Source organism: Bufo gargarizans, chromosome 9 (genome assembly GCF_014858855.1).
Source record: "Bufo gargarizans isolate SCDJY-AF-19 chromosome 9, ASM1485885v1, whole genome shotgun sequence".
In the NCBI taxonomy this organism is placed as follows: Eukaryota; Metazoa; Chordata; class Amphibia; order Anura; family Bufonidae; genus Bufo; species Bufo gargarizans.
Window position 1 is genome coordinate 117,554,870 of NC_058088.1, and position 72,089 is coordinate 117,626,958.

The 72,089-nt window shown below is 45.5% G+C and overlaps 1 long non-coding RNA gene across 2 annotated transcripts; it reads left to right on the plus strand.

Moving 5' to 3' along the window:
* The first annotated feature begins 41,608 nt into the window (after positions 1 to 41,608).
* Positions 41,609 to 44,761, plus strand: LOC122919517. Of its 2 annotated transcripts, XR_006386797.1 has the most exons (4): positions 41,609 to 41,852; positions 42,856 to 42,953; positions 44,388 to 44,533; positions 44,702 to 44,761. It is a non-coding gene; the product is annotated as an uncharacterized LOC122919517 (long non-coding RNA). The 2 variants fall into 2 exon arrangements; XR_006386796.1 differs by lacking the exon at positions 41,609 to 41,852 and having other exon boundaries at positions 42,940 to 42,997.
* Positions 44,762 to 72,089: the final 27,328 nt, after the last annotated feature.

Genomic DNA, 72,089 nt, shown 5'->3' on the forward strand with positions numbered 1-72,089 from the left:
CCCCCCATAACGGTGTCCTTCACAGATCCTCAGTAATAGTGCCACCCACAGACCACCATTAGTTCCAAACCCACCAAAAGCACACCTTTTGGTTAAAAATATTTTTTTTCTTATTTTCCTCCCCAAAAACCTAGGTGCGTCTTATGGGCCGGTGCGTCTTATAGGGCGAAAAATACGGTATACTGCCTGAACAACCACTGATATCTCACAATTTAGTTATTAACATTCACCATATGTCTATATGCCTGTTATTGTTGGCATAATTTTGCAAATATTTTATAGGATTTTAGGAGGCTTAGAATTTTAGAAGCAATTTTTCTAATTTTTAATAACATTTCCTAAATCGACTTTTTAAAAGGACCAATTATTTTTCTGACATGAGTTTAGGGCGTTACATAATAGAAATTGCCTATAAATTACACAATTTTAGAAGCTAAACCCATAAAAAAAAAAAAATTTGCAGTTTTTCCACAGATATGGCATTTCAGTGGCCAATATGCTGTGCCTGGCTGTTGCCATATGAGACACCACACTTCTTGAATTCATATTCAGGTTATACTGGGTACTGAAATGCCATAAATGTGGACAAACTGCTGTATGAGTACATGGGGCTCAGAAGGGAAGCAGCACCATTTGAGTTTTGAAGTGTGGATTTTGCTGAAATGGTTTTTGGGTGCTACATCAAATTTGTGGAGACCTATGGTACCTGTACAGTGAAAAACCCCCAAAATGTGGCCCATTTTGGAAACTGCACCCTTTAAGTTATTTGTCAAGGGTTGTAAGCATTTTTACACAACACGTATTTCACAGAAATTAATGAGGAGCGGACCGGACAAAATGAAAATTGAATGTTCTCCACAGATATGGCATTTCAGTGCCCATCTGTTGCCATATGAGACACACCATGTCTTAAATTGTTAGGCGGGTCCTAGTAGGTATGGAAATACTATAAATGTGAAACTGCTATTTGGGTATACTGCAGGATTTACAAGATGTTTGATTACATGCTCCGTGTTGCTATTTTGAGGTATGTATGACTTTTTGATCACTTTTGGAGCAGGAAGTTGAGGAGGCTGTGGACTTGGCGGTGTTGGTGGAAGATGCGGAGAAGGAAGCCAACACGGTTTTTGTGTTTTTTTATTTTAAAAAATTCTCAATTTTTTTTCTTTTCTTGTTTGTTAATTCTGTGTGTGACCTATAGCCAGTTTTTGTGGTGCAGCCGATATACCTCTGTATGCCAGTATATCAAATAATAATTTTGGTCTAGGAGGTGGAGGTCCAAGTAGAGGAGGAGATGGACATGGCGGTGTAGGTGAAAGAGGCGAAGGAGGTAGCCAACACTGTTTTTTGTGTTTTGTTTTTTATCATTATTTTTATTTGGCCCCAAAATATTGGGAAACAGAACGCACAAACTGAGCTGGAGTATAACAATGGCTTGGTGCGGCCGGTATACTTCTCTACTCTGTCCAAGGTACAGACAAGTCCTGTGGGATCCATGCCTGGTTCATTTTAATGAATGTGAGCTTGTCCACGTTGGCTGTGGGCAGGCAGATGTGCCTGTCCGTGCTACACAAACTTTCCGACAATACACTTGCCGCAGGGCACGCCGACACATCCAAGGTGTGAAGGGCGAGCTCAGGCCATGTGTCCAATTTGGAGATCCAGAAGTTAAATATGGAAAACTCATCAGTCAGTACATGTAGATGCTTTCACACGTACTCGTCCACCATGTTGCTGAAACACTGCCTCCTGCTAAGACGGTCCGTATCAGATGATGGTGCTGGATGTTGTGGTGTGCTAACAAAGCTTTTCCACATTTCCGCCATACTAACCCTCCCTTTTGAGGTGGTGCCGGTGCCCCAGCTGCGTTGGATTCTTACTCCTCCTCCTCCATCTCGTCCTTCCACTGAGCCCCCGTTATGGGGAGGGAATACAGTCAATAGCATGTCTACCATTATGCGCTTGTATTGTATTTGTGCCAGGCTTCCCAGAGGCAACGGCAAGCTGTCCTCTGTGGGAGGTGTACTGTGTGTATCCCCCCCAACCAAGCACCAGAGCTGATTTGGGTGACATCCTGCTGTGAACACGGTTCCTCCTACTTATCATCCCCCAATACTGTGCCCTGGCTGGACAGTTGTGTATCTGGTTGTGTACCTGGCTGCTGTTGGTGCAGAAATCCCCCTTACGAGCCATGTGTGGACAACTGGCCTGATAACTGTGGGAATGATCCCTGTCCTCCTCTTCCTCCTGTGCCACATCCTCATCCATCATTGCCCGAAGCAGTTTTTTCAAGGAGGAATAGAAGGGGGATAGTAACACTGATGATGGAGTCATCAGCACTGGCTATGTTGGTGGAGTACTCGAAACAGTACACACGTCCGGCATGGAGGCCCACTCATTGATTATAAAGTGGTGCAGTTTCGCAGAGCGACTCACCCGTGCGTGCTGCAGCTGAAACTCTACTATCGCCTGCTGCTGCTCGCACAAACTCTCCAGCGTGTGCAAGGTGGAGTTCCAACTTGTGAGTACATTGCATATGAGGTGGTGAGCAGAAGCAGGGACTGACTGGCCATAGACCCTAAAAAGAATTTTCCAGGTGGGCGGATGCCCACTGGACTACCTAAGTCTTCCTCACTGCTGCTTGTTGGATACATATTACTGGGGGAATTATAGAGGAAATCCAGGAAACATGCTAAGGGTAAAGACATTTTCTTGGGAGTTATTTTGTGTTGCATTGGAGTATTTCTGTGGGATAGCATTCTATGCTGCATTATGGTATTACTAACCCAGCCAACTTATACTAGCCTCATCTACTTGTGTTGCCCCACCGTCTGTCAATTTGGATCCATCTACAACATTGGGGCCACTTTATATATATTTTTTTTTTCCAGGGCCATGTTAAGTTCCCAGTCTGTCCCTGGCGAGAAGGATGCCCTTTCTGAAGGTTCTCTGACATCTCAGGGTAATTCTTCAGGAACGTCTGCAGAACAGAATTCAGCACATGTGCCAGGCAAGGGATGTTGGTCAGTCTGGCTAGGCCCAGAGTCACTATGAGATTTCACACATTATTGCACACCACCAGGCCAGGCTTGAGGCTCAGTGGCACCAACCACTCATCGGTCTATTCTTCGATGCTTGTCCATAGCTCCTGCGCAGTGTGGGGTTTTCCCCCCAACAGATGAGTTTCACAACAGCCTACTGTCGTTTCCCCCTGGCTGTGCTGAAGTTGGTGGTGCAGGTTTTATGCTGACCGGATGAGAAGGTGGTAGAGGAGGAAGCGGAGTAGGAGGAGAAGACAACAGGAGGCACCGTGAAACGTCCAGCAATCCTCGGTGGCAGTAGGACAGGTACCAAACCGCTCTCCGCCTCAGGCCCAGCCGCCACTACATTTACCCAGTGGTCAGTTACAGAGATATATCGTCCCTGTCCATGGTTACTGGTCCACATGATTTTTTTCTGACACTTGTTCGTGCAGGGCAGGGATGGCCCGTCTGGAAAAGTAGTGGCGGGCCGGCGTCAGGAAACCATGTACTGTGGGACAGCCACCGTCATTACGTTTTCAAAAGTGTCCGTCTCCGCCAGACTGAATGGCAGAATTTCAAAGGCCAGGAATTTTGAAATGCTGGCAGTCAGGGCCAGGGCTCGTGGGTGGGTAGGGGGTACTTCCCCCTTCTGTCCAGTTTTTAGAGGATGGACAGCTGAACACTTCCATGGGACAGTGTGGAGATGCTCGGTGACACTGGTGGTGTTGGTGTTGCTGTCACATCCTCTCTTTACGGGGTGCCAGGTGTCCCTGTCGCTCCAGAGGGAAAGGAAGAGGCTGACACAGCAGCAGAACAGGGAGCAGGAGGAGCCTCAGATATTTTGTGGTTTTTCAGGTGTGCAGCTCGTGCTTTGCAGTTAGACACCTGGTCATGCAGGTGGTGCTCAGGTTAAGAACAATTATGCTTCACTTTAGGCTCTGAATGCACAGCATGTACACCACCTGTGTCTTGTCGTCAGCACATTGCCTGAAGAACTGCCATGCAAGGGAACTCCTTTGAGCTGGCTTCAGTGGGTGTAGCAGGCGTACTGGCTAGGGGCCGGCCCATGTGGTTTTGTACCCTGCTCCCTCTTTTGCCCGTGCGGCTGGCGCTGTGTGACCACCACCTCTTCCTCCGTAGACACCCTGAGGTGGCCCTAGAGTGGAAACCACTAAAAAGTGACCCTATTCCAGAAACTACACCCCTCAAAGAATATTTCAAGGTGTGTAGTGAATTTCAGGCATTTCACAGAATTAGGAAACGCTAGGCTGAGAAAATGAAAAATTTCAAATTTTTGCTGAAAAGGTTGCTTTACACCCACATTTTTGACTTTCACAAAGGAGTAACAGGAGGACAAAATGCACCCCACATTTTGTTCCCCATTTCCCCTGAATACACCAACACAACATACGGTATGTGCTCATAAAATGATGTATGGATGCATGGAGGGTTCAAAAGGGAAGTAGCGCCATATCGCTTTTGGAGGACATATTTTGCAGGATTGACTTTTGGGAGCTATGTCGAATATGAAGAGACCATGAAGTACCCCTAGAGTGGAAACCCCCCAAAAGTGACCCCATTCTGGAAACTACACCCCTCAAGGAACATTTCAAGATGTCTAGTGAGAACTTTGTCCTCCAATGTGATTCATGGAATTGGCTGTAAAATTATAAAATTACATTTTATTTCCAGAAAAATGGAATTTAGGCCCAAATTTTACAAGGGGGAACTGGAGAAAATGCACTTTGACCCATCAGGCATTTCACAGAATTAGGAAACGTTTGGCTGTGAAAATAAAAAATTTAATTTTTTTCCAGAAAAAGTTGCTTTACACCCACATTTTTCACTTTCACAAGGGGTAACAGGAGGACAAAATGCACCCCACATTTTGCTCCCCATTTCCACCCAAACACCCCATATGTGCTCAAAAAATGATGTATTGCTGCACAGCAGGCTTCAGAGTGGAAGAAGCATAAAAACATAGAATGTTTCGGCAGATAAGAACCATTTGGCCCATCTAGTCTGCCCAATATACTGAATACTATGAATAGCCCCTGGCCCTATCTTATATGAAGGATGACCTTATGCCTATCCCCTGCATGCTTAAACTCCTTCACTGTATTTGCAGCTACCACATCTGCAGGAAGGCTATTCCATGCATCCACTACTTTCTCAGTAAAGTAATACTTCCTGATATTACTTTTAAACCTTTGCCCCTCTAATTTAAAATGATGTCCTCTTGTAGCAGTTTTACTTCTTTTAAATATTCTCTCCTCATTAATAGATCGGGATTGATATGACGTGCAAAAAGGGTGCTGTATTTGAATTGTCAATTCTGTTTCTTTGTTCATTCTGAGTACCTGATTGTCACATGATTACATGAGAGAATGTACATGTCTACTTTTATTATTGTACCTTTTTTCAATAAAAAGACAATTATACCCCAAAAAAATATTCTCTCCTCTTTTACCTTGTTGATTCCCTTTATGCATTTAAAAGTTTCTATCATATCCCCTCTGTCTCGTCTTTTTTCCAAGCTATACATGTTAAGGTCCATTAATCGTTCCTGGTACACTTTATCCTGCAATCAATGTACTAGTTTAGTAGCTCTTCTCTGAACTCTCTCCAAAGTATCAATATCCTTCTGGACATATGGGGCCAGATTTATCATTAGCTCAGGTCAAAATAATGGAGTGAAAAAGTCCCCAAAAAATGCGCAAACGCTAAGACTGTGCACAAATTTGCGACATTTTTCTGCTCTGCACTATGCTCGCCGGTTTTTTGAAAGTGGGCGTGTTTTCTGAAGTAAATTAATCTCTAGACAGATTTACTATTGGGACTATTTAAAAAGTTGCAATTTCACTCCAGTGAGGACCATGCTTATCTTATGAGACTTTTAAATAGAACATGCGACTTTCATAAAAACGTGCAACTTTTTCGTAAAGATGTGCGACTTCTGTAAAGCTGCTTACTGACGGATAAATTGCTACTGTCAAACCACATTTATTACAGTCTTAAAGGGTCGATCATAAATCTGACTTGGCTAAAACTGACTTTAGCCATATGTGAAAGTGGAGTGAGCTGTCAGAGCCATGATAAATCTGGCCCATGGTCTCCAGTACTGCGCACAATACTCCAAATGAGGTCTCACTAGTGCTCTGTAGAGCGGCATGAGCACCTCCCTCTTTCTACTGGTAATGCCTCTCCCTATACACCCAAGCATTCTGCTAGCATTTCCTGCTGCTCTATGACATTGTCTCCCTACCTTTAAGTCTTCTGAAATAATGACCCCTAAATCCCTTTCCTCAGATACTGAGGTTAGGACTGTATCACTGATTTTATATTCTGTTCTTGGGGTTTTATGCCCCAGGTGCATTATCTTGCACTTATCAACATTACATTTTAGTTGCCAGATTTTTTACCATTCCTCTATTTTTCCCTAAATCCTTTTCCATTTGGTGTATCCCTCCAGGAACATCCACCCTGTTACAAATCTTTGTGTCATCAGCAAAAAGACACACCTTACCATCGAGGCCTTCTGCAATTTCTCTGATAAAGATATTAAACAATGTGGGTCCCAGAACAGATCCCTGAGGTACCCCACTGGTAACAAGACCATGGTCTGAATATACTCCATTGACTACAACCCTCTGTTGTCTGTCCCTCAGCCACAGCCACTGCCTAATCCAAAGACTCTAATTTATTGATTAGCCTTCTATGTGGGACAGTATCAAAAGCCTTACTAAAGTCTAGATAAGTGATGTCTACTGCACCTCCGTCATTTATTATTTTAGTCACCCAATTAAAAAAAATCAATAAAATTAGTTTGACATGATCTCCCTGAAGTAAACACATGCTGTTTTTCATCTTCCAATCCATGGGATTTTAGATGTTCCACAATCCTCTCCTTAAGTATGGTTTCCATTAATTTCCCCACTATTGATGTCAGGCTTACTGGCCTATAGTTTCCTGATTCCTCCCTACTACCTTTCTTGTGAATGGGCACAACATTTGCTAATTTCCAATCTTCTGGGACGACTCCTGTTACCAGTAATTGGTTAAATAAATCTGTTAATGGTTTTGCTAGTTCACCGCTAAGCTCTTTTAATAGCTTTGGGTGTATGCCATCAGACCCCTGTAAATAACAATAAAAAAGGTCAGTCCTGTGTCCCAGCACGGACAAATTACTTGCGCTGCTGCTGGTTCCGGAGTAGTGTGGTAGGTAAATCACACTGGAGATGCAGATAATGAAAGTTTTGGAACCGCGCTGCTTTAGACTATAGTCCCCGGTCAACAGTGGATGGTGCAGGGCTCAAGCCCCTCTCCTTTCCACCCAAAAAGGTCCGATCTTCCACAGACAGTTTCCTCTATAGGGTTTAAGGAGATTGGTACAATAGTGAAGCACCCTTTAGCTTGATGTTTTTAAAACGTTTTATTATACTCACAAGAGTCGATTGACAAAAGGCATAACAATATCATTAGGACCGTCTCGTTTCTGCCTGACCCGGGTTTCGCTGCCTCGCTTCTTCAGGGGCGACAACTACGCATATGCGCAGTGGGGCCCTTTAAATAGCCCAGCTTGTCTCATTATATGAGCCGGTAGTGATCCGGATCAAATCCCAACATTGCAAAGGCATGGTTTCCAATCATACATTTTACAAATGCGGCCTCGGTCTTACTATACCTTCACATTAAACATAAAATAAATATAACAAATATAAATAAATATAAAAATATATAAAAAACTCTTGTTGTTGTGAACGGCATAATCACAAACACATTTTTCTCATATTCATCATTACATTACACCGCAGTTTCATTTGGTGGATGTAATTCTTCAATAATCCACCCCACTTAATTCCCTTACACCATAACATAAGTCATCAGATTCACGATATCCTCTATCCTTGAATATTCATAGAAGAAACCGCAGCACTCTCCTGTCTTCAATTCAGTGGAATTTATTTCACCAGCAAAAAAAAATGCGACGTTTCGACCGTAAAGGTCTTTCTCGTTGCTTGAGAAAGACCTTTACGGTCGAAACGTCGCATTTTTTTTGCTGGTGAAATAAATTCCACTGAATTGAAGACAGGAGAGTGCTGCGGTTTCTTCTATATGACGCATCCAAGGGGGAACTTCTGACTGGCTCCCAACACGGCTGGCACCACCACAAGATAAGACTTTCATTTTTCGTTGTGCTGCTATACGCATTTTTTCCTATGAATATTCATAGAGCCGTCATTTACACTCCGCCCACTCCTGTGACGTCACTCGGGTACTCCAAACCCCGCCTCCCCCCCCCCCCCGACATCCACGTCACACCCTGCTGCCGCCCTATCAGCGCGGTCCAGCCATCATGACGTCGTTCGAAGGTCCTCAAGGAGCAAGGTCTGGAAAACCAGAGTAACGCCACCAGTCGGAATGTTTTACAATATACATGGTTTTAAATCGAATTCAATATTCAACCCACCTGGCTGTAGGGTTCCTAGCTGGTAAATCCACTCAACCTCCTTTTTATTGATTTGTGCCAATGAGTCTCCCCCTCGCCAATGTGGCTTGACAATTTCTACACCAGCAAATTTCAGGCCCTTCGGGTTTTTTTCATGCGCAAGTTTAAAATGGGCGGATACACTGTGGGTCATCAGACCTTTTCTAATGTTCCGTAAGTGTTCTTGTATTCTAATTTTGAGCTTTCTTACTGTCCTGCCCACGTACTGGAGCCCACATGGGCACTCCAGCACGTATATGATGCTCTCATTTTCACAGGAACAGTTTCCTCTTATACGGAGCTCCATTCCATTCTTTTTAGATGTTATACAATTAATGTTTATCTGTCGTTCTTTTGTATTCCGGTTTTTACATCCTGCGCAAAACCCACACCAGGTGAATTTTCCTCCTTCCTTCTTTGGCTTAATATTCACTGGAGGGATAGCACTATGTACAAGTTTTGTTCTAATGCTAGCCGCTTTCTTAAAAATAAAGGAGGGATTGTCTGGTATCGTTTTTCCTAATACTGGATCGTTCTTTAATATCCCCCAGTTCTTTTTCACCATTTTCTTGATATTGTCAGACATGGAGCAGTATTTTGTCACAAATGAGAATTTATAATCCCTCTCACCCTTTTTCACTTTCTCTCCCGTATCTTTACTCTCTTCCCTTTTTTCCACTTCCACAGTTTTTATGCATACGTCCAGGTTTGCCTCATCATAACCCCTTTCAACGAATCTACTCTTTAACACATTGCTTTGCGTTCTATAGTCTTCCACTTTCGTGCAATTACGGGCCATTCTCTTGAATTGTCCTTTCGGTACATTCTTGAGCCAGGGCCCGTAATGGCAACTCTTTATATCAATATAGGAGTTGACATCTGTGTCCTTAAAATGTTAACTAGTTATGAAGCGGCCATCTTCTATTCGTATGCACAAATCTAGGAAGTTAACAGAGACATTACTGATCTCCCCCACGAATTTTAAATTCCAGTCGTTATTGTTCAACTGACATATGAAGGACTCAAGGCCTTCTCTCCCCCCCTCCCACACTAGGAGACAGTCATCGATATACCTCCTCCAGAAGGTCAATTTGCCCCCTGGGGTGTCCGCACCTAGTGTGGGAAGGATGGAAGTCTCCTCCCATGCCCCCATGAAAATGTTAGCAAAGCTGGGAGCGAATTTCGCCCCCATCGCCGTCCCGATGCACTGTACATAGTGCGAGTCCTTGAACCAGAAGTAGTTGTAATCAAGACAATAACTGAGGCATTCCAGGATAAGTTCCCTGTGGATCTCCTATTTTTACATCTTTTTTAATCCTATTCTCTACAGCTTCCATACCTAGTTTCTTTGGAATAACTGTATACAGAGATGCCACATCAATTGTGGCCATCCATGTATCTGCAGTAGGGGGACTTAACTCTTTAATAAGATGCAACACAGCTCCAGTGTCTTTCAAATGCGAGGGGTTCTGCAACACATACCCCTGTAAGTAAAAATCAATGTACTCAGTAATCCTGCATGTCAGTGAATTCAGGCCCAAAATTATCGGCCTCCCTGGAGGGTCGGTTAAACTTTTATGGACCTTTGGCAGGTGATATATCACTGGTACTAGGGGAAACGGAACGGTAAGATACTCATATTCTTTTTTTATTTAATATTCCTTTTTTGAAGCCCTCTCTCAAGATTCCATCCAGAATCTTTTTATACTCTTGGGTGGGGTTACTTTTCAGTTTTCTATAAGTTGTTCCATCCGATACCAATCTTGCCATTTCTGCTTCATATTTTTCTTTATTCATTACAACTACAACTTCCTGCGTGCAGATTGAAATAGCATGTACGCATTGTAATGCCACCTGTACAATGTGTATGGCCAGCTTTTTGTACCACACTTTTGTTTTTCGTGTGGCACTGTAGGGCTTCAGAACTTGATCTGAAAGATCAATCCCTCCCATGTACTTATTGTAGTCCAGGATTCAAACTGGTTTGGAGACAGGGATAGTGGTACCTCGCACATGAGCAGGGGAGCTGGTATTTGTGTGAATGGTGGTCAGTAAAAGGACATCCCTCTTGTGCTTGTACTTAACCGCCAGCATGTTCTCATGGAGGAGAGCACGGCTTTCACCCATTCTCAGAGGTTGCCGTTCCAGGGATCTAGGGAGGCTGCTATGATTTTTTTTCGCACTGTGCCGCAAGCCACAGTACTTCTGGCAGTTAGGGAACTGAATAGGGGTATGCTGGTATAATAGTTATCCACATAGAGGTGGATTAGAGATCTGGAACTTCTGCTGCAGAAAAATAAAAATAAAATCACTGCAGCAGATGTGCCAGGTGTTCTTCTATACAGGAGTAAAGGCAGTGAAAGCTGTGGTAGAACCACAAATCCCAGCAGATCGAGCACAGAGAAGCACAAAACCTCTCAGCATGCAGTCACCAGCTAGAATAGCTGCATGCAGGGAGGTTCTGTCCTTTCCTGTGCAGCTATAGCTCTGCCATTGGCTGGAGCGATGTTCCAGCCAATCGCAGCGCTGGTAGGGGACCCAAAACACTGGTTCAGCACTGGCCACCTCCCCCTGACCTCCTCCCGCCCCGCAGCTTACATATGCTTCTGGCACTGTGATATGCCGTCATCACTGATCGGCCAATCGCAGCACACGGAGCTGCAGGGGGGCCAAAATTGCCGATACTGCACTTACCTGGCATGGCTGCCTGTACCTGTGATTTTCACCCAGAGCCCGGCGGACCTCGAGCCATACATGTACGGCGCTGGTCCTTAAGTCACGTCCGGTAGCGCCGAACATGTACAGCGTGGATCCTCTATGGGTTAAAATCATTGCTGATGTCTTTCCTCCTTGGCATTGCGTTAACACCTGCCTGAATGCTCCAGACCAGCAGACTGCCAAAACTTCTTTTTTAGAAGTCACACTTGCTGATGATCAATTAAATAAGTGCATTTGATTAGCAGCAACTGCCTGCTACTTACCCTCCTATCTATGAAATCACTAAGGCCTCATGCACACGACTGTATGTATTTTGCGGTTCGCCCAAAAAACGGATCTTCAAAAAATACGGATGACGTCCGAGTGCATTTCATATTTTGCGGAACAGTACAGCTGTTCTCTAATAGAACAGTACTATCCTTTCCTGTAATGCAGACAACAATAGGACATGTTCTATCTTTTTGCGGAACGGAAATACGGACATACGGAAACGGAATGCACGCAGAGTAATTTCCGTTTTTCGCGGACCCATTGGAATGAATGGCTCCGTATACGGTCCGCAAAAAAGACGGAACGGACACGGAAAGAAAATACGTTCGTGTGCATGAGGCCTAAGACCGAATGCACACGCCGTGTTCCGCGGCCGAGAGTGGTCCGTGGTATGCCGGGCTGGATTCCTGTTCAGAGCAGGAGCGCACAGCGTCATTGGTTGCTATGACGCCGTGAGCTTCATGTCGCCGCTGCACTACAGTAATACACTGCTCTGAACAGGAATCCAGCCCGGCATACCACGGACCGCTCTCTGCCGCGGAACACGGTCATGTGCATTCGGCCTAAGGCTGTACTTTTTTACCATTTTCACGCACAACTTTTACATGTTGGCCTAGTTATTATTAGTTATTAAAAATAAACAATGCCACAATGTAATTTTCATGTGTTCATCTGAGATTAGATTTACCTAATTTTATGACCTTCTAAGGACCAGATGTTTTTTTTTAAATTATGTCCTAATATGTAAAACCATAGAATTTAAAGACGTCATTCTTTCTTGTCATGACTGTATAGTACAGTGATAGTGAACCTTTTACAGACTGAGTGCCCAAACTGCAACCCAAAACCCACATATTTATTGCAAAGTGCCAACACGGCAATTTAACCTGAATACTACAGTCTAACATAGTATATCTTCCATGTACTTAATAATAGCCTGCCTCCACTACCAGTGCACTGCTCATATCGTTTATAGCGAGTCCTGCGCTGATGAATGGCAGGAAAAGTCTAAGGCATATTGGTACACTTAGACTTTTCCCAGAGCGTGGGTTCAGAAAGAGTGCCACTTCTGGCACCCGTGCCATAGGTTCACCGCCACTGGTATAGTATATTACACTCCTACCATAAATGGAGTAAAGTACCACATTGGTATTTGCATCGCCAGCATAGATTGGGACTTCTGGGTATATTTTTGCTAATTTATAGGGCAGTGGTGGCAAACCTATGGCACCAGTGCCAGAGATAGCTAAGGCGTACCAATATGCCTTAGACCTTTTCCGCCATTCATCAGCGCAGAGCGTACTATGAACGGCACAGGCAGCGCATTGAATGTAGGCAGGATATTATAGCTAATTGATAAAGTACATGAAAGATATACTAGAATGGTATTCAGGTTAAAGAGGACCTTTCATTACAATAGAAAATCTAAACTAAGCATACAGACATGGAGAGCGGCGCCCAGGGATCTCCCTGCACTTACTATTATCCCTGGGCGCCGCTCCATTCTCCCGACACTCATTGCAACACTCAGCTCATAGCCTAAGAGTTTTTTTTTCTCTCAGGCTATAAGCTGAGCGCTGCGATTGGCCAGCACTCCAGCCTGGGAGAAGGAGACGCCGGCAGGCTCCTCCCAGTTGAGACGAAAATCTGACGATGCCGGAGCCTATACCGGGAAAACGGAGCGGCGCCCAGGGATAATAGTAAGTGCAGCGAGATCCCTGGGTGCTGCTCTCCGTGTCTGTATGCTTAGTTTAGATTTTCTATTGTAATGAAAGGACCTCTTTAAATTGCCTTGTTAGCTCTTTGCGATAAATATGTGGGTTTTGGGTTACAGTTTGGGCACTCAGTCTGTAAAAGGTTCGCCATCACTGCTATAGGGTGAAAGCTATCATCTGTAAATTATTTTTTGCAAGCTCTCCATCTGGAAGTTTTACAGATAAAAGGTAATGCATCATTCCACTTAATTCATACCAAATAATGTCATTACTCTTAATCCATTTGTTCTACATATTATCTAACTTTGTACTGTCCCTACCTACTTACATGATCCACCCTAACCTGTGGGCCGCAACTACAGTCCCTTCCTATATATGTGCTGGGCCTGAATCAGGGAGGGGAAGACAGGAAAACAAAATACCAGATGACTATTGACAGAATGGCACAATGGACAAAGACAGAACCAGAAAATATACCAAGCTCAGGTCAAGACTGGGAAAGTCCAAACCAAATCAGAACCACTGACACGAACCAGGGATGGCCAAAGGTCAAAACCAGTAGATCACATGAAATCCAAGGGGTGAAACACAAGTCAGGATACAAGCCAGCGCCAGGAATCCAAAAGCAACTTTACAGGAACAAAATGCTAGTGTTGCAATCTAATAGATGAAACCAATCATAGACAACTTGTGGCCAGCAGTCTGTCTGTTTATAAAGGCAGCACTTCCTGGTCATGTGACCGTCCAGCATCACATGACTGATGACATCAGCGCACCTCTGATTGCCTAGCGCTTCTTGAAGCGGTTGTCTTAACAACTGAATGCTGGCGGCGCTGCCTGTTGAGGAGCACTCAGTCAGCGGAAAGTGACACTTTGGATATTTCCTGTTACTTTCATTTTGGACATTAATTTCAAAACATATCAGCTTTGTTGTTTGGCTTAGGCTACTTTCACACTTGCGTTTGGTGCGAATCCGTCATGGATCTGCACAAACGCTTACATTCAGATAATACAACCGTCTGCATCCATTCAGAACAGATCCGTTTGTATTATCTGTAACATAGCCAAAACGGATCCATCTTGAACATCATTGAAAGTCAATGTTGGACAGACGCGTTTTCGATTATGCCATATTGTGTCCGTGAAAATGGATCCGTCCCCATTAACTTACATTGTGTGTCAGGACGGATCTGTTTGCCTCTGCATCTGTTTGCCTCCAGAGCGGAATGGAGGCGGAACGGAGGCAAACTGATGCATTCTGCACAGATCCTTGTCCATTCAGAGTGCATCCGTTTTGGACCGCTTGTGAGATCCCTGAAACGGATCTCACAAACGGAAACCAAAACACCAGTGTGAAAGTAGCCTTATTCGCTTATTTAGGGGGTGAAGCTTGCTAGAAACGTTTTAAGACCTTCCTTAATTTTGTCAGAAGGCATATTTGCATTGTTGTGTACAAACCAAAATACTTAGCTGCACTAATACTTCCCAGTTTACCTCAGAGACATAGTCGACAAAAACAACATTGTCCCAGTAGCAGTAAAGTTTTGGACTATTCCAAATCACATCACACTAGTGGGGTACCTCAGGGGTCAGTATTGGGCCCTATTCTCTTCAATATATTTATTGATGATCTTGTAGAAGGCTTGCATAGTAAAGTATCAATTTTCGCAGATGACACTAAACTGTGTAAAGTAATTTACACTGATGAGGACAGTATACTGCTACAGAGGGATCTGGATAGATTGGAGGCTTCGGCAGATAAGTGGCAGATGAGGTTTAACACTGATAAATGTAAAGTTATGCACATGGGAAGGAAAAATGCAAGTCACCCGTACATACTAAATAGTAAAACACTCGGTAACACTAGGAACTAGGAATTTTAATAAACCGCAAACTAAGCTGCAAAAAACAGTGTCAGGCAGCTGCTGCCAAGGGCAATAAGATAATGGGTTGCATCAGAAGGGGCATAGATTCCCGTGATAAGAACATAGTCCTACCACTTTACAAATCGCTAGTCAGACCACACATGGAGTACTGTGTACAGTTCTGGGCTCCAGTGAACAAGGCAGACATAGCAGAGCTGGAGAAGGTCCAGAGGAGGGCATCTAAAGTAATTACTGGAATGGGGCAACTACAGTACCTGAAAGATTATTAAAAATAGGGTTATTCACTTTAGAAAAAAGACAACTGAGGGGAGATCTAATTAATATGTATAAATATATCAGGGGTCAGTACAGAGATGTCTCCCATCAGCTATTTATCCCCTGGACTGTGACTGTGACAAGGGGACATCCTCTGCGTCTGGAGGAAAGAAGGTTTGTACACAAACATAGAAAAGGATTCTTTACTGTAAGAGCAGTGAGACTATGGAACTCTCTGCCTGAGGAGGTGGTGATGGTAAGTACAATAAAGGAATTCAAGAGGGGCCTGGATGTATTTCTGGAGCGTAATAATATTACAGGCTATAGCTACTAGAGAGGGGTCGTTGATCCAGGGAGTTATTCTGATTGCCTGATTGGAGTCGGGAAGGAATTTTTTATTCCCCTAAAGTGGAGAAAATTGGCTTCTACCTCACAGGTTTTTTTTTTTTTGCCTTCCTCTGGATCAAATTGCAGGATAACAGGCCGAACTGGATGGACAAATGTCTTTTTTCAGCCTTATGTACTATGTTACTATGTTACATGAACCCAATCTGTTGTAGGGTGTTTATAATTAGAGCATTCAGATGTACTCCTCACTCAATATAATAGAATTTATGATGATCCATAAATTGTTTGTAAATAATTTCACAGTCTAATTCCTTTCCTAAATCTGTAGCCCCCTGCTTATGTGATTTACTGTATTGTCCTGCGGAACTACTTTTTAACACATGAAAATCTTCTCAAAAGTCGGGTGTCGTCTTATACGCCGGTTGTAGTCTTATATGCCGGTATATGGCGTACTGAAACTTACTTCCTAGCCGGACTGGAGAAGCTGTCCTTCTCCAGCTTCAGGGACAGGTGCCCTCTCGCTGAGCCACTGCATCCTGGCCAGCCGCTCCTGAAGCAGCCCCCTCTCCCTGCTTCTCAGTAGTTCTCTCATGCCGGCAGTATAACATTGCGTACTACTGCTCAGATCGTCTTGAAGACAGGGAGGGCTGGGCAGGCAGGGGGAGGCTTGGTATGCAGTGTGCACAGAAAATACCAGTACATCGCTTGCCGTGATTGGCTGGTTGTTGTATACTGGGTTGGATTGGCAATTCTGAGGGAAGGCAGTGGGAAGCAGGAGCATCTGCACTTCAGCCAATTCTAATGTTGGAACGGCGGATCTCTAATGAAGTTTAGTGTGCATCTTATCTGTGGTGAAAAAACGTAGTTTGTCTAGGGGGCAGATACATGTGGTGGTGAATACAGTACAGCACCAGTACATACTGTACAGTATACAAATGGCTAACAGTCAAGACCCCATCATGGCTCTACCAGTAAGAAGAAAGCAATATGAAGCCAGTTTCAAACTTAAAATTGTAAACTTTGCCATGGAACATATTAACTGCGGTGCTGCAAGACAATATGGAGTAAAAGATGGCTCGGTACTGGAAAGCAAATGAAAAGCATTAAAGAGTATGCCAAAGGGTAAGTGTGCATTAGGGAGAGGAACCCCACATTGGCCAGAACTCGAAAAACATGTAGCAGACATGGTGAATGAGCATCGCCAAAACGGTTAAGTAATGACACAAAATAAAATATGTTTGTTTGCACTTCAGTGAGCCAAATCTAACCCAGATCACAGCAACAGATTTAAGGCCACTGTATCCTGGTGTACTAGATTCTTGGAAAGGCATAATATGGTACTGAGGCAAAAGATGAAAAATTGCACAACAATTACCTGCAGATCTTGATGCCAAAGTAAATAACGTCGGAAGAGGGGTAGTCTTATACGGCGAGTATAGCCCAAACCCTATATTTTAACTTGAAAAGTTGGGGGTCGTCTTATATGCTAGAAAATACGGTAATTACCAAGTCTTTTTGTAATATTTTACAAATAAATATTTAAAATTAAAACCCTGCCCGTCCCCTCACCCTGCATTATGTGTTACCCCATTCCATTGATTCACCCACAGCCTCTCTTGATTTTTTATTTTACAAATGGCATATGTTAACCCATGTTTATCTTGTAGTACAGTGCTAAGAAAAATGATGTTTTGATATATGCAAATGAGTCTCTAGGAGCAACGGGGCATTGCTGTTATACCTACAGGCTCTGCTTTCTCTGCATCTGCTGTGTCCACTACACTTAGGGTCCATTCACACATCCGCAATTCTGTACCGCATTTTGCATAACGGAATTGCGGACCCATTAATTTCTATGGGGCCGCACGATGTGCTGCCCGGATCCGGAATTGCGGATCCGCACTTCCGGGTCTGCAATTCCGTTCCCGAAAAAAAATAGAACATGTCCTATTCTTGTCCGCAATTGCGGTCAAGATTAGGCATTTTCTATTAAGTGCCGGCGATGTTCCGCGAAATGCAGAACGCACATTGCCAGTGTCCGTGCTTTGCGGATCCGTGGACTCTTGCAGAGAGAGCAGATCCATTTGCATAAATTAAAACATTTTTCTCAGGAATATGGGCACATATGAACATCTTAACAATTCAAAAAAGATACTTTATGGCCCAGAACATTATTTTAATATATACATTTTCAATAGCTATAGGCTATAATAACACAGGAATTGTGTACTGATCCTTGCAATATGGGGCCGTACATTATTATGCTGCAAAATGAGGTGATGGTCGTGGATGAATAGCACAACAATGGGCCTCAGGATCTCATCACGTTATCTATGTGCATTCAAAATGACATCAATAAAATGCACCTGTGTTCGTTGTCCATAACATATGCCTGCCCATAACATAACCTCACTGCCACCATGGGCCACTCGATCCACAACATTGACATCAGCAAACCGCTCACCCACACAACACCACACACGCTGTTTGCCATCCTCCCTGAACAGTAAAAACCGGGGCTCATCCGCGAACAGAAAGCCCCTCTGTGGCGAATATCGCAACTCGCTACCGCCGGACGTAAACTATGTAGAGCCAGTGAGATACAGTATGGTCACTGGTTACCAACGCCTGACGTTACGCCATCCCTGAGGAGCAGGTAAGGTCAGCTTGGTACAGTGCTCACAGACTCCTCCTGTCCACACGGGCACAGAGAGGCAACAAGCTGAGGGAGCATTTTCACTGCCCCAGTGAAACAGCGCTTCCTCAGCCCAGGAAGACCGCCACCAGTTTATCGTTTAATATAAGTCCGGGCCACTAATGGGATTATATGGGGTGAGAAACTAGGCCAAAACGCGGATGTGGGGATTCGTGATCGAGATACCAGAACAGCACAAGATTAAATTATATATTTCATTGCCTTAAGGGCTCACTAGACATAACACAGTATACACAGAAAATATATACAGCGGTCTGAGTGGCAAATACAGATGGCGTGGTACAAAAAGTGTTAAGCAGAACAAAAAGGTCAGTTTACCAGGTATATGAGTCCTTTGGATTGTGATGAGTTCTTAGCTGTAGAGTCACATGGGTAGCAGTGATGTCAGCTGGTTGCAGGTCCCTCTAAACCAGGCATGCTCAACCTGCGGCCCTCCAGCTGTTGCAAAACTACAACTCCCAGCATGCCCGAACAGCCTACAGCTATCAGCCTACAGCAGGGCATTGTGGGAGTTGTAGTTTTACAACAGCTGGAGGGCCGCAGGTTGAGCATGCCTGCTCAAAACACATGGCACGATGTGACCTCCCTTCAGAGAAAAGACACGCCCGCTTGCTGCCACAAGCCTTTTAACCTGTAACTGGCCCCTCCCCTCCCGGCCTCTGGGAGGGGTCCACTCCCCCTCTGCTGGGGCTGGCAGCAAATGAGCCCCAAAACGATTCAGGCTCATGACTCAAGACCAGAATGTTGCAGGGAGGTGGTTCTGGGACCAATGGATCCTCCTGGGTTCCGGCTACCAGTAGAGTCCAAGCATTGTACAGTTATCTGATTTCTGTGGGGAGATATGTATATCTCCCCTCCCTGGCATCCCACCACCAAACTATGACCACGGGCCTGTTTATCGTGGCCATAGGGACACAAATGTGGTTTATGTCTGTAATGGACGGGCGATTCATAATTCCTTATGAACCGCCGGTTCCATGATGTCTGATAATGTTCATTGAACTGGGGAATGGCCTAGACCCCCTGCAGTGAGGTTTTCCTATACCATTAACTGGGTTCCTGGCTGGCTGTATGGAGGCGAGACATTGTAAACAAAGGTGACATTTGGCTGGGCTTTGAAGCAGGGCCCCCCTGTGGAGTTCACTACCTCTGCTATCTGACAGCAGATGGCTGGTGTGGGAACATGGCTGACATTAAGCAATAATCCATATTCCTCACACCTCCCCCTTTTAGAGGGCGCTAGGGGCAGAACATTCCTGTTTCCCCGGGCGCCCATCAGCACCCTCTCTGGTGGTGAATGGCAACGTGGTACGCCTAAGCTTCCATGTACCCACCTCCCATTCATTCCTGGCTAATGGAGTCACCTTGACTGAGCATGACACCGACGCCACAATTACTAGCATCAGTCGGTAGTATAAACAGCCACGTGATGTCGGCTGCCTGGGGTACCGGAAAGCTGCAAAGGGCGACCTTCGGTGACTGGAAGGCCGTCTCACAGTCGTTTTTCCAATCTACGGCGGAGGGCAGCTTCTTCCTATTGCAGTCCATCAGAGGCCTCGCCAGGCTACTATGGTGGGGCGCAAACCCCCCATATTACCCGGCGGTGCCCAAGAAGGACATTACCTGGTTCTTGTCCCAGAGGGTGAACCAGGATTTGTTGACATCCACTCTCCCGGGCTCCGTTTCCAAAGCTTCCCCACCTTCCTGGGGCCCCTCGCTTATGCCTATCTGGCACTTTCCTGGCGTAAGGGTCAAGCCTGCCTGGCAGATCTGCCTGAGCATCTGCGCCAGATGCTCTCGGGGATCCTCCAATGTAGGACTGAAGACAGTAATGACCTCCAGGTACGCGGCCTCATACCCTTTGAGTCCCAACTTGACCATCCGCTTAGAAGTGGCAGGGGCGTACTCCATGCCCATTGGCATCTCGGTGGACTCCGTCCTTCCAGGCGTTTTGGTGAACATTTCCCGGAAGGGACGGCATTCCGGGAGGAAACCTGCCTCCCGCTCATGATGCGCCTGCATCAGGTTCATAGGGAGGCCTTTTGCCTTACCCGGGTGTGGTCTAGGATGATCAGGTCTTTCCTGGCATTGAGCCGCTGTTGCATGAGGTACGAGCCTTCCCAGACCGATTAAAGCTTGTCCTGCGGTACGGGACCAGTATCCACGCTTGCTGACCCGCTTCTGGTTGGTCTGGGTCTGCCAAATACTATCATGCACCAACCGCGACGAAAGGCCTGTGCCTTGTCCTGGAAGAGCATGACACACTCGATGACCGACACCCTAGGGGTGCCTACGTCTCACGTCCTCTGTCTTAGCAGCCCCTGGGTATCTGTCAATCGGAATTTCATGCGCAACCCACAAAAACTCTGCCCTGAGTGCGTAGGGTACCACAAATTGTCGGTCCCTAGGCCACACCTCCGGTGAGCCCTGCTGGACCATTTTCTGGCACAACAATCCTTGGTCCCACTGAGTCCAAGGTCTGAGTCCAAGGGAGGCCGTGCCACCTGCTCCGTGAGAGCTTTCAAGCTGGCGCAAGCCCCTAAAGCCACCTAAAACCCCTGGTGGGATGTGGCCAGAATAAATGAGACTGCCACGTCCCCTGTCAGTCCTACTACCTGCCGGTCCCTAGGCCACTCCTCCACCCGCTCGGGGTCTGAGTCCCAGGGAGGCTGTTATGCCTGCTCCTTGAGAGCATTCAAGCTGGTGTCAGCCACTAACGCCACCTAAAACCCCTGACCAGACGTGGCCAGAATAGACGAGACTGTCACATCCTCCGTCAGTTCCTTGGGACCTGTCTCCTGGCCTCCATCTGACTCGACAGCCACTTTGGCCGGAGGGGGAAAGCCATCAGACCCCTAAGGGGCCCCTAGGGCCCCAGTCCTCCCACTGCGCGTGACAGCAGCTATGGCCTCTGCCACCAAGTCGCCAGTCCAGATGGACTAACCTGGCCCTCTGACATCCCAGTTGTGGAGGAACCCCGCACTGAGGCTTTTCCTGGGAGCCCTACTTCTCCTCGGATAGCCCTGACTTAATTTGCATCCTACTCCTCCACAGCTGCCTGAACCCTGCTTGTCCCTTCAGTAGCCACACCGGAGGATAACAGGTTCCAGCATGTTTGCTGGCCACATCCTGGGGCCTCAGCATCGCTGATGTGAATAACCCCCCTCCCCACTGAGGGGAGAGGCACACATTACCTCCCCCACCCCCACATCCCCATCAACAGGCATGTTATGAACATTAACAATATCAACAGGGGTGGACATGGCATCCGCATCTCTGGAGACTCACATCGGGCTGGAGAGCGCTGCTGGAGTTGGAGCTAGAGCTGGAACACTTGTAACTGGTGCTTACGCTCTGCCCATGCTTGCTCGCAAAGTTCTGCAGCCTCTGCTTGCTTGCGTCGTTCTGCAGCTTGCTCACAACGTTCTGCAGCCTCTGCTTGCTCGCAACGTTCTGCAGCTGCATGAGGATCTCGTAGAAAGCCTGGTCTCCGGCCTGAAGACAGTCTAGGGCAGCCTGTAGGAGAGCAGCCGAGCCTGCCTAGCTGGGGGGATAGGCAGGTGGAGTGTGGCCCACCACGGGCCTCACTCCCGGCAACTGGCTCTTCGGGGAGCTTTGACTATGCTCCCCCTCGCCTTGAATAAAGTTGCCTTCCACCTCCTCTTGGCCCACTATCTGGACTGCGTCCTCCCCACCACCGTTCCTAGCATTGGCCATCTCCTTAGCCTTGCTTCTTGTGATACTGGCCATCATTGCCACGGGTGACCACTGACACAGACTGCAACCTGATGCACACACACACCTTATTGTATTTGCATTCAGACTGTCTAGTGTTGAGCTGATCTTAAGACTCCAGTGGCAAAAGCTACTGCTGGTAGTCTTTAGTGTCTGGGTGTATGGGTCCCACACTCACACACACTAGTATCTCAATCCCACTTTGCTAACGCCAATATGTGACGAATGCCGTATTACGACTGATGTCGGAAGTCAAATACGTAGAGCCAATGAGATACGGTATGATCACTGGTTACCAAGGTGTGACGTTACGCCCTCCTGGAGGAGCAGGTAAGGTCAGCTTGATACAGTTTACATAGATACCTCCTGTCCACGCGGGCACAGAGAGGCAACAAGCTGAGAGAGCCTTTTCACTGCCTCAGTGAAACAGCGCTTTCTCAGCCTGGGTATACTGCCATCAGCTTCTCGTTTGATATAAGCCCGGTCCGCTAACGGGATTATATAGGGTGAGAAACCAACCCGCAGTAGCGTATAACTAGGCCGAAACACGGACGTGGGAATTCGTGATCAAGATACAAGACAGCACAAGATTAAATTATGTATTAAATCGCCTTAAGGGCTCACTAGAAATAACACTATACACACAGAAAATATATACAGTGGTCTTAGGTTACAAATACAGATGACAGGGTAGAACAGGGTTAGGCTACATGCACATGACCGTATGTGTTTTGCAGTCCGCAAATTGCGGATCCGCAAAAAAAAGGATGACGTTCCGTATTGGCATCCGTTTTTTTTTTGCGGATCCATTGTAATAATGCCTATCTTTGTCCGCAAACTAGAAAAAAATAGGATATGCACAATTTTTTTTGTGGAGCAACGTAACGGACATACTGATGCGGACAGCACACATTGAAATGAATGGGTCCACATCCTATCCACCAAAAATAAACGGATCGGGCATGGAAACAAAATATGGTTGTGTGCATGAAGCCTTAAGACATGCCCGCTTGCTGGCACAAGCCTGTCAACCTGTAGTCTGTAGGGGGTCCACTCCCCCTCTGCTGGGACTGGCAGCAAATAAGCCCCAAAACCGATTCAGGCTCATGGCTCCAGACCAGAATGTCGCAGGGAGGCGGTTCTGGGACCCATGGATCCACCTGGGTTCTGACTACCAGTAGAGTCCGAGCATAGTTCGGTTATCTGGTTTCTGTGGGGAGATATGTATATATACCCTCCCTGGCATCCCACCACCAAACTATGACCACAGGCCTGTTCATCGTGGCCACAGGGACACAATTGTGTATCTGGTTTATGTCTGTGATGGACGGGAAATTCATAAATCCTTATGATCTGCTGGTTACATGATGTCTGATAATGTTCATTAAACTGGGAAATGGCCTAGACCCCCTGCAGGGAGGTTTTTCCTGTTCCATTAGCTGGGTTCCTGGCTGGCTGTATGGAGGTGAGAAATTGTAAACAAAGGTGGCCTGCAATAAGTTCTCTGCCATTTGGCTGGGCTTTGAAGCAGGGCCCCCCTGTGGAGTTCACTACCTCTGCTATCTGAAAGCAGATGGCTGGTGTGGGAACATGGCTGACATTGAACAATAATACATAATCCTCACACTCTCCAACATGCCAATCGCCATCAAATGTGAGCATTTTTCACCTAAGTCAGTTACGATGACGAACTGTAGTCAGGTCCAGACCCCGATGAGGACGAAGAGCATGCAGATGAGCTTCCCCAAGACGGTTTCTGACAGTTTGTGCAGAAATTCTTTGGTTATGCAAACCGATTGTTGCTGCAGCTGTCCGGGTGGCTGATCTCAGACCATCATGGAGGTGAATATGCTGGATGTGGAGGTCCTGGGCTGGTGTGGTTACACGTGGTCTGCAGTTGTGAGGCCGGTTGGATGTACTGCCAAATTTTCTGAAACGCCTTTGGAGACAGCTTATGGTAGAGAAATTGAACATTCATTGCACGGGCAACAGCGCTGGTAGACATTCTTGCAGTTAGCATGCCAAATGCATGCTCCCTCAAACGTTGCGACATCTGTGGCATTGTGCTGCGTGATCAAACTGCACATTTCAGAGTGGTCTTTTATTGTGGGAGTCTAAGGCACACCTGTGCAATATTCATGCTGTCTAATCAGCACCTTGATATGCCACACCTGTGAGGTGGGATGGATTATCTCAGCAAAGGAGAAGAGCTCACTAACACAGATTAAAACAGATTTGTGAACAATATTTGAGAGTAATGGGTCTTTTGTGTATGTAGAAAATGTTTTAGATCTTTAAGTTTAGTTCAAGTGAAATGGGAGCAAAACTGAAAGTGTTTCGTTTATATTTTTGTTCAGTGTAAAAATTAACCTCTATTATTAAATCTCTAAAATAAATAGTGTGAAACGAAAGGTGCTCTTTGTGATATAAAAATGTCACGGGGCGCCAAAGGCGCACTCGGTCTCCCATCAGCCGCAGACCTGCTGCTTAGCTTCGGGAGCAAGGATCTGTGTTTGGCCTCGTTCCCAGGGTGGCTTTGCTGGCTGGGAGGCTCCCCGCTCCTAGGTCTGCCTTGAGCGCCGAGCTGATCACTCGGTGCTCGACTAGTCTGTCTGTCGGTCATGTGACACTGGCCTCGTCACATGACCCTCAGACCCCACTATAAATACAGGCAGCCTGCTGGCCACAGGTTGCCTGTTAATTCTAGGTTCCTGGCTATTTGTTGGACTACTGATTACTCACCTGATCCTGTTCCCTGATGATCCTCTGCCTGCTCCTCCTGTACTGCCCATCCCTCCTTGTATTGTGACCTCGGCTCCCACCTGACTACTCTTTGCAGACTCCTCTGGTACTTCTCTACTCTCCTGGTATTTGACCCCGGCTTCTCCTGACCATTCTTTGCTTAACCCTTTGTACTGCGTAGCTCTCTTGGTTCTGACCCAGTCCGTTCACATTCCGTTATTTGTCTTGTCTGTCTTCCCAGCACGTATTCTAAGTTAGGGATTGCCGTCTAGTTGTCCCCTGTCATTAGGGCTTGCGAGGCAAGTAGGCAGGGCCAGGGGTAAGGGTGGAGCGCAGTGGTCACTATCCTCCCCCCTGTGTGTAGTGTACGTGACCATCACAAAAAAATCCAGTCAGCACTTAGCTTTATTTTATACAACTACTATATCTGTGGAGTATTATAGAACTGAAGGTTGTTACTGATATATTGTCACGACCCTCGGTCTTGGTCGTGACTCCTTGGGAGCCGCATGCGGTTGCCCGCGTTTTGGAGTTCGTCAACCGCAGCTGGGGGCACTTAGTGGTTGCCTCAGGTGCGGTTGTCGCGGACAACAGTCATGCGTGCGGTTGCCCTTGGCAACGTGTTTTATATGTGTGCACATTCCCTGTTTGCTGTCCACAGGGTTTGAGTTGTATGCACTTCCCCTTTTAGTTGCTGTCCTCCCTTCCATTGGTTTTGGAAGGGTTAATCCCCTTCTGTGTGTTGTGAACATTGGGTGTGTCTCTGTGTGGGTGTGACCTCAGGCCTCCTTATATGTTGGTGTGTTGGAGTCTGAGGGTTCAGTTTGGATTTGGCTCAGCTTGGTGTGGAGCTCTGCTCCTGGGCTGTTTGTAATCCTGTCTGTGTGAGCCACCCTTATTTATTATTCTGTTTCCCTTGCTGTGTCTGTTGTCCCCTCCGGTGTGTTTGTCATTCCTCTCCCCACCTGGTGTATGTAGTTGTGGTGTGGGTTTTGTCTGAGAGGTTTGATTATGGTGTGTGATGGCTCTGAAAAGGGCGTGCTTACCCGGAGGGGTTAAGCGAAGGCAAGACCGTGGGTTTCCAAGCCCGGAGCCTCTTTCCATCTTGGCTGCGGCAGGTAAGAGTAGATAACATTGTTATTGTGCTTTGTGTCTTACCTGCCGTACGGCTTCCCCCATTGCCTTGCACCCTGTCAGCTACTGGGCCTCTGGAGACGCCAGTCATCCGTGTCGAGGATGCACAGGCATTCTCTGCCCTGTCATCAGGCCTAGGGTGTAGCAGGGATAGCAGGGTCCTAGGTTGGAGAGTATGAGCCCCCTTACCTTATGAGGCGGCTCATACGCTAGGAGTCCAGGGAGAGCGCTTAGGGTTGCGTGAGGAGGTGACCAGCTCCCTGTTCCCTGCTATCTGGCGTTGCAACAGCAGCTATTGCACGGTGGGGGGTTTTCCCCACTCACCACCGTGACATATATAGTGAGAGTATTAGTATTCATACCATCTCCACTATTTCAGTTTGTAGTTTGTACCTATTTATATCTTTATAGGAGACCACTATTATAGATTCACTCAGACAGCAGTATAATTGTGTCTTTCTTTTAACTATCAGACTTTTAGCTTCTTTCAGTCCCTGTTATTGGCCGAATTTGCCTAAATGTTGCCATTCACTACCTGCCTTACTTTATCAGCTTTAATGCCATTAGCTACTATCCTTTCTCCAGTTATATATATATATATATATATATATATATATATATATATATATATATATATATATATATATATATATACATTTTTTTTTTTTTCCCATTAATTCCTGCCTGGAACGGTATAGCAGGGACCCTAACTTCTAAGTGCTTTCTGATTATTAAAACCGTTCAATAGACTCCCTCAACACGTTTTGCTGAGTAAATGGCATCTTCAGGGGTTAGAAGCTGCTATAAAAAAGGAACATGGGACCAACACAGATACCTTCAGCTACCAAGTGTACATGTAACAGGTCAGCCAGTTTCATAGGTACAAATCTGCTGACAGATTGTGCATGGTGAACACTGTAATGAAAAAATGGCCAATTTACTGTTTTGTTCATGTTTCCCCCACCCAAAAAAAATTGCATAAGTGGACAAAAAGCTGATACCGTATGATCAAAAAGTGGTATTGCAATAATTGTACAGACCCACAGAATAAGGTCATATGTCATTTTCAGTGCATAGTAAACACAGTAAAATGGAAAAAACATGGCAGAATAGATTTTCCCCCTGCAAAGATTCCCCCCCCCCCTTTTTCAATACAAGCTGTAGTGAATTAGATGGTGCCATTAAAAATACAATTCTAAGGCTACGTGAATGGAAAATTCATAGTTATGGCTGTTGGATGCCAGAATGGTAAAAATGAAAGTTAACCTTGTACTTAAGTTAAGGCTTACTGTAACAAAGTTCGTCATGTATGTATACAAACCAGGTGAATGAATAAGCCAATCTTATCAGAAATATTATCAGTGCATGTATCACTTTAACACAGGGTTGCCAACCGTACAGAAACTTCTGGACAGTCCGGAAAAATAAATGACTTTTTTCCTGTCTGTGAAAAGAAAATAGATGTGCCCACAATTTTTTTGAGGCTGGTAGTACTTAAAGGGGTTATTCCATGATTAATGTTAAATATGAAAATGAGGTGTCATATAGTACATGACAATCTTTTTTAACCAGCCCTTTACTTCACATGGATCAAGAGATCTCCACATTCATTGCTAGATTTATATCAAGCTGACAGCACAAGGGGAGTGTCCTTTCTGCTGCAGCACAGGGGCGTGTTCATGCTCTCCCTATCACAGGTCAGGAGGCAGGTGACGGCTGAAACTGAGCATGTGCGGCCTTCTCAGTGAGCAGGACAAAGAAATAAGAAAACGAACAGCAAGTAGTGCTATACAGATACATTTTATTGAATAATTCAGTGGCTATGCAAATTTTTTTATTATATGCAATTACAAAAGTATTCAGATCCAGGCGCTGGTTTGAAAACTGTACAATATTTTTTGTGGGACTAGATTAACTAGTTTATTTTGATGGTAGTTATCATCCTTTTACATCTCACAGTTAATGCTGGTAAGGAGGTTTATCACTATATTGAGCCAAAGACATGTATTACTTAGAATCTTTATCATTCATTATGGTTTTCCAATTTGTCCTTAGAAAATATTGATTTTGGGATAAGTTGTCCAGAAAAAAGAAAATTCTGGGTGGCAACCCTGCTTTATCAGTAACAAAGCAACATATGAGAAAGATGTTGCTTACTATGGGAAACTAATAGAACAAATAAGGCTACTTTCACACTAGTGTTTTGGCTTTCCGTTTCTGAGATCCGTCATGGGCTCACAAGCGGTCCAAAACGGATCAGTTTTGCCCTAATGCATTAAGAATGGAAAAGGATCTACTCAGAATGCATCAGTTTGCCTCCGTTCAGTCACCGTTGTGCTCTGGAGGCAGACGCCAAAACGCTGCCTGCAGCGTTTTTCTGTCCACCATTTGGTGCGGAGCAAAACGTATCCGTCCTGACATACAATGTAAGTCAATGGGGTGTTCATGGCGGATCCGTCATGGCTATAGAATACATAATACAACCAGATCTGTTCATGACGGATGCATGTGGTTGTATTATTGTAACAGAAGAGTTTTTGCAGATCTACGCCGGATCCGCAAAAAACACTAATGTGAAAGTAGGCTTATACTGACTTGAGTAACAGTCTTGGTTCTAAGGCCCCTTTCAGACGAGCGAGTGTCATGCTGCAGACTCGCAGCGCAGCTCCCGGCCTGAACTTCCGGCACTGCTGGGGTCGCATAGCATTATATTGATTTATGATGCTATGTAACCCTTAGAGTTATGTCAGTGTTATCCAATACATTCCAGAACTGCATGGGTTACATAGCATCATAAGTCTATATAATGCTATGCGGCCCTGTCAGTGCTGGAAATTCAGGCCGGGTGCTGCGCTGTGAGTCCGCAGCGCGACACTCGTTCATCAGAAAAAGGCCTAAGTGACCCTGCCTAGCCGCATGCAAGTAGCATCAGGTCATGGGGTGTCAACAACTGAAACAAAGTTAACCTGACTGAAGTAGTCAAACAGTAACAAATAGCAAGTGAGATAATGACTACGTACCGTTTGGTCTGAAAACATGTAAGCATACCTCTGTACCGCCATGCTGGATGTTTTATCCGATTGAATAGAGAAGTCTATTCAGGATTTCTGTTGCTGTACTGGATATTGTTTTCCACTTTTCTTCCTGCCTCTGAAGTTTTTCTCTGCACTCAAGGAATACCTGTCTGAGGAGTGGGGAGCTGGACTATATTTATTCATTACGAGTGAGATGATAACAACTCTGTTGGAATGTTGTAAAGAAAAATGGACAGTACACAGACAGATACATTGCTTGTATGAAAAAGAGGACTGTAGAAAGCTCTCTGCTCTGCTGTATTGTACCTTCACTCCGTTCTGTTATGAGGTCGACCTTGGAGTCGATTTGGTAAACCCCCCCATAGTCCATTATTGAGCAATGGTAGAAGGTTTAATTTTTCGTGAAACGTTGGCTCCCTCTTGTGGTAGATCTAGAGGCCATTTGTTTAGAGAAGCTGCATATTTGGGAGAAGATAAAACATGAGTTCTACTTTTAGATACAGTACGCTTGATAGGAAAGGCACATTTCTATGCGATGCTGTGCTTCTGAGTATTTCTGTAAATTTAGAGAATGCTCTGTGACAAGCTAGAGTTGCTGGAGACAGATCATCAAAAACAGAAATTTGTTTAAAGCAGTTTGGGATGTCTTTTTTTCGCTTTTTTTGTAGATTTTAACAGAGCATCTTCAAAGCTGTAAACATACAGGAAAGGGATTAGATGAGTAAGGGAATTTAGGTTTGTGATTCTGTGAACCCTGTCAAATCAGGAAATCTCTGGTTACTGTCGTAATAGGGATGTGAACAAATCAATGAGGAACTCATGTAACTGATCATCAATACACAAATTCTGGTATTATTCTGAGTCTTACATTTTTATATCTGGAGTGATTCTTAGGATCTGGCAGCTTGATTTCAACCCCTTTGTGCCCCTTGATGCAATGGTACGTCAGTGGGGTACAAGAGGTGTATGGAGCGGAATCCTGAGCTTATCCTGTTCTATATGCTGCAGATGCTGGCAGTGCATTACCACCGGCACCTGGCCGCAGTGGCGTAGCGTGGATTGCCAGCACCCGGGGCAAGCCAAGTATTGCGCCCCCAACCTGTGGACACACCTCTTTTTACATATAATGTAGTAGATGTCACTTGCAGTTCTATGTAACACCACAGATAACACGCTGATAACTCTGTGTACAGATAATATGAGTACAGATAATGTAGCAGATGGGTGTGAGGCCCCAGAATTCAGAACACACACAGTGGGACCTAAAGTCTGGGGCCAGGCTGCAGTAGTGTGAGCCAAATTCTCAATCCACACTCCACCCAACCCTACCGTGAAACAGATATTTAGATGGACATTACATACTGTACATCACTACGAAATATACAGGAGAATACAGCACTACATACCTCTTACAATCCAGTGACTTCTCCTGTGATATAGAAGAGAATACAGAAGGACCTAGCCCATGTGTGTTGTTTGGTACATGAAAAAACTCTGTAGTGGTACTTTGGGAATTACTAATTGAGGAGTTATCTTTGAAAGAACTATTTAAGGAGTTGCCTCTCTTTTTTTCTTTCAAAATCTCGATTTAATATAAGCTTTCTGATGTAGGAACTTAAATCCAAAAACAATGTAAAAACACTACGAGGGGTGCTCGGACAAAAAGATAAGCCCTGACCTAATTTTATTTCACTGTTATTTAGGAGGTGGTTGGATAGATTGAATATTTTTAGGTGCTCATTTTGTTTTTCTGTGGCTGTTGGTGACTAACGTCACCTCGCTATATTCTAAAATCTCACACCAATTAGGACTAAAAGGAGTAGAAGAAGCTCTAATCAGTCACAACAGACTCAACATTGAACAGATTCACTTCCTTCTCAAAGGAATTGAATTCATTCTTTGCAATAATGTTTTTTCATCCAATGACACTCTATACCAGGGCTGCCCAACCTGTGGCTGTTATAAAACTACAACTCCCACCATGCCCTGCTGTAGCCTGATAGCTGAAGGCAGACTGGGCATGCTGGGAGTTGTAGTTTTGCAACAGCTGGAGAGCAGCAGGTTGGCCATCCCTGCTCTATACCAACAGATAAGGGGCTGTGCTATGGGCACGTGAGTGGCACCAAGTTATGCCAATCTCCTTATGGACCAGTTCGAACAACAACACATTGCACAGTCCCCTGACTTTTTTTTCTCCTCATTGTGTATTATAAAGGGTGCATAGATGATTTGTTCATCTGGAAAGGCACACCAAAAAAAAGCCCTTTACTTTGTAGAAGAACTGAACAGCAACTCCTGGGGCATCCGTTTTTGCCCAAATTTTTCTAGAGATGAAATTGTTTTCCTAGACATCGCACTATTTTGGTCCGACAATAACACAATTGGATCCAGAACACACTTTTAATAGGTTGACACAAACAGTTTTTTACACTTCCAAAGCAGCCATTACCACAAATGTCTGAAAAATACTGCATACGGACAATACCGCCAGATAAGGAAAAATTGTATCACAACTGAAGATTTCCCCAAACAAGCCAAAATCCTACAAAAAGATTTTTTTTTTAAATGCCCATCAAAAATTTTATCCACAGTATATAAAAAAGTGTTTCCTGACTCAAAATGACTGTAAAAAAAAAAGGGAGTAAAAAAATAACAAAAACAAAAAAAAATGAATACCAATTCAAATATAATTTTATTACCAACTATAACACTGCTCATAACAAAATAAAAAAAATCTTTATAAAAAACTGGAACATTCTACTAAATGACCCCATTCTGAAAAAAATATTACCAAAGAAATCAAATAGCACATACAGAAACATAACCTTAAAAAACATCTTGTCACTAAGCATGGGGAATTTTTCTAAATAAATTAATACAAAATAAACATGCCCAAAAATCCTCAGGATTCCATCAGAAACTACCGATGTGAACATACAAGATGTTTATGCCGCAGAAACATCCCCCCTGGACAATCAGATTTTACTTCATCTATCACAGGGGAAAATGTAAAAATAAAACACACTTGGACTGCAGATCATCTTTTGTTATCTATCTTTTGGCGTGTCCCTGTAACCAGCAATATGTAAAACGAACAAATCAGTGTCTGAGAACCAGATTAAAAAATCATAGAAGCAATATAAGTAACGGAAAGCAACACCATAGTGTCTCTAGACATATTGATACACAGCACAATCGCGATATATCTGTTCTCAGTCTTGCCATGATCGACTGGATTCCTCCAAACACTAAAAATAGATTCCAACAATTAGTAATTAAAGAATACTATTTCGCCTGCAGACCCTGGTACCTGAAGGTCTCAATGAAGTCATAGAACATACTAAATAAGTAGTATTCAGGCTTCCTACCACAAGCGCTTATTATAGATCAATAAAAATATTCACTATAGAAGAATAAATAATTATTTTAACAGTTTTCTATTATAAATACTGATTTTATGTCAGCTATCTTGATTTTTTTTATTTGGTTATTTAATTAAATTTTTTATTATTTAACTATAATTTGTCACCCAAAAATATATTGCTGCCCTTTTTAAATATATATATATATATATAGATCCAGAAAAAGGACGGCACTCCGGTCTTGAAAAAAGTAAAATTATTCTTTAATCAACCTTGCGGTACAACGTTTCGGCTCCAATACTGAGCCTTTCTCAAGCACAAATACAAATCAAGTGTCTGCAGTTATATAGGTGAGTTAATTGAATTACAAGTCATGTGATCACTACACGTTCCACCCCAAGGGGCGTGTTCAAAACTAACAAATACATAAACATGGTTACATAAAATACATGTGCAAAAAATAGAGCAAATGTCATCAATTACATATATCTGATATTGACACAACGTAAGACATCAATCAAGTGCGTGCATCAGACATTTGCAAACTATGGTGAAAAAAAGGGGGAGGAGGGCGGACCCATCGGCTGCACACTTATACAAGTACACAGTCGGTGGATGCGCCCAAAACGTGTAAAACATACCGAGGGAGGAGCTGAGAGACGAGTCAGAGGACACATTTGAAAAAATTGAAAGCCACAGCTGTGCGATCGCTGGATCCTGTGTAAATTGAAAGCCACAGCTGTACAATCGCTGGATCCTGTGTGTAACTCACTGTTGTATCGGAACGGCCTGGCACCAGGAAGGGGATGGTATCTGTTGCCGGTCGCCATACGTCATCAAAGGCCGACCTCCGCTACGTCACCACAGCGTCATTGCGTCCGGCCTAGGTGCATCACGGCGCATGTCCCGTTCACGTCCCATCTCGGGACGCCATCTTGAAAACTGGAAAGATGCCCTTTACCCATATCTGGACACCCACATTAAGGTACATCAGGGTATAGCAGACCAGACCAGCACGGACAGCCCGGAAACCAGATTGTCCTCATGCCATACCTAGATTGGAGCCCACCATCACAACAATAAACGTTATGTGTAGGGGGTTATCCATCACAGGTGTCCGGTCGCTTACATACCCAAGAGGGTTCTCCTCCAGTTTGTACCCAGGTGTTGCAGGGAGCAAATCTAAACCAGATAGATGATAGAACAACCGTGACACCATGTCGGCCCAACTGTGGTGCCCCTGGTGCGTGCCGGATCGAACAGTGAAAAGTACCCACATGTAGGTACAGCATAGCTATCAGAGGTATCAACCTCCTGTATATGATAATGTGTCAACTTCATCCTCGAGCTCCACCCCTCCGTATGGTAAGTGCTGGTGATCTGTGAACAAAAAGAAAAAAAAGAAAAAAGAAAAGGAAAAAGAAAAAAGAGGAAGAATCAAATTTACTGTTGATTCAACAGTTTTTAAATAAATACATATTCTGCATGTACACAAACACACCTAGGCATAATCTGCATGCCACAGAGGGCAAGTCACTCATCACAACACCTCTCCAAAGTTGAATTCTATGTTCAATCCATTGGGTTTAAGGCTGTTAAGCCTATGGATCCAGCAGAGTTCCCTATGTTTGAGTAGTTTAGACCTGTCACCGCCACGTCTGGGCTGGGGCACATGGTCGATGATCCAAACCATCAGATCACCCTCCCTGTGCCCAGCCTCAGAAAAATGTTTAGAAACCGGTAAATCGAGGTGTTTCTTTCGAATGCTCAGGCGATGATTATTTAGGCGGGTCTTCAGGTCAGTTGTCGTCTCACCAACATAGAGTAGTTTGCAGGGACATGAAAGCACGTAAATAACGTAGCTAGAATTGCACGTGAGATGGAACAGTATACCGTAAGATTCACCTGTGCGAGGATGTATGAATGTTCTCCCTTTGCGCATGTACCTACAATTAACGCACCCCAAGCAGGGGAAACATCCCAGGCCCGGCTGCGTTAATGTGGCTTGTCTGCAGGACCCCTTGGGGCCAATGTCAGCCCTGACCAATTGGTCACGAAGATTTCTTGACCGGCGGTAGGAGAATAAAGGTGGGCATTGAAACTCTGGTATCCCCTTGAAACAAGATCCAAGGAGATCCCAGTGTTTCCTGACAACCCTGTTGATGGATGGGCTGAGTTCATTATACACTGACACGAACGGAATCCTGGCTGATCTCTTCACAGTCTTCCGCTGGGTCAGCAATGTATCCCTCTCCATACTGCGTGCCTTGGCCATGTGTTGATCTAACAGGCGTTTAGGGTATCCCCTTTCACGGGCCATAGCATCCTTTAGACGATTGCGGATGATGCCAGCTATTTTAAACCTTGGGTCAGAGTCCAAGACTTTGTAGACATGTGGGTCACCAAGCTGTCGCATGACCTCTTGTGTATATTTATTGGTGTCCATCACCACAACAGCTCCACCCTTGTCTGCGGGTTTCAGAACAAGGACACTAATACTTTCCTATGCTACAACAGCTCCCATCCCAGGAGAATGGTGCAGTCACTTCCCTTCTCACAGTTTCTGAGGGTAAAACGGGTCGTCTCTGATGAACAGAAGTCTAACACAACCCTGGAGTCCATGGCAATGAGATTCCGTGAAAGGGGATACCCTAAACGCCTGTTAGATCAACACATGGCCAAGGCACGCAGTATGGAGAGGGATACATTGCTGACCCAGCGGAAGACTGTGAAGAGATCAGCCAGGATTCCGTTCGTGTCAGTGTATAATGAACTCAGCCCATCCATCAACAGGGTTGTCAAGAAACACTGGGATCTCCTTGGGTCCTGCAGACAAGCCACATTAACGCAGCCGGGCCTGGGATGTTTCCCCTGCTTGGGGTGCGTTAATTGTAGGTACATGCGCAAAGGGAGAACATTCATACATCCTCGCACAGGTGAATCTTACGGTATACTGTTCCATCTCACGTGCAATTCTAGCTACGTTATTTACGTGCTTTCATGTCCCTGCAAACTACTCTATGTTGGTGAGACGACAACTGACCTGAAGACCCGCCTAAATAATCATCGCCTGAGCATTCGGAAGAAACACCTCGATTTACCGGTTTCTAAACATTTTTCTGAGGCTGGGCACAGGGAGGGTGATCTGATGGTTTGGATCATCGACCATGTGCCCCAGCCCAGACGTGGCGGTGACAGGTCTAAACTACTCAAACATAGGGAACTCTGCTGGATCCATAGGCTTAACAGCCTTAAACCCAATGGATTGAACATAGAATTCAACTTTGGAGAGGTGTTGTGATGAGTGACTTGCCCTCTGTGGCATGTAGATTATGCCTAGGTGTGTTTGTGTACACGCAGAATATGTATTTATTTAAAAACTGTTGAATCAACAGTAAATTTGATTCTTCCTCTTTTTTCTTTTTCCTTTTCTTTTTGTTCACAGATCACCAGCACTTACCATACGGAGGGGTGGAGCTCGAGGATGAAGTTGACACATTATCATATACAGGAGGTTGATACCTCTGATAGCTATGCTGTACCTACATGTGGGTACTTTTCACTGTTCGATCCGGCACGCACCAGGGGCACCACAGTTGGGCCGACACGGTGTCACGGTTGTTCTATCATCTATCTGGTTTAGATTTGCTCCCTGCAACACCTGGGTACAAACTGGAGGAGAACCCTCTTGGGTATGTAAGCGACCGGACACCTGTGATGGATAACCCCCTACACATAACGTTTATTGTTGTGATGGTGGGCTCCAATCTAGGTATGGCATGAGGACAATCTGGTTTCCGGGCTGTCCGTGCTGGTCTGGTCTGCTATACCCTGATGTACCTTAATGTGGGTGTCCAGATATGGGTAAAGGGCATCTTTCCAGTTTTCAAGATGGCGTCCCGAGATGGGACGTGAACGGGACATGCACCGTGATGCACCTAGGCCGGACGCAATGACGCTGTGGTGACGTAGCGGAGGTCGGCCTTTGATGACGTATGGCGACCGGCAACAGATACCATCCCATTCCTGGTGCCAGGCCGTTCCGATACAACAGTGAGTTACACACAGGATCCAGCGATCGAACAGCTGTGGCTTTCAATTTACACAGGATCCAGCGATCGCACAGCTGTGGCTTTCAATTTTTTCAAATGTGTCCTCTGACTCGTCTCTCAGCTCCTCCCTCGGTATGTTTTACACGTTTTGGGCGCATCCACCGACTGTGTACTTGTATAAGTGTGCAGCCGATGGGTCCGCCCTTCTCCCCCTTTTTTTCACCATAGTTTGCAAATGTCTGATGCACGCACTTGATTGATGTCTTACGTTGTGTCAATATCAGATATATGTAATTGATGACATTTGCTCTATTTTTTGCACATGTATTTTATGTAACCATGTTTATGTATTTGTTAGTTTTGAACACGCCCCTTGGGGTGGAACGTGTAGTGATCACATGACTTGTAATTCAATTAACTCACCTATATAACTGCAGACACTTGATTTGTATTTGTGCTTGAGAAAGGCTCAGTATTGGAGCCGAAACGTTGTACCGCAAGGTTGATTAAAGAATAATTTTACTTTTTTCAAGACCGGAGTGCCGTCCTTTTTCTGGATCCATTGATTGGGGTAAGAGGTCGATTCCCCTGGAACGTGCACCCATTTTTTCCATTTGCAGTCAGTGCCGCCATTTTTCGTATATATATATATATATATATATATATATATATATATATATATATACTACAGACCAAAAGTTTGGACACACCTTCTCATTTAAAGAGTTTTCTTTATTTTCATGACTATGAAAATTGTAGATTCACACTAAAGGCATTAAAACTATGAATTAACACATGTGGAATTATAGACATAACAAAAAAGTGTGAAACAACTGAAAATATGTCATATTCTAGGTTCTTCAAAGTAGCCACCTTTTGCTTTGATTACTGCTTTGCACACTCTTGGCATTCTCTTGATGAGCTTCAAGAGGTAGTCACCTGAAATGGTTTACACTTCACAGGTGTGCCCTGCCAGGTTTAATACGTGGGATTTCTTGCCTTATAAATGGGGTTGGGACCATCAGTTGCGTTGTGGAGAAGTCAGGTTGATACACAGCTGATAGTCCTACTGAATAGACTGTTAGAATTTGTATTATGGCAAGAAAAAAGCAGCTAAGTAAAGAAAAACGAGTGGCCATCATTACTTTAAGAAATGAAAGTCAGTCCGAAAAATTGGGAAAACTTTGAAAGTGTCCCCAAGTGCAGTCACAAAAACCATCAAGCGCTACAAAGAAACTGGCTCACATGCGGACCGCCCAAGGAAAGGAAGACCAAGAGTCACCTCTGCTGCGGAGGATAAGTTCATCCGAGTCACCAGCCTCAGAAATCGCAGGTTAACAGCAGCTCAGATTAGAGATCAGGTCAATGCCACACAGAGTTCTAGCAGCAGACACATCTCTAGAATAACTGTTAGAAGGAGACTGTGTGAATCAGGCCTTCATGGTAGAATATCTGCTAGGAAACCACTGCTAAGGACAGGCAACAAGCAGAAGAGACTTGTTTGGGCTAAAGAACACAAGGAATGGACATTAGACCAGTGGAAATCTGTGCTGATGAGTCCAAATTTGAGATCTTTGGTTCCAACCACCGTGTCTTTGTGCGACACAGAAAAGGTGAGAGCATAAGGTAACAGAATTTTATGGATTCCTGTCTTGCGGTTTGCTTACAGGCGTGAATTATGTTGAAGCAAGCCATGGATGTTTTAATTACTATCACTATTTGGGAAAACATGAGTATAAAGTACATGAAGCACTATGAAATTGAAGACAATTACGGAAATATGATACACTATACCTGGGGGGATCCGATGGTTGCTGCACTATAAATTGTCACAAGAGAATGAATTGTTTTTGTATGGAGTTTTTATATGCACCAGTAAGGAATTAAACAGGAAATTAGCACTGATTACTTCATGAAATGTTTCTATATATGCACAGTCACTTTATTATGTGTTTCACTTGGCTTGACAATGGCTCTGTGAGAGAGTTGAATAAAATTTTTATTTTTTCACTTTTTATCTAAGGAGTGCTGCGTTATATTTATTTGGATTACATATATATATATATATATATATATATATATTCATATCTATCAGTTATTTGCCTGTATATAATATATTTGCACAATGTTTCATTTAGCTTTTTAATTATATATGCTACTAAATGTATCTGTGGACTGAACCTGTCAATCTAATGAGATCATTTCCTGTTTTTCTGTTTAAATTATGATGCGTGCCACTCCTGTGGGTCAGCCTGAAGAGGCCGACAGAGCGTTGATGAAACGCGTTGTTAACCCAAGACCCGATCACTTTGTTTATGTGTAGTTTTATGCTAAAATAAAGCGTGGTTGTATCTTAGCCCCCCCGACAGTACTGCCATTTTTTCCCTAAATTTACATCCTGGGATGTAGACTCTTTTCTCAACGTTTTCATTCGGAGATAAGACCACCATGATACCTTCTTTCATCCGCGTCTCGTCTCTGCAGAGTTTCACAGATTTATTTTTTTTAGATTCCTCACTTTACTATCATCCTCCCCTCCTGGTACCTCAACATTGCCATCCTGCTGCTACTGCCAATACTGTGGTAGAGCCAAAATAGTCCCCTATAATAACATGCTCCCAAACTGTCCTCAATGGTAATAGCATTCTCTACAGCAGTGTTCCTAATCTTCAGTCCTCAGGGTCCATCTGCTGGTCATGTTTTCAGGATTTCCTTAGTATTGAGCAGATAATAGAATTAGTGTCCATGCATCAGGAGTAACCACAGGTTTTCATTTTGTGGGATATCCTCAAATCATGAGCAGTAGGTGGGCCATGAGGGCTGGAGTTGAGAAACACTGCCCTATGGTACCTCCAATAGCAACCCCATTAATATATGCTCAATAATAATGCCCCCATAGGGCCCCTAGTAGAAATAAGGCCTTCTATAGTGCCCCAGCTTTGTCCGACTGCCCAGCTTTGTCCGACAGAGTTTATTTGGATCCATAGGACCTTATTCTATCAGCTAAGGAGAGCAAGAAGACTGACAAAGAAGTTGAGGTTGACTATGCTGTGTCGCAATGTGGCTAAATTTAGCCTGCAACACTAGATGCACACAACACTCTGGGGTCAGTGGAGATCCCTTGATACAAACTATCACAAAATGTCCCGACGCGTTTCCTCGATGGTTAACAATTCCTCAGGGGACTAATTCCTATATATGTGACCACTATATAAACAGGTCACTTGTTCAAGTGGAGTGTATACGGGAGACACAAATTAAATGTACACCAGGTCCATACAGTGCAGTCAACCCAAGTTGCTAGTGACTACAAGATATCTTGTCACCAGTCTAATCAAGTGTCTCAGATTGTGGGTTTGTGGCCACTAAATGTCAGGTCACCATCCAATCTAAGTGTATACATCAATCATAAATCAGTCAAGTTTAAGGCTGCTATAATCAAGTCAGCCCAAAGTTATTGTGACCACAAGTTTCCGGGTCACCAATCAGACCAAATGTATCAAGTAAACACCAGTATGATCATAGTCCAGGCTCATACAAAAAGCACAGCCCAGGTCTAGTTCCAATCAATGTTCATTAAGATGTTGACTCGCATACATTGAATCAGCTTTCTTGGTCAGATATCACCCAAAAAATATTCTCAGCTGTTCAATGGTGTGTGCACAAAAACGTCACAGAGTTACCATTTACTTATCTGCTCAATATACGATGTCAATTGTACACAGATAGAGTGCGGATGCCTAATCGCGTCACTCTGCGTCATCCGACCTAGTCACATGACATAGCACGTGATCAATCCCCGGTCACATGACCAAGTGGTTCCAGGAAGCGCCCGGTGACGCGTTATACTACCCTACCTCGTGAGATTTCCCTACCCTCTGACTTCCTGTCGCATGAGCGATGACGTCGGGGGGCGTGTCTCACTTTTCTCCATCTGCGCATGCCCAAAAGGACACTCTAGTGAAAAGCTCAAGGCTGAACTTAGCAGCACGCCGGGAACCTGCGCATGCGTCTGGGAGCCAAGGTAGGGAAAAATCACGGGTCAGTGCGCAAGCGCAGTTAACTCATTAAAATCCACCCGATATACGCGCCTGCGCAATGTGATGGTAGGGGAAAATTACGTCCCAGTGCGCAAGCGCCGAGGGTAAGCATGAATATCCATGCCAAAAGCACTTTTAACCCTTTGCAGGAGCTATTCTCATATTGGTTCTTGACTGATTGTCCTCCTATATATAGGTTCTATTATATAGGGGGTCTGTCTGCACAGTATATGGGGGGGTCTGTCTGCACAGTATATGGGGGGGGTCTGTCTGCACAGTATATGGGGGGGGGGTCTGTCTGCACAGTATATTTGGGGGGCTGCCTGCACAGTATATTTGGGGGGCTGCCTGCACAGTATATTTGGGGGGCTGTCTGCACAGTATATGGGGGGCTGTCTGCACAGTATATTTGGGGGGCTGTCTGCACAGTATATTTGGGGGGCTGCCTGCACAGTATATTTGGGGGGCTGTCTGCACAGTATATTTGGGGGGCTGTCTGCACAGTATATTTGGGGGGCTGTCTGCACAGTATATTTGGGGGGCTGTCTGCACAGTATATTTGGGGGGCTGCCTGCACAGTATATTTGGGGGGCTGTCTGCACAGTATATGGGGGGCTGTCTGCACAGTATATTTGGGGGGCTGCCTGCGCAGTATATGGGGGGGGGGGGGTCTGTCTGCACAGTATATTTGGGGGGCTGTCTGCACAGTATATTTGGGGGGCTGTCTGCACAGTATATGGGGGGCTGTCTGCACAGTATATAGGGGGGCTGTCTGCGCAGTATATGGGGGGGCTGTCAGCGCAGTATATGGGGGGGCTGTCTGCACAGTATATAGGGGGCTGTCTGCTCAGTATATGGGGGGGCTGTCTGCACAGTATATTTGGGGGTCTGTCTGCGCATTAAATGGGGGGGGCTGTCTGCGCAGTATATGGGGGAATCTGTCTGCGCAGTATATTGGGGTCTGTCTGCGCAGTATATGGGGGGGCTGTCTGCGCAGTATATGGGGGGGCTGTCTGCGCAGTATATGGGGGGGCTGTATGCGCAGTGTATTGGGGGGCTGTCTGCGCAGTATATGGGGGGGCTGTCTGCGCAGTATATGGGGGGCTGTCTGTGCGGTACAGTATATTGGGGGATGTATGTGCAGCATATTTTGGGGGGCAGTGTATTATATTTGTGGCCTGTGTGTTAGATGTGTACAACCCTAATTTAATAAATACTACGAAACTGCAGCCATCTCGTCACTTGGAGAAGGATGAGAAGCGGCCCCCATCCAGAGGCACACATCTGCCACCAGATCCGTCGCTCACTGGATTCTGTAATCAACGTCTGCTGTGTATGTGTGCACCGTCCGTCTGCTGTGTATATGTGCACCGTCCGTCTGCTGTGTATATGTGCACCGTCCGTCTGCTGTGTATGTGTGCACCGTCCGTCTGCTGTGTATGTGTGCACCGTCCGTCTGCTGTGTATGTGTGCACCGTCCGTCTGCTGTGTATGTGTGCACCGTCCGTCTGCTGTGTATGTGTGCACCGTCCGTCTGCTGTGTATGTGTGCACCGTCCGTCTGCTGTGTATGTGTGCACCGTCCGTCTGCTGTGTATGTGTGCACCGTCCGTCTGCTGTGTATGTGTGCACCGTCCGTCTGCTGTGTATATGTGCACCGTCCGTCTGCTGTGTATATGTGCACCGTCCGTCTGCTGTGTATATGTGCACCGTCCGTCTGCTGTGTATGTGCGCACCGTCAGTCTTCTGTGTATGTGTGCACCGTCAGTCTGCTGTGTATGTGTGCACCGTCAGTCTGCTGTGTATGTGTGCACCGTCAGTCTGCTGTGTATGTGTGCACCGTCCGTCTGCTGTGTATGTGTGCACCGTCCGTCTGCTGTGTATGTGTGCACCGTCCGTCTGCTGTGTATGTGTGCACCGTCCGTCTGCTGTGTATATGTGCACCGTCCGTCTGCTGTGTATATGTGCACCGTCCGTCTGCTGTGTATATGCGCACCGTCCGTCTGCTGTGTATGTGCGCACCGTCCGTCTGCTGTGTATGTGCGCACCGTCAGTCTTCTGTGTATGTGTGCACCGTCAGTCTGCTGTGTATGTGTGCACCGTCAGTCTGCTGTGTATGTGTGCACCGTCAGTCTGCTGTGTATGTGTGCACCGTCAGTCTGCTGTGTATGTGTGCACCGTCAGTCTGCTGTGTATGTGTGCACCGTCCGTCTGCTGTGTATGTGTGCACCGTCCGTCTGCTGTGTATATGTGCACTGTCAGTCTGCTGCACTGCGTCTGTTCTGCCATTTGCTCTAACAATTTTAATTTTTTTTTTTGTGTCACATCTCTGACCAGCATGTTCTCCTATGGAACACGAAGTACCTGAAGTGGAATGAAGAAGCCCATGTTTGAGGCCTGCGCCCTGGCGGGAGCATTGAAGGGGCATCTGACAGGTGACGAGCTGCTCCTGTGTACTGTGATCACCGCGAGTTCAGAGGTCGGCAACCATAGGCCGTCCACATGCTGTGAATTACATCTCCCATCATGCTGGTAAAGTATTATGGGAGGTGTAGTCCAAAACATCTGGAATACCAAATGCGTATGAATGAAAAGCATGGTGTGTGATTGGTCAGTAACAAGGGTTGAAGCCTTGACGTGGCGTTACTGCTCACATGTGTATCCATGTGCCAATTCAACCAATGTGAGTGACTGTAACTAATACTGATTAGTTAACTATAAATACTGTGACAATGGAGAATTAAAAGACCGTATCTCCTACACACCACTTACACCGTGACCGTATCTCCTACACACCGCTTACACTGTGACTGTATCTTCTACACACTGCTTACACCGTGACCGTATCTCGTACACACTGCTTACACTGTGACCGTATCTCCTACACACCACTTACACCGTGACCGTATCTCCTACACACCACTTACACCGTGACTGTATCTCCTACACACCGCTTACACCGTGACCGTATCTTGTACACACCGCTTACACCGTGACCGTATCACCTACACACCGCTTACACCGTGACCGTATCTCCTACACACTGCTTACACCGTGACCGTATCTCCTACACACTGCTTACACCGTGACCGTATCACCTACACACCGCTTACACCGTGACCGTATCTCCTACACACCGCTTACACCGTGACCGTATCTCCTACACACTGCTTACACCGTGACCGTATCTCCTACACACTGCTTACACCGTGACCGTATCTCCTACACACCGCTTACACTGTGACCGTATCTCCTACACACCGCTTACACCGTGACCGTATCTCCTACACACCGCTTACACCGTGACCGTATCTCCTACACACCGCTTACACCGTGACCGTATCTCCTACACACCGCTTACACCGTGACCGTATCTCCTACACACCGCTTACACCGTGACCGTATCTCCTACACACTGCTTACACTGTGACCGTATCTCCTACACACTGCTTACACTGTGACCGTATCTCCTACACACTGCTTACACCTGTGACCGTATCTCCTACACACTGCTTACACCGTGACCTGTATCTCCTACACACCTGCTTACACCGTGACCGTATCTCCTACACACTGCTTACACCGTGACCGTATCACCTACACACTGCTTACACCGTGACCGTATCTCCTACACACTGCTTACACCGTGACCGTATCTCCTACACACTGCTTACACCGTGACCGTATCTCCTACACACCGCTTACACGGCCATAGAGGGACATATGTTCTGACCTTTCTGAGACCTGGGGGGATTTAAATGCGGTGTCTCAGAAGATATGTTGTAAGAACAGCAATTTTTTTTTTTAAACATTCATATTGTTCTTAACCTTACATCATGTTATGTTTTTTTTTTCCAACATTTAAACAGGTTACACAACGCGTTGCTGATCTATCCAGGACGGCTTCAGGATGGACTATAAGAAGGAGGTTCAGTCCCGATTGGGTCCGGCGCAACCTCAGGGAGTACATATACAGCGGCCTTGGTTTACGACGACGCACAATGGCACAAAGAAGGTAAATTATATATATTTTTTAAAGAAATGTAATTTAAGGGACTGTCTGTAACAGCAGAGCGTTTGGCTACCCTGTTTTGGACAGCCAACTTATGGTGTAATGTAGACGTAGCATTGGACATGGATGGTGTTTTTAAAGGTAAATTTTTATTTCATTTTTTTCATACAGAACTAAGAGCAGCGCTCTGGAGACTGAACAACCTCCTGATGCGGAAAATGAATGGATCGCCAACGCCAGACCTCCTGTCCCTCATGCATCTGCTCGGGAGAATCCGGGTCCCCTACCGGATCCCTCTGCTCAACAGAGGCTCTTAGGTTGACATCAAAATTTAAGAGCCCTGCTGAGCATGCAGAGATCCGGTAGGCCAAAGCAAAATGATTATGTGGCCCGTGTAGAGGTTGTTTCCAACACTGTAGAAGGTTTGGACGAATATCAGGAGTTTAGTGCTGCCTTGATTCGCCGCTGGGAGGGAGCAGAGTCGGCGATCCAATGCAGCCCTAACTACCATTATGGGGTAAGCATAATCAATTTGGTGGACTCAATGACGCCCGAGCAGTTGCATGAGTTTAATATCATGCTTAGAGAATGTGTCACAGAAATTGGCCACGGCCCCCACAACCCCATCCCACACCAGTGACCATTACCGACAACCTTCCCATTCCCAGCCCCCGGGCATGTGTTCCCTTCTGTCTCTTATTCTACTTCTCCGTCCCACCATTTTCCCCACCACCTCTACACATGCTCGGGTACCCTCCTCCTCAGACCCTTATACAACCCACAATTTCAACCTGCATCCTTTCCTGTGGACTGTATTTTTAGCTCAGAGAATAAAGAGGACAGGGGGGCTACCATTGCCAACCTCAAACCACCTACCCGACAGTCCTACTCCACTAAAAAAATTTATTTTTTTGTATAGTATGTATATATATATATATATATTTTTTTTTATGGATATATTGTAATTTATAAAAAAATAAAAAAATGTATAGTTAACTTCGATGTATTTGTGTTTTCATTGGCCGGTACAGGGTAACAGTACCCTTTGGCACTACCGCTGTGGTGACATTACAACTACCATAGGGTCACTACTGTACGTTTATTGAAAAGCCCTTGGTATTTTTTTTTCCCTAAACGACATTATTGCCAAAGGTGAACCATGAACAATACCATCAGTAATGAGCGATCTGTTGGCTCTTTATTGATCGCAGACCCTATGATTGCCACATGAACAGCAAAGGCTTGTTCGTCGTTCAATCTTGCCCCTTTTCATTTGAGCCCTTGTGGGAGTCACGGTCCATCAGCATCATCAGGAATTCATTAATAAATTGTAATTTAACAGTTTGATTAATGATTTCCCTATGACGCTATGACATAACTAGTGTGATTACCACAAGGGACACGCAAGGGACTAACTGCTGTTAAAGGGGTATCCCAATCAATGGTGGCATATTGCTTGAATATGCAACCATTGTCTGATAGGTGTGGGTACCACCGATGGGACACGCACCTATATTGAGAACGGAGCAGGTAGCGCTGTGGCTGGAGGACACCAGATTTAATGGGGTCCGTCGACCACTGTTTGCTAATCCACAACTCTCACATAGAGAAGAATGGAGGGCGGCAGAACATGCGCATTGCGCCATACTCCAATTTCGGGGACCAGTTCTCAATATAGGTGCGGGGAACAGCAGTTATAAGACAATGGGGGCATATACAAGCGATATGCCCCTATTGTCTGAGATGAGAAAACTCATTTTAAGGCCTCTTTCACACGACTGTATTCCCTACAAGAGGGCCATATGTCCCGCACTGGCATTGATCATGCCAACAGGAGTACACACAATCCTAGATTACACTGATGCTGCGCAAGTCGAGCTTCAGGTGGGGCTATTGTTTAGCACGAATAGAGAATAGATAATATGAATGCGGGACAATAGCCCATTGTGAGGCACAACATGAACAACATCAAGATGCCATGTGCTCCTGTACGCACAATCAATATCGCCCGTTAACTATCACTATACATGTTTTAGTGCATATAGTCGTGTACAAGAGTCCAAAAGGTGAGATACGGTCACGGTGTAAGCTGTGTGTAGGAGATACGGTCACGGTGTAAGCAGTGTGTAGGAGATACGGTCACGGTGTAAGCAGTGTGTAGGAGATACGGTCACGGTGTAAGCAGTGTGTAGGAGATACGGTCACGGTGTAAGCAGTGTGTAGGAGATACAGTCACGGTGTAAGCAGTGTGTAGGGAGTACGGTCACGGTGTAAGCAGTGTGTAGGGATACGGTCACGGTGTAAGCAGTGTGTAGGAGATACTGTCACAGTGTAAGCAGTGTGTAGGAGATACGGTCACGGTGTAAGCAGTGTGTAGAGATACGGTCACAGTGAAAGCAGGGTGTAGGAGATACGGTCACGGTGTAAGCAGTGTGTAGGAGATTACAGTCACGGTGGTAAGCAGTGTTGTAGGAGATCCGGTCACGGTGTAAGCAGTGTGTAGGAGATACGGTCACGGTGTAAGCAGTGTGTAGGAGATACGGTCACGGTGTAAGCAGTGTGTAGGAGATACGTCACGGTGAAAGCAGTGTGTAGGAGATACGGTCACGGTGTAAGCAGTGTGTAGGAGATACGGTCACGGTGTAAGCGGTGTGTAGGAGATACGGTCCGGTGTAAGCGGTGTGTAGGAGATACGGTCACGGTGTAAGCAGTGTGTAGGAGATACGGTCACGGTGTAAGCAGTGTGTAGGAGATACGGTCACGGTGTAAGCAGTGTGTAGGAGATACGGTCACGGTGTAAGCAGTGTGTAGGAGATACGGTCACGGTGTAAGCGGTGTGTAGGAGATACGGTCACGGTGTAAGCAGTGTGTAGGAGATACGGTCGTTTAATTCTCCATTGTCACAGTATTTATAGTTACCTAATCAGTATTAATTACAGTCACTCACATTGGTTGAATTGGCACATGGATACACATGTGAGCAGTAACGCCACGTCAAGGCTTCAACCCTTGTTACTGACCAGTCACACACCATGCTTTTCATTCATACGCATTTGGTATTCCAGATGTTTTGGACTACACCTCCCATAATACTTTACCAGCATGATGGGAGATGTAATTCACAGCATGTGGACGGCCTATGGTTGCCGACCTCTGAACTCGCGGTGATCACAGTACACAGGAGCAGCTCGTCACCTGTCAGATGCCCCTTCAATGCTCCCGCCAGGGCGCAGGCCTCAAACATGGGCTTCTTCATTCCACTTCAGGTACTTCGTGTTCCATAGGAGAACATGCTGGTCAGAGTTGTGACACCATTTTTTTTTATTAAAATGGTTAGAGCAAATGGCAGAACAGACGCAGTGCAGCAGACGGACGGTGCGCACATACACAGCAGACGGGGATTACAGAATCCAGTGAGAGACGGATTTGGTGGCAGGTGTGTCCCTCTGGATGGGGGCCGCTTCTCATCCTTCTCCAAGTGACGAGATGACTGCAGTTTCGTAGCAAAAAACATGCCATGGCATAGGAGATATAGGGAATTTTTTTTTTTTTTTTTGTTAAAATAGGGTTGTACACATCTAACACACAGGCCACAAATATAATACACTGCCCCCCCCAAATATGCTGCACATACATCCCCCAATATACCGTACCACACAGACAGCCCCCCCCCATATACTGCACAGACAGCCCCCCCCCATATACTGCACAGACCTCCCTATATAATGAGCAGACACCCCCCCATATACTGCACAGACAGCCCCCCATATACTGCGCAGACAGCCCCCCATATACTGCGCAGACAGCCCCCCCATATACTACGCAGACAGCCCCCCCATATACTGCGCAGACAGCCCCCCCATATACTGCGCAGACAGCCCCCCATATACTGAGCAGACAGCCCCCCCATATACTACGCAGACAGCCCCCCCATATAATGCGCAGACAGCCCCCCCATATACTGCGCAGACAGCGCCACATATACTGCGCAGACAGCCCCCCCATATACTACGCAGACAGCCCCCCCATATACTGTGCAGACAGCCCCCCCCATATACTGTGCAGACAGCCCCTCCATATAATGTGCAGACAGCCCCCCCATATAATGCGCAGACAGCCCCCCATATAATGCGCAGACAGCGCCACATATACTGCGCAGACAGCCCCCCATATACTGCGCAGACAGCCCCCCATATACTGCGCAGACAGCCCCCCATATACTGCGCAGACAGCCCCCCATATACTGCGCAGACAGCCCCCCATACTGCGCAGACAGCCCCCCATTTAATGCGCAGACAGCCCCCCATATACTGCGCAGACAGCCCCCCCATTTAATGCGCAGACAGCCCCCCCATTTAATGCGCAGACAGCCCCCCCATATACTGTGCGACAGCCCCCCAATACACTGCGCAGACAGCCCCCCAATACACTGCGCAGACAGCCCCCCAATACACTGCGCAGACAGCCCCCCAATACACTGCGCAGACAGCCCCCCATATACTGCGCAGACAGCCCCCCCCATTTAATGCGCAGACAGACCCCCCCATATACTGTGCAGACAGCCCCCCCATATACTGCGCAGACAGCCCCCCCATATACTGCGCAGACAGCCCCCCCCATTTAATGCGCAGACAGCCCCCCCATTTAATGTGCAGACAGCCCCCTATATACTGCGCAGACAGACTCCCAAATATACTGTGCAGGCAGCCCCCCAAATATACTGTGCAGACAGCCCCCCAAATATACTGCGCAGGCAGCCCCCCAAATATACTGTGCAGACAGCCCCCCAATATACTGTGCAGGACAGCCCCCCAAATATACTGTGCAGGCAGCCCCCCAAATATACTGTGCAGACAGCCCCCCAAATATACTGTGCAGACAGACCCCCCCCCCCATATACTGCTCAGACAGACCCCCCCCATATACTGTGCAGACAGACCCCCCCCCCCCCCATATACTGTGCAGACAGACCCCCTATATAATAGAACCTATATATAGGAGGACAATCAGTCAAGAACCAATATGAGAATAGCTCCTGCAAAGGGTTAAAAGTGCTTTTGGCATGGATATTCATGCTTACCCTCGGCGCTTGCGCACTGGGACGTAATTTTCCCCTACCATCACATTGCGCAGGCGTGTATATCGGGTGGATTTTAATGAGTTAACTGCGCTTGCGCACTGACCCGTGATTTTTCCCTACCTTGGCTCCCAGACGCATGCGCAGGTTCCCGGCGTGCTGCTAAGTTCAGCCTTGAGCTTTTCACTAGAGTGTCCTTTTGGGCATGCGCAGATGGAGAAAAGTGAGACACGCCCCCCGACGTCATCGCTCATGCGACAGGAAGTCAGAGGGTAGGGAAATCTCACGAGGTAGGGTAGTATAACGCGTCACCGGCAGCATGTCATCACTGCAGGGCAACCGCTCAAACAACCAGACGTCTTCCGGGGGCGGAGACCTCAACATGCAAACGGTCAGTATCACAGCTGCCAAAGCCTGTGCGCCGCCCGGAGCCGCTCTAAGATATCCACGTCATCGGCAGGCAGGTTCGTCGCAATGTATCAGTAAGACCAGCAGGCAATCCTGGTCCACCATACACATTGCTCCAGTAAAATCATTATCCCAAGGGTCTGCAAGGTCAGTGGACCCCAGGATTGCATATAGGAGTTTATAGAGCTGGTCCTCATGATATCTGACATGATTACAATTAGCTATACCTCAGCCCGAATTTAGCAGTTCTCCCAGTTTAAGACCCAGACATCACATAATGCTCATATAGATATAAATATAAAAATATAAACAATGGGGAAGGCGAGGGGATAGGGACGCCAGGGTTGGTGACAATCCAGGACACTCAGGGATCAATATAGCAGCTAAATGACAGTTGCTCATTCAATCCCATGGGAGCCACCGTTTTCAACTGGAAGATCCACAACGTTTCTCTCTGCAAGACCCTCCTATCACAATCCCCTCCCCGCCTTGGTCGTGGGACCACCTCAATCCCCATGAATTTCAGGCCAGAAAAGTCGCCTCCGTGTATCCCATTGACATGTTTTGCCAAGGGTGTGTCTCTGTCATTTCTTATGTCGCCCAGGTGTTCACCCACTCGTCGCCGCAGCTCACGAGTGGTCTTGCCCACAAATTTCCAGGCCACATTCACAGTTTACCTTGTATATCACACCCTTAGTGCGGCAATTCACAAAGTGTCTAATTTGGTATGTTGTTCCAGTGACATTGCCACAAAACGAGCGTCCCTGGGCTATATGTGGGCACGCCACACAGCCACTACAGTGGTGTCTTGACTCTCACTGAAGTGGCTGTGGACTAGGTGATCTTTGAGGCTAAGGCCCCTACGGTAGGTAATTTGTGCTGTCTCAGAGACTACATTTTTAATATCAGGGTCAAGTAGGAGAACATCCCAATGTTTTCTCAGCACCTGTTTTACCTCTTCTGTTGCACCGTCGAAGGTGCCTATGAGGCGTATGGGACCACTGTTTGTTGTTTTAGGTTTCGGGTACAGTAGTTCATCCCGGTTGACCCAAAAGATCACTCGTGTCTCTCAGGTATGAGGGCAGTGTCTTTACAAACGGTGCAAAGATATGGTCTAGATAGATCTCCACATTTTGGGTCAGACTGTTAACACCTGATACAATGGGGCGTACTTTTAGAGGAGTACCACCTTTGTGAATTTTTGGTAAACTGTAGAAGGTGGCACAGTTTGTAAAGACACTGCCCTCGTACCTGAGAGACACGAGTGATCTTTTGGGTCGCCTGGAGGGGGTATCTTTGGAGGAAGGCACATCTCTGGCTTCAATTGACGTAGAAGCCCTGTATTCCTCCATACCCCACACTTTGGGAATGAGGGCAGTGGAGACATTCCTTAGTACGAGGGGACGACAATTTCACCCCCACAATACATTTGTATTGAGCCTATTGGATTTTGTCTTGACAAGGAACTACTTTTTGTTTGACAGGATCCTTTACCACCAGCTCAGGGGCACCGCGATGGGGAGTTCTTGTGCCCCATCGTATGCTAATTTGTTCCTGGGCTGGTGGGAACGGACCCTGGTATTTAGTGATGTACCCGGCAACCATATCTCATCTATAACCACATGGGCCAGATTCATAGACGACATTTTTGTTGTCTGGAACGGCAAGGAAAGGGACTTTGCAGACTTTGTACAGGAGCTGAATGTAAATTCCATCAATATGAAATTTACCTCAGAGTTTAAAACTAACACTCTGCCCTTTCTTGACATTGAAATATCAAGGGGTAAGGAGGACATGATACAAACAAGAACATTCAGGAAGCCCACCTCCACAAATTCGCTTCTGCATTGGACTAGTCATCACCAACAACCCCTGAAGAAAGAGATACTGGTAGGACAGTACCTACGGGTTAGGAGGAACTGCTCCACTTGGGGGGACTTTAAACAACAAGCAAATGACCTGCGATGCAGATTTCGTGAGAGGGGCTATCCTGACATAGTTCTCAGATCAGCATATAAAAGAGCCTGTGAGAGCAACCGGGATGAACTACTGTACCCGAAACCTAAAACAACAAACAGTGGTCCCATACGCCTCATAGGCACCTTCGACGGTGCAACAGAAGAGGTAAAACAGGTGCTGAGAAAACATTGGGATGTTCTCCTACTTGACCCTGATATTAAAAATGTAGTCTCTGAGACAGCACAAATTACGTACCGTAGGGGCCTTAGCCTCAAAGATCACCTAGTCCACAGCCACTTCAGTGAGAGTCAAGACACCAAAGAAACATGGCTCCGGTGTCCCGTCGGGTGTTTTCACTGTAGTGGCTGTGTGGCGTGCCCACATATAGCCCAGGGACGCTCGTTTTGTGGCAATGTCACTAGTACAACATACCAAATTAGACACTTTGTGAATTGTGATATACAAGGTAAACTGTGAATGTGGCCTGGAATATGTGGGCAAGACCACTCGTGAGCTGCGGCGACGAGTGGGTGAACACCTGGGCGACATAAGAAATGACAGAGACACACCCATGGCAAAACATGTCAATGGGATACACGGAGGCGACTTTTCTGGCCTGAAATTCATGGGGATTGAGGTGGTCCCACGACCAAGGTGGGGAGGGGATTGGGATAGGAGGGTCTTGCAGAGAGAAACGTTGTGGATCTTCCAGTTGAAAACGGTGGCTCCCATGGGATTGAATGAGCAACTGTCATTTAGCTGCTACATTGATCCCTGAGCATCCTGGATTGTCACCAATCCTGGAACCACTTGGTCATGTGACCGGGGATTGATCACGTGCTATGTCATGTGACTCGGTCGGATGACGCAGAGTGTTGGGTGACGTGAAGCATGATTCTCTGCTATGACATGAAGACTGATTCTCTGCTGACATGAAGCCAGATTCTCTGTTAGGGGACCTCTCTCCTCTGCCTGGGTGCCTGGGCCTAAATATCTGACAATGGACTGTTCCAGTGTTGGGTGACGTGAAGCATGATTCTTTGCTATGACATGAAGACTGATTCTCTGCTGACATGAAGCCAGATTCTCTGTTACGGGACCTCTCTCCTCTGCCTGGGTGCCGGGGCCTAAATATCTGACAATGGACTGTTCCAATGTTGGGTGACGTGAAGCATGATTCTCTGCTATGACATGAAGACTGATTCTCTGCTGACATGAAGCCAGATTCTCTGTTACGGGACCTCTCTCCTCTGCCTGGGTGCCGGGGCCTAAATATCTGACAATGGACTGTTCCAGTGTTGGGTGACGTGAAGCATGATTCTCTGCTATGACATGAAGACTGATTCTCTGCTGACATGAAGCCAGATTCTCTGTTAGGGGATCTCTCTCCTCTGCCTGGGTGCCTGGGCCTAAATATCTGACAATGGACTGTTCCAGTGTTGGGTGACGTGAAGCATGATTCTTTGCTATGACATGAAGACTGATTCTCTGCTGACATGAAACCAGATTCTCTGTTACGGGACCTCTCTCCTCTGCCTGGGCCTAAATATCTGACAATGGACTGTTCCAGTGTTGGGTGACGTAAAGCATGATTCTCTGCTATGACATGAAGACTGATTCTCTGCTGACATGAAGCCAGATTCTCTGTTACGGGACCTCTCCCCTCTGCCTGGGTACCGGGGCCTAAATATCTGACAATGGACTGTTCCAGTGTTGGGTGACGTGAAGCATGATTCTTTGCTATGACATGAAGACTGATTCTCTGCTGACATGAAGCCAGATTCTCTGTTACGGGACCTCTCTCCTCTGCCTGGGTGCCGGGGCCTAAATATCTGACAATGGACTGTTCCAGTGTTGGGTGACGTAAAGCATGATTCTCTGCTATGACATGAAGACTGATTCTCTGCTGACATGAAGCCAGATTCTCTGTTACGGGACCTCTCCCCTCTGCCTGGGTGCCGGGGCCTAAATATCTGACAATGGACTGTTCCAGTGTTGGGTGACGTAAAGCATGATTCTCTGCTATGACATGAAGACTGATTCTCTGCTGACATGAAGCCAGATTCTCTGTTACGGGACCTCTCCCCTCTGCCTGGGTGCCGGGGCCTAAATATCTGACAATGGACTGTTCCAGTGTTGGGTGACGTGAAGCATGATTCTCTGCTATGACATGAAGACTGATTCTCTGCTGACATGAAGCCAGATTCTCTGTTAGGGGACCTCTCTCCTCTTCCTGGGCCTAAATATCTGACAATGGACTGTTCCAGTGTTGGGTGACGTGAAGCATGATTCTTTGCTATGACATGAAGACTGATTCTCTGCTGACATGAAGCCAGATTCTCTGTTACGGGACCTCTCTCCTCTGCCTGGGTGCCTGGGCCTAAATATCTGACAATGGACTGTTCCAGTGTTGGGTGACGTGAAGCATGATTCTTTGCTATGACATGAAGACTGATTCTCTGCTGACATGAAGCCAGATTCTCTGTTACGGGACCTCTCCCCTCTGCCTGGGTTCCGGGGCCTAAATATCTGACAATGGACTGTTCCAGTGGTGGGTGACGTGAAGCATGATTCTCTGCTATGACATGAAGACTGATTCTCTGCTGACATGAAGCCAGATTCTCTGTTACGGGACCTCTCTCCTCTGCCTGGGTGCCTGGGCCTAAATATCTGACAATGGACTGTTCCAGTGTTGGGTGACGTGAAGCATGATTCTCTGCTGACATTAAGCCAGATTCTCTGTTATGGGACCTCTCTCCAATTGATATTGGTTAATTTTTATTTATTTTTATTTTAATTCATTTCCCTATCCACATTTGTTTGCAGGGGATTTACCTACATGTTGCTGCCTTTTGCAGCCCTCTAGCCCTTTCCTGGGCTGTTTTACAGCCTTTTTAGTGCCGAAAAGTTTGGGTCCCCATTGACTTCAACATTTCCGGGAAGTTCAGCCGAACTTCTCGAACCCGAACATCCAGGTGTTCGCTCAACTCTAGACCTGTTTATATAGTGGTCACATATATAGGAATTAGTCCCCTGAGGAATTGTTAACCATCGAGGAAACTCGTCGGGACATTTTGTGATAGTTTGCATCAAGGGATCTCCACTGACCCCAGAGTGTTGTGTGCATCTAGTGTTGCAGGCTACATTTAGCCACATTGCAATACAGCATAATCAACCTCAACTTCTTTGTTAGTTTTCTTGCTCTCCTTAGCCGATAGAATAAGGTCCTATGGATCCAAATAAACTTTATCTGTCGGACAAAGCTGGGCAGTCCATGTTTAGGTAGGGTGACGACAGGGTTAGTACACTAGGGAAGGGGGAGAGGAGATAGAGCGACGGACACCTAGGGTTTATGACCCAGCAGTGTGTCTTTCTATCTGTGCATCATTTCCTCTCACTCTATTGGCACTACTATCCCTGTACCTTGGTCCACTCCCTGTTTTTGATAACATTGCTATTATAAGATACTTATGAAGCTAATTAGTTGCATTCAATGCAATTTTTAATCATTAAAGGGCCTATTATTTTATTTGACATTAATAAATGTTAAGTTGTATTAAGCTACCCATTAGTTGTGAATTTGATTTAAAGGGTTTAGCCCATCAATATCAATACTAGTCTGACCGATTTGATTTGGTTGTGTTAATAGACTATATATATTATTACTATATATAATGGCCTCCTCGGTATCATTATAATATACAATATCACACCCTCTGTATAATGGACGCTCTGTGTTATTATTATATATAATGGCCTCCTCTGTGTGTATTACAATATATAATGATCCATCACTATTATTATTATTATTATTTTATATAATTAGCAGAAGGACCCGGCTTCGCTCGGGTATATTTCATCTATTTCATATAATGTTTGTGTGTGTTGTAAAAAGATATCGACAGTATCCACTATAACAGTGACATCTACAGTACCCCACCCCTTTAACAGTGACATTCACAGCAGCCTGCCCCTTATCAGTAACATCCACAGCGCCCTCCCCTTTAAAGGGTTTCTACCACTTCGTGTCACTTATTTAGCTGTCAGACACTAGCGATCCGCTAGTGTCTGCTCTGGCCAACCATCCTAATATAATTGCTTTTGGGGCGGTGGTTTGGCTAAAAAAACTACTTTTATTAATATGCTAATGAGCCTCTAGGTGCTATGGGGGCGTCATTAGCACCTAGAGGCTCCGACTACCTTTAGAAACTGCCGCCCCCGAGCGCGTCCCTCCAGCCCGCCCATCTCCTCCTGAATGCGATCCTCGTATGTATTCTGCGCATGCGCAGTAAATGTCTGACAGCTTCCCTGCTCAGACATCTCCACTGCGCCTGTTCCTCGGAGCACTATGGCGTCATCGCGCAGGCGCAGTGGAGATGTCTGAGCAAGGAAGCGGTCAGACATTTACTGCGCATGCGCAGAATACATACGAGGATCGCATTCAGGAGGAGATGGGCGGGCTGGAGGGACGCGCTCGGCGGCGGCAGTTTCTGAAGGTAGACGGAGCCTCTAGGTGCTAATGACGCCCCCATAGCACCTAGAGGCTCATTAGCATATTAATAAAAGTAGTTTTTTTAGCCAAACCACCGCCCCAAAAGCAATTATATTAGGATGGTTGGCCAGAGCAGACACTAGCGGATCGCTAGTGTCTGACAGCTAAATAAGTGACACGAAGTGGTAGAAACCCTTTAACAGTGACCTCCATAGCGGCCGTCCCTTTGTTAGTGACCACCACAGTATCCCGTCTCGTTAACAGTGATTTACACAATAACCCGCCCGCTTAACAGTGATGTCCACAGAGCTCCATTCCCTTAAAATGTGACCTTAACAACACCACGCCCCCTTAACAGTGACCTCTACAGAACCCTGCCTCTTAACACTGACCTCCATAGCAGATCGTCCCCTTAACTGTGACAACCACCGTTACTTGCACCTTTAACAGAGACCTCCACAGCGCCTCCACCTTTAACAGTAACTTCCACAACATCCCGACCCCTTAACAGTGACCTTCACAGTGGCCACCCCTTTATTAGTGACCTCAACAGTACCCCATCTCCTTAACAGTGATTTCCACAACACCCTGTCCCCTAACAGTGGCCTCTACAGCAATCTGCCCCTTAACACTAACCTCCATACCGGACCATCCCCTTAACTGTGACCTCCACAGCAGCCTGCCCCTAGGGTGGCCAGAGGTTCGGTTTTAGGCCAGACAGTCTGGCTTTCAGACTCCCTCTCCTTCATCTGGCGCAGGGATGGACACAGGGATGTCCTTTTGAACAGCTTACTCTCAGACAGCATTACTGTACTGTCTGAGCGTGAGCTGCAGGGAGAAAGTCACTCTACATCCCACCCCTGCAGCTGACAGAAGTTGATTTTTACCTTAATTATTTTTTTTTTTATCCCCATCGGCTGCGGAGTGGGGGGAACGTGGTCAAACCAGGTCAGGGCGTGACTCAGCAAGGCATGGGGCATGTTTTAAACCCTACCTGCCCCCTTAACTGTGACCTCTACAGCACTCCGCTCCCTTAACAGTGTCATCCACAGCGCCCTGCCCCTTTAAATCTGACCTACAGCAGTGAAGGAAAATGGCTGCATTGTTATGGAAATGTTGTGGTAAAAATATTAATAGTTGTAATCAGCTCGCATCAAAGTTGTGCAAGGAAAAAGGCAAGTCCATCCTCCATCAGCTACAGCCAGAGAGCCACCCAAATGCTACCATCTTGATTCAATTCCCCTGAGCATCTCCCCCCTCCTCCTTGCCCAGTGCGTCCTTTATTGACTAAAACAAAAGGTGTAAAAGGGGCTGGCCCAAGACAAGGATACAGGAAGTGATGACATATCAAAGTACAGGGAGGGGCAGCCAATGTGGCTGTGCAGACAATGGACACACCCCATACAAACACATGTATACAATAATCTACCATTACTACTGAGAGACATGATGACAATCTATAAAACACACACACATCCTAAGATAAAATGTCCGCATAATAAAATTTCCACAACAGAAACCTGGAGTAAAACTGTGCGTATGTGGAGACTAAGGGCCTGCGAGCTTCTATTGGCTGATAAGGGTCATGTCACCAGGCTTATATTGGCTAATGCATTTTTGGGGAATATCTCAGGAGAGCTAGAGAGATGAGACCTGGTCTAAAACATTCCACAACACCCCGTCCCCTTAACAGTGGCCTCTACACCTGATGTACCTGTGTGCCAAATTTCATGATTGTAAATGCGACGGTGCGGATTCCTTTAGCGGACATACACACATACACTCCGCTTTATATATTAGATATATTATTATATATTAGCTAGCCCCCTCTGTATTATTAGTATATATAATAGTCCCATCTGTATAATTATAATACATAATGGCCCCTCTTTATTATCAGTATATATAATGGTCCCCCTTTGCATTATATGGCTACTTTCACACTTGCATTGTTGTTTTCCAGTATTAAGATCCAGCAGGGGCTCTCAGTACTGAGAAAAAAAAAACGTTCTGTTATGTCCCCCTACATTCTCAATGGAAAGAGATCCGTACAGGATGCATCAGGATGTCTTCTGTTCCAGCACCATTGCGTTATGTGACTGGACACAAAAGCACTGCAAGCTGCGGTTTTGTGTCCGGTCATAAAAACGATAAAAAACGGATCTGCCACTGAAAACAATGTAAGTCAATGGTGACGGATCCGTGTTTTTTAGGAGCCTAAAAAAATTGATCTGTCACCCATTGACTTTTAATGTATGTTTTGTCCATTTTGATTTCACTCAACCACATCCTAAAGGAAGGGCTACATCCTGATATTCAAAATCAAAATGAATAAGTTTAATTGCGGTATTGAGATCCTCTGCTGGATCTCAATACCGGAATTTCAAATGCAAGTGTGAAAGTAGCTTTAGTATATATAATAGCCCCCTCTGTATAATTATAATATATAATGGCCCCTCTGTATAATTATAATACATAATGCCCATTCTGTAGTACCGGTATTGGTATTATTATTATTAATAAATATGATGGCCCCTCTGTATTATTATTATTATTATATATAATGGCCCCCTTTCTTTCTATATATAATTGCCTCCTTTGTATCCTTTCTCTTCTATTGTATTGATAATGGCCCCCACTTCCATAGTGTTGCCAGTATGGCCTGCTTTAGGGTACTTACATAAAAAAAAAAAATAATACTTACCTCTCTTCCTCTCTCCATCGCCGCTCGTGGCCTGAGCGCAGGTGGTCACGAACACGTGTGCAGGAGGGCACAGTGATGTAATTGCAATCTGCTGATCCATTCTACTGCCTCATAGGCTGACAGAACGGCTCCTGTGGCCCTCATTGAAATTCCTGCTGCTGGGCTCCCTTACATTTTTGCGCCATGGGAAACTGCACCGCCACCCCTACACGATACGCCACTGCCTGGCCGTATTAACTAGGATAGGAGATAATGCTGTCATTTAACTACTTGGATGCTGCAGTCAATCGCCAAAGGCTATCATAGCAATCAATTGAAACCCCTGCTGTGAAATCATGGGGCTCTTTTCAGTTGCTATGACAGCCTTTGGCCTTGTGAAGGATCCCAGTTTTTTTTCTAAAATGACTGCTGCAAGTGTTACATAGTGAAAGTAAGAAGCCCGGGAACACAAGATCACCCATAATGCCATGCAGCCAGCAAATCCACTGTTAGCCATCCCCCTGTGATGTCACAGCCCTTTAAAACCCTCATCCCGCGTGGTCTCTGACATGTTACTGTGAGCTGAGCGTAGGGAGAGACGTGGTAAGCACTCATACGCTAGGGACAGTGTTGCTGAAAATAGTTTAAAAAAAAACATTGGAGAGGGAGAGTGCAAGGAGATCATAGGGAAAGTTTTTTGAAACTGTACGGAGAGCATAGGGAGACAGCAGGGGGAGACTACAGGTTCAGTGTAATCGCCATGTGCATCTTGTTCAAATGCTACAACATTCATAGATATTCTGTTATTTTACAGATAGACTTACTGTACCTTATTACAGGGCAGTCTAATATCTTGCCGTGTGCATCTTGAATTGCTGCCACATTCATAGTTAACCTGTTACTTTATAGATAGACTGCATATATATATACACTGAACAAAAATATAAACGCAACACTTTCGTTTTGCCCCCATTTTGCCTGAGCTGAACTCAAAGATCTGAAAGGTCACAAAACAAGTCAGTATCTGGTGGGCCACCATTTGCCTCACGTAGTGAAACACATCTCCGTCGCATAGAGTTGATCAGGTTGTTGATTGTGGCCTGTGGAATGTTGGTTCACTCCTCTTCAAAAGCTGTACGAAGTTGCAGAATATTGTCAGGAATTGGAACATGCTGTCGTATACGCTGATCCAGAGCATCCCAAACATGCTCAATGGGTGACATGTCCAGTGAGTATGCTGGCCATGCAAGAACTGGGATGTTTGCAGCTTCCAGGAATTGTGTACAGATTCTTGCAATATGGGGCCATGCATTATAATGCTGCAACATGAGGTGATGGTCGTGGATGAATGGCACAACAATGGGCCTCAGGATCTCGTCATGCCATCATCAATAACATACGCCTGTCCATACCATAACCCCACTGCCACCATGGGCCACTCAATCCACAATGTTGACGTCAGCAAACCGCTCACCCACACAACGCCACACACGCTGTCTGCCATCTGCCCTGAACAGTGAAAAACAGGACTCATCCGTGAACAGAACGCCTCTCCAAGGTGCCATACGCCATTGAATGTGAACATTTGCCAACTCAAGTCAGTTATGAAAACTAACTGCAGTCAGGTCCAGACCCCGATTAGGACAACGAGCATGCAGATGACCCTCCCTAAGACGGTTTCTGACAGTTTGTGCAGAAATTCTTTGGTTCTGCTAACATATTTTTGCTGCAGCTGTCCGGGTGGCTGGTCTCAGACAATCATGGAGGTGAACATGCTGGATGTGGAGGTCCTGGGCTGGTGTGGTTACACATGGTCTGCGGTTGTGAGGCTGGTTGGATGTACTGCCAAATTCTCTGAAACACCTTTGGAGATGGCTTGTGGTAGAGAAATGAACATTCATTGCACGGGCAACAGCTCTGGTAGACATTCATGCCAATTGCATGCTCCCTCAAACGTTGTGACATCTATGGCATTGTGCTGTGTGATCAAACTGCATATTTCAGAGTAGTCTTTTATTGTAGGAAGTCTAAGGCGCACCTTGATATGCCACACCTGTGAGGTGGGATGGATTATCTCGGCAAAGGAGAAGTGCTCACGAACACAGATTTAGACAGATTTGTGTATGTAGAAAATGTTTCAGATCTTTGAGTTTAGCTCATGCAAAATGGGAGCAAAACCGAAAGGGTTGCATTTGTATTTTTGTATAGTGTGTGTATATACACTCACCTAAAGAATTATTAGGAACACCTGTTCTATTTCTCATTAATGCAATTATCTAGTCAACCAATCACATGGCAGTTGCTTCAATGCATGTAGGGTTGTGGCCCTGGTGAAGACAATCTCCTGAACTCCAAACTGAATGTCAGAATGGGAAAGAAAGGTGATTTAAGCAATTTTGAGTGTGGCAGGGTTGTTGGTGCCAGACGGGCCGGTCTGAGTATTTCACTCAGACCTCAGTTACTGGGATTTTCATGCACAACCATTTCTAGGGTTTACAAAGAATGGTGTGAAAAGGGAAAAACATCCAGTATGCGGCAGTCCTGTGGGCAAAAATGCCTTGTTGATGCTAGAGGTCAGAGGAGAATGGGCCGACTGATTCAAGCTGATAGAAGAGCAACGTTGACTGAAATACCCACTCCTTACAACCGAGGTATGCAGCAAAGCATTTGTGAAGCCACAACACGCACAACCTTGAGGCGGATGGGCTACAACAGCAGAAGACCCCACCGGGTACCACTCATCTCCACTACAAATAGGAAAAGGAGGCTAAAATTTTTACAAGCTCACCAAAATTGGATTGTTGAAGACTGGAAAAATGTTGCCTGGTCTGATGAGTCTCGATTTCTGTTGAGACATTCAAATGGTAGAGTCCGAATTTGGCGTAAACAGTATGAGAACATGTATCCATCATGCCTTGTTACCACTGTGCAGGCTGGTGGTGGTGGTGTAATGGTGTGGGGGATGTTTTCTGGGCACACTTTAGGCCCCTTAGTGCCAATTGGCCATCGTTTAAATATCACGGGCTACCTAAGCATTGTTTCTGACCATGTCCATCCCTTCATGACCACCATGTGCCCATCCTCTGATGGCTACTTCCAGCAGGATAATGCACCATGTCACAAAGCTCGAATTATTTCAAATAGACAATGACAATGAGTTCACTGTACTAAAATGGCCCCCACAGTCACCAGATCTCAACCCAATAGAGCATCTTTGGGATGTGGTGGAACGGGAGCTTCGTGCCCTGGATGTGCATCCCTCAAATCTCTATCAACTGCAAGATCCTATCCTATCAATATGGGCCAACATTTCTAAAGAATGCTATCAGCACCTTGTTGAATCATTGCCACGTAGAATTAAGGCAGTTCTGAAGGCAAAAGGGGGTCCAACACCTTATTAGTATGGTGTTCCTAATAATTCTTTAGGTGAGTGTGTGTATATGTGTGTGTGTGTATATATATATATATATATATATATATATATAAATTATATACACATTGCATATCAGGACACTACTGTATATACTATATATCTGTACACACTGCATCTATTATACCTCACATATCTGTCACGGTTCCGTCTGTGACAGGGACTAGAAGATCGAGGAGACTGGCTGTACGTGATTGACAGCCTCTTTGGTTTCACCTTTGTGTGTTGTTGCTGGGATGACCACACTTCTCATCTCAGGTGTAGCTTAAGTGGTCATGCTTTCTCCTCTATTTAGCTTGGCCTCACCCATCAGGCTATGTGGTTGATAGCTCCTTGTTTGTGGAAGTCCTGGTGTTGGTTCTCTCCGAGTTCCTGCTCATCCGCATACTTCTGGAAGCTAAGTGCATCTTCTTTGTTGTTTTCCCCTACCTCCTGATATTAGGCCTGAGGGGGTCTCTTATTCTTTCATCTGGGGAGGAATAGGCCATCTGTGTCTTGACACTATCTGCAGGTCCCTGTTAGGGTGAGATTGGGCTTAGGTTCCTGCATATGAACATTCCTACCATCAAGGTCTGTTCATACTGATAAGATAACAGTCAGGGCTTGGCATAGGGACTCACTAGGTGTGACCAGTTCCTACTTCCTTGGTTCCAGGCCTAATACCCTTTCCCTTCCCTTCTGTGTTCAGTGTGGAGTGCATTTACCACACTGCGCCATTACAATATCAGTACACTGCTGCATATACTATATATCTGTACATATTGCATCTATAATACGGTGTCATATATTGTGTGTGTGTGTGTTTATTTATATATATAGATAGAGAGAGAGAGCAGTGTACTGATATTAGACATAAAAGGTATAATAGATACAGTGTGTACAGAAACATGTGGTCAGTTATACATTATGGTCACTGTGTGTGAGGTACATGAGGTAGTGGTGATTGCATTATATATCTGTGAGCAATGAGTAAAAACAGGGCATGGGAGGGGAATGAAGAGAAAGGGGGAGGACCTCCTCCTACCGCTCCATTCCTGTCTCAATGGATTAATACAAAGCACATTGTGCACTTCTAATCCTTGGTCTTAGGGGTTGAAGGACCTGTGATGATGTCATCACAGGTCCTGGCAGATGCACCTTTCAAACCTGGGAACTACACCATTCTTGGTGCTGTTCCTTTGCTAGATCATGCAGGACCTGTGATGCTGAAGATTATGCAATCACAGGCCCTGGCAGATGCGCTGTTCTAACCTGGGAACTATACTATTCTCTCTGCAGTTCTCTTGCTAGATGTACAAGACCTGCGATGACATCATCAAAGGTCCTTTAACTTTCTCAACTGATTATAGGAATTTTAGATAGAAAATGGATGGGAGCCAGTATTGAAGGTAATTAGGGGTCAGGGCCTATCCTCCCCAGGGGCCCCATAGCAGTTGCATGATCTGCCTGTATGTGAGGTACACCACTGAGCAGTGGCAAAAATGTTGCTATAGCCAGCACAAAAATTGTGAAAAATCAAATCTCATAGTCGCACAGTTTGATGCTTCCGGGCCTGGGTTAGTTACCTAGTCAGCTAATAGGGAGAGGTATACAGTGGTTAGCAGGGTAGATAATCATTGGATAAGATTACCCTAGCCTGGTGCAAAAATGACTATGTTAACTTATACTGTCAGGTTCTAGACTAAAGTAGGGGGAAGGTAGCGTGGCTATAGTTGGAGCACCTGGTCTGAGAGGGGCGACCCCCAGCCAACTGGAACCTCGGGCCTATGCTTGCTGACTCTCTCCTATACTGCATATATGGCAAAAAAGGGAGAGGCGCTCATAGGGTAAATAGCTCTTTAGTCAATTGGTTAGAGGAAAAAATGCTTATGCTCACCTTTTGGTGTTGTGCAAATGTAGACACAACACTAGTATAGGAGTATTTTTGGACAATGGTCGGTACTGCAGGTATCGTTCGCTCCTCACTTATGGAGTTGCCAGTCCTCTGGAGGAGTGATGAGAGACAATGAAGGGTGTGGAGAAAATGGGGTCCACCATTTTCGATACCTCTTGGCGCAATAACACGACCTCAAATGGTTGGAGAAAATTCCTTTTATTTATATATAGGTTACCTATATCTAAATAAATGGAATTATCTCCAATCATTTGATGTCGTGTTATTGCGCCAGGAGGTATGAAAACCGGTGGACCCCATTTTCTCCACACCTTTCATGGTCTCTCCTATACTGATCCCATCTATTCTCTAACGTGTTTTGCTCAATGGCTCATCAGAAGCAGTAGTACAGAGATCTGTGGCAGTGACAGTGAACAAATGCACTCACTTTCCTTTTAAACTCAAGGCTCCACCCTTAGGGAGGCTTGTTTGTGTAATCATCCAATCAGGAGTGGGGAGGAGTGTGGGTATACACGTCACCGCCGGTTTCTCTCTCCTCAGCATACCCAGCAGTATCTGGATGTGACATGACGAAGGGCAGGTTAGTAGTCATGGGAACCGGTAGGTAGGATTATTTACCCGCAACAGACTGAAAACCTGGCTCTTTACAAGGTTGCGATCCTCGTTGGATTCAGCTAAATAATTTCAAATAGAAACTGGGGCTTGCAACAGGCCATATGTTTGCTACCCCTTCAGCCCCATTGCGGCAAACTTTGAAACCTGAGCATGAAAATATTGTTCCCAGGGGACTTAGAACCAATTTGATTCCAGCCAGCTGAAAGAATTACAAGTTTGCATTTTATCAAGTGGGAGGAGGAAGCACCTGCCTGCTCCCACAAATTTCTGAAATGACTTCTTGACGAGAAAAAATCCTCACTTGAAACTAAATATAAGAAAGTTAATACATTAGGGGGAACAGGCATTCAAATTTAAGGAAGAAGACATACAGTTTCAGAAAAAAGAGGAACAACTGCAGAGCACCCTAGAAAGATTCCAATACTCCATTAGAGATTGCAAACATCAACAGTATGTGAGGGACTCCGTGGAATTTAAAGAGAATCGTGCCTATTCTGTTCTAAACAAATCCCAACCAAAAGAGACCTATATGGATATCTCATCAGAGGCAGAAGGATCCGATAATGATACATTAAAAGGGAAAGGAAAGGGTAGAGGACAGAAACAAAAAGGAAGAAGTAGAGCTGGTTAGAACAGAGATCAGAGATCAGCCTACAAGAGAAGGGTTTATAATTTGTGCCAACAGTGGGATATGATCCATTTGAATGGGTTAAAGATATCTCCCTGTTTACACTGAAACTACTCTGGAATACATTTTTACACCAACAAAATCACTGCCACATATTACTCTCTACTAAAAATACATAAAGGCCTAGATCCACTCAAGGGACGACCTATAGTCTCAGGAGTGGGCAGCCTGTAAGAATTGATTTAGACAAAATCATATGATCATTTGTGGAGGCACTACCATCGTACATACAAGACATAGCAGATCTACTGCTGTGACTGGATGGCATATATTTGGATGACACGATACTTCTTGCATCAATTGATGTTGAAGCATTATATAGCTCTATCCATCATCACCTAGGTCTTAAAGGATAACTATCACACTTAGACCCTAATTTCAATTTTCATATATGTAGTTACTAATAACATGATATTCCAGAATCAGTTACTATTGGACTGACTTACCCCAAATTTATTACGTTATAGCCCTTAGCAACCAGTCTGCATAAAACTGCAATCTCACTATACAGTTAAGATGGCCGTCACTGCCCTCACCCTGAGGCCAATTTCGCCTGCCCTCACTAGCCAGTAACAACAGCCCCCCAAAAGTGTCAGTAACCAGAGCCCTCCCCCTAAAGGGTTAATCTCCTGCAGCACAAAGGGGTCCTCTTACCACATGTTGCTTTCATTTATACACCGAGCAGACGGCAGATCTCCCTTCCCTGGTCTGCACTGCTTCAACGCTGCATCCTCCAGCTCTGCTGAGTGAGGGAGCGTCTGCCAAGCGCAGGGACAGGGAGAAGTGCACACAGCCCAGGCACTGTTATCAGCTGCTGGGGAGGACCTGGCTTTAATTATTTACTTAGTTCCTGGCTGTCTGTAATCTGACCTTGCACGCTGCATGCACCGTCCTTCAACAAATAGATGGACCATGCCTAACAACCTTATTTTAAGCACAGGTAAAAGTAGGCAGTACAGGGACCAAAACTGTGGAATTAAGAGGCAATTGAATACACAGTGAAAAGTTGAAATAGGGCCACCAAGGTGATATTAATCACCACAATCCAATACTCCAAAAAAATAAAAAATACGACAGTTATACTTTAAGGTAGTGGAAAGCTTTTCTGCACACAACCAATTTGTATTAGATCTTCTGCAATTGATTCTAACAAAGAACTTCTCTCTCTTTAACGGCCTCTACTACCCCCAGCTCAGGAGCACCGTGTTGGGCTGCCCTTGTGCACTGTTGTATGCAAATTTTCTCCTAGGCTGGTGGGAGGCCAATGTTATCTGATCTGAGAACCTCAGCCAGTGGCATGAAAATATCAGCCTCTGGGTGAGGTTCATTGATGACATTTTTATACTGTGGAAGGGTACACAAGAAATAAACAAACACTTGGGTATTTTAGTTGAGGATCCTGACCTGCAAGGAATAATAGGCCCATATCCCCAAATTACATATAAAAAAGGCCACAGTTTAAGAGAGAGATTAATCCACAGCCACTTTCAACCCACAACACAACCGAACACCTAGTTGTCATGATGTCCAACAGGGATGTTTCGGTGTTGAAACTGTGTGGCATATGGCACCAAGTGATGGTCTCTAAGAAATGTAGGTGTGCACACACAGGTGAGGAGCTTGAAATAAGTGATTTCATAAACTGTCAAACAAGTAAAATAATATGTGTGGTGAAGTGTAATTGCCCCCTCGACTATGTAGGGGAGACTAAAGAAATTTCGGCGAAGTATGAGAGACCAGTATAATTATATATTAAACAAAAAAGATACGTCAGTGGCGAGACATATTAATCAGGTACACAAGGGTGATCCTCTGGCCATAAGATTCCTGGAGATTCAACATATACCCATGAGTCAATGAGGTAGTGACTGGGACAATAAAATCCTAAGGGCCGAAACAAAGGATATTCAAAATTAAAAGCATTACTCTGCATGGCCTGAATGAATATATGTCGTTTAAACCCTTTTTGTGAGGGCCTGGTGTAACTCCCACTCCTTATGAGTCAGAATGCTGTTTAGAGACGGCGGCCTCCAACATTAAGGAGTGATGAAAACTATAGAGCTCTATGTGATTGAACAAATAGGGAGATAATGCATTTTCTCATTTGTCGCCATGTAATCCCTATACCTTGTTTGTATCAGATATACTAATTATTGGCTGAACACTAGTCATCGGTCCCTCAGGAATGGTATCTGAGGTATATAAATTTATAAGATGCCCCTGTGAGATCGATATCTGGAACTAGGTTCCGGTATCACCTTTTTATATCAGCAGTAGAGATGAGCGAATTTCATATTTTGAAATTCGCTCACGCTTTGTTTACTGGTAAAAGGTGAATTGCGTTATTGATTCTGTTACCACGGACCATAACGCAATTCTATGACGGAATGCCCTTGGAGGCATTCCATTATTCATTCCATCATATTAGAAGTCTATGGGCTGCATAACGGACCCGTCCCGTTTCCGTTATGCAGGGGAGTCCTCACCTGCATAACGGAAACGCGACGGATCCGTTATGCAGCCCATTGACTTCTATTATGACAGAATAAATAACGGAATGCCTCCAAAAGGCAGTTATAGAATTGCGCTATGATTCGTGGTACCAGTAAAAGAATCACAAACAAATTTCATAACCGGAAATTTGCTCATCTCTAATCAGTAGCACCATAGCTCCCAGAGCACTCCGTGCACTGGAACACACATGTATCATCAGTTAAATTATCGTTTTTTTAATATGCAAGTATTACTACAGCAACTTAGAAGGCCTCTTGTACGGATCGCAAGCTATCCATGCCGCAATGGCAGTGAATAGGCAGCGAACACTTGGCGTGTTGCAAGCCCCAGTTTCTATTTGAAATTATTTGGCTGCGGCCGGCGTGGACCGCAACCTTGTAAAGAGCCAGGTTTTCAGTCTGCTGCGGGTAAACAATCCTACCGGGAATGAGCGGTCAGGTCCCCATAACAACTTATCCGCCCCTCGTGACATCACATCCACTCTCGATTGGATGATTAGACGAACGAGCATCCCTAAGGGTGGAGCCTTGAGTTTCAAAGGAAGGTGAGTGCATTTGTTTACTGCCACAGATCTCTGTACTACTTGTCACACTGCTTCTTGATGAGCTATTGAGTATGACAAAACGTGCTGGATAATAGAGGGGACCAGTATAGGAGAGGGCCAGCAAGCATTGGCCCGAGGTTCCAGTCGGCTAGGGGGTCGCCTTTCTTATGGCTGGTGCTCCAACTACAGCCACGCTAGCTTCCCCCTACTTTAGTCTAGAACAGGCATCCTCAAACTGCGGCCCTCCAGCTGTTGCAAAACTACAAACCGGATTCCAAAAAAGTTGGGACACTATACAAATCGTGAATAAAAACTGAATGCAATGATGTGGAGGTGCCAACTTCTAATATTTTATTCAGAATAGAACATAAATCACGGAACAAAAGTTTAAACTGAGAAAATGTACCATTTTAAGGGAAAAATATGTTGAATCAGAATTTCATGGTGTCAACAATACCCAAAAAGTTGGGACAAGGCCATTTTCACCACTGTGTAGCATCTCCCCTTCTTCTTATAACACTCAACAGACGTCTGGGGACCGAGGAGACCAGTTTCTCAAGTTTAGAAATAGGAATGCTCTCCCATTCTTGTCTAATACAGGCCTCTAACTGTTCAATCGTCTTGGGCCTTCCTTGTTGCACCTTCCTCTTTATGATGCACCAAATGTTCTCTATAGGTGAAAGATCTGGACTGCAGACTGGCCATTACAGTACCCGGATCCTTCTCCTACGCAGCCATGATGTTGTGATTGATGCAGAATGTAGTCTGGCATTATCTTGTTGAAAAATGCAGGGTCTTCCCTGAAAGAGATGAAGTCTGGATGGGAGCATATGTTGTTCTAGAACCTGAATATATTTTTCTGCATTGATGGTGCCTTTCCAGACATGCAAGCTGCCCATGCCACATGCACTCATGCAACCCCATACCATCAGAGATGCAGGCTTCTGAACTGAGCGTTAATAACAACTTGGGTTGTCCTTGTCCTCTTTGGTCCGGATGACATGGCGTCCCAGATTTCCAAAAAGAACTTCGAATCGTGACTCGTCTGACCACAGAACAGTCTTCCATTTTGCCACACTCCATTTTAAATGATCCCTGGCCCCGTGAACACGCCTGAGCTTGTGGATCTTGCTTAGAAACGGCTTCTTTGCACTGTAGAGTTTCAGCTGGCAACGACGGATGGCACGGTGGATTGTGTTCACTGACAATGGTTTCTGGAAGTATTCCTGAGCCCATTCTGTGATTTCCTTTACAGTAGCATTCCGGTTTGTGGTGCAGTGTCGTTTAAGGGCCCGGAGATCACGGGCATCCAGTATGGTTTTACGGCCTTGACCTTGCACAGAGATTGTTCCAGATTCTCTGAATCTTCGGATGATGTTATGCACAGTTGATGATGATAGATGCAAAGTCTTTGCAATTTTTCGCTGGGTAACACCTTTCTGATATTGCTCCACTATCTTTCTGCGCAACATTGTGGGAATTGGTGATCCTCTACCCATCTTGGCTTCTGAGAGACACTGCCACTCTGAGAAGCTCTTTTTATACCCAATCATGTTGCCAATTGACCTAATTAGTGTTAATTCATCTTCCAGCTCTTCGTTATGCTCAAATTTACTTTTTCCAGCCGCTACTTGTCCCAACTTTTTAGGGATTTGTTGACACCGTGAAAATTTGAATCAACGTATTTTTCCTTTAAAATGATACATTTACTCAGATTAAACGTTTGATCTGTCATCTACATTCTATTACAAATAAAATATTGACATTTGCCATCTCCACATCATTGCATTCAGTATTTATTCACAATTTGTTTAGTGTCCCAACTTTTTGGGAATCCGGTTTGTACAAACCGCATGCCCAAACAGCCTACAAAACGGCACTGTGGGAGTTGCAGTTTTACAACAGCTGGAGGGCCACAGTTTACGCTGGGTTCACACCTGAGCGTTCACAATGGAGCGCTCTGTATGCGCGATTGTACAGGCGTTTGCAATCGCGCATACAGAGACAAGCGAACGCCCATTGTCGCGCGTTCCCGGAAGTCTATGTACGGGAACGCGTGACAAGACGCCCCAAAGAAGCTCATGTACTTCTTGGGGCGTCGGGCGTTTTACAGCGCGATCGTACGCACTGTATAACGCCCAGGTGAGAACCCTTCCCATAGGGAAGCATTGGTTTCTCCTTGTTGAGCGTTTTACAGCACGTAGGAACGCGCTGTAAAACGCTCAGGTGTGAACCCAGCCTCAAGGATGCCTGGTCTAGAACCTGACAGGGGAAGTTAACATAGGCATTTAGGCACCAGGCTAAGGTACTCTTATCCACTGATTATTTACCCTGCTAACCACTGTACACCTGTCCCTATTAGCTGACTAGGAACTAACCAAGCCGCAGAAGCATCAAACTGTGCTGGGACCTTTGACCCTCTTGGCACTTTGCAACTTATTTTTCACCTTTTTTGTTTACCACATATATACCTTTTTCGATATGAATTATAAATAAAAGTTATGTTTTACTGACTAAGAGGATCCCAGTTGAAAACATACAGTATTCTATCTCTCTGGGAATATTGCTGTGGAATATAACTACATAGACCACATATACATGCACATGTAGTCAGCAGCAGAAGGGGGGTGGTAGCAGCCGCAGCAATCGGCAAGAGCTGTCATTGTCATCCAGCATCGACTTCAATGTAGTCTTTTGTTCCTCCTCATCACTTTCTACAGCAATCGATCACCAAGGTGATTGCAAAAAGACAACAGTATGTGTGCACTCCTCCAACAGTGCAGAAGCTGAACATGCACCTGGCCAAGCTGCTGGTACTACAGTTTCCATGTAGTAGACTATGCAAGTAGTATGTAGTAGAATATGGCTTTTTTTTATGCACCCCTTAGGGGGGCCAGGTCTTAATGATGACCATCAACATCTTTTTCTGGCTTTACTTCTTCAGAATCATCCTTTGCATTCTCCATGTCTGAGAAAAGTGAGCAAGATTCAGAGAGAGGAGGAGCTGGATATTCCTGATGACATTACTATTGATATTAAATGATGTGGAAAAGGAGGAAAGGTAGATGGCAGAAGGGTCTTGCACCTGTAGGGCAGGAGAGCGAGTGGAGTTGGAGAAGTGCATTTGCAACTAGGCGAGGAAGATGGTGCTTTTCTTCTGTCACTCAGGGAATGCCCCATAACAGTTTTTCTCTCCTCTTTTTTATCGGTTTGTTGGATCCAACTGCCAGTCACCTCCTGCACCTCTTCATATGT